A 72,089-nucleotide genomic window follows, 5' to 3' on the forward strand; every position below is an offset into this window, starting at 1 on the left:
GACCCTGAAGCCTTGGAATTAACTAGTTATGTAACTCAGCTCTCAGCTTTTCAACAGGCATTAATAGAACTCCTGGAGATGACTCTGAGTCAAGCAAGCCTCTATTTGAGCCAGGAACAGAGGTCCTCATAAAAACATTGGGATCTAGGGGCCCATCCCTTGAGCCCCTCTGGGAAGGCCCTTACCAGGTTATTCTTTCTTCTCCCACAGCTGTCAGAGTGCCAGGAATTGATTTGTGGGTACATCAAACTCGAGTTAAGAGATGGCACCCTGACCAAGACTAAGTGATGTCATTTTATGTCTTTACTTTCTATACTCTGTACTTTTCAAATGGGCCTGATAATCTAGGTGAGCCTACTTCTGCTGACTCCAAAAGTCCTGAGTTGTTGGGGTCCTTTAATGGACTGGAACCTGGTGGTCTGGAGTCAACCGATAAGAAAGTAAAGGAGAGAGAAAGAGGCTAATATTCCTTGGTTTACGCAGAAAGCCAATAAAGCCCCTGCACGAGGCTTGCTCTGTTTATGAAGGCCACAGGTGCCCTCTCAATGGGGTGAAGTCACAGAGCACCTTCTCGAGAGGGTCTTAGAAGCCCGGGCAGGAAAGTGAACCCAGAGGACCTCTGCACTCCAAAGAAATAGCCTGAGAGAGAGAGAAAGAAAGCAAGACACGGGGACTAAAGCTCTGATGGAGCAAAGGTGTTTTATTCAACATTGTGTAAATATTTATACTGTCTTACAAGATAGCTATTTTCAGCAGAGATAAAATCAAAACTTAAAGGTTATCAAGGAAACATGAGGTCATCCATATAAAAGAGAGAGGGTTGTAAATAATGACTTTTACCATATGGTTCATAAAAAGGAAGAGGGTACTTATCACCATATAGAAAAACTAACGAAGGAAATGCCTGGATTCCTCAGCCCCCAGGAGAGGCTTGCCTCTTCTCTTAATTCCTGAATATTCAGGAATTAAGGAACAGAATTCCTGACAGATCCAAAACAGCACACAGGAAGCCTCCTGTTAAATGCTTCCAGACACTGAGTCTCCCATTTGATCCTTAAGACAATGCCTTCCTGTCATGGGCTCACTCCTTCGCTGCATTCTACAATCAGTCTAACTGCTGGTCTGCAAAGCGCTCCCCTCTTCATCAGTGGAAGGCTTCCCGTGGTCGATATCTCCACTTCAAGGAAAAGACTTTCTCCAAGTCTGCAAATACTTTTGACAACAATGATATGTGGTGCCTCTTCTTCATCTGATGACATCTAACAAACCTAAAATAGACTGGTGCAACACTTTGTACTTTAACTACGGACATAACATGACTTTTAATTTTGATTATACTGAAAGGTTGTTGTTGAATCATGCAAAGACACCAGTATTCTTAGCCCCGGAGGAGAATTCAATCTGGGGCCAGAGACAAGGCTTGATCGCTCAGAGCTTTTGTGTAATAAAGTTATATTAAAGTATAAAGGAGATAGAGAAAGCTTCTGACATAGGCATCAGAAGGGGGCAGAAAGAGCACCCCCCTGCTAGTCTTCAGCTGGATGTTATATAGTCACTAGCAGTCTATTAATGAAAGAAAGGGATATCTTAAAATTCAGAATGGCACCAGGCCCCTCGCCCATAAGATGCATTTTGGGATAATCTTGGCACCAAATGGTTTATCCTGGGCCATAAAATGATTAACTTGAATCTTGAAGAAGGGCAGACCACCATACAAATAGTTTCATTTACATAGATTAGGGGAACAATATCTGAGTATAACATACTGGTTTGTCAAGTAGGTTCTGAGCCAAGAGCCAGAACCGACTTGAAGACAGAGTTTGGGGTAAACACATAGTACATTAGCATAGCTTAAGACAAACATTTCCATAAGAAAAAGGCATTGGTTATCTCTACCAGTAACGCTGAAGAAGCTGAAGTTGAATGGTTCTATGAAGACCTACAAGACCTTTTAGAACTAATACCCAAAAAAGATGTCCTTTTCATTATAGGGGACTGGAATGCAAAAGTAGGAAGTCAAGAAACACCTGGAGTAACAGGCAAATTTGGCCTTGGAATACAGAATGAAGCAGGGCAAAGACTAATAGAGTTTGGCCAAGAAAATGCACTGGTCATAACAAACACCCTCTTCCAACAACACAAGAGAAGACTGTATACATGCACATCACCAGATGGTCAACACCGAAATCAGATTTATTATATTCTTTGCAGCCAAAGATGGAGAAGCTCTATACAGTCAGCAAAAAAAAGACCAGGAGCTGACTGTGACTCAGACCATGAACTCCTTATGGCCAAATTCAGACTGAAATTGAAGAAAGTAGGGAAAACCACTAGACCATTCAGGTATGACCTAAATCAAATCCCTTATAATTATACAGTGGAAGTGAGAAATAGATTTAAGGGCCTAGATCTGATAGACAGAGTGCCTGATGAACTATGGAATGAGGTTCATGACATTGTACAGGAGACAGGGATCAAGACCATTCCCATAGAAAAGAAATGCAAAAAAGCAAAATGGCTGTCTGGGGAGGCCTTACAAATAGCTGTGAAAAAAAGAGAAGAGAAAACCAAAGGAGCAAAGGAAAGATATAAACATCTGAATGCAGAATTCCAAAGAATAGCAAGAAGAGATAAGAAAGCCTTCTTCAGCTATCAATGCAAAGAAATAGAGGAAAACAACAGAATGGGAAAGACTAGAGATCTCTTAAAGAAAATCAGAGATAGCAAGGGAACATTTCATGCAAAGATGAGCTCGATAACAGACAGAAATGGTATGGACCTAACTAACAGAAGCAGAAGATATTAAGAAGAGATGGCAAGAATACAGAGAAGAACTGTACAAAAAAGATCTTCACGACCCAGATCATCACGATGCTGTGATCACTGACGTAGAGCCAGACATCCTGGAATGTGAAGTCAAGTGGGCCTTAGAAAGCATCACTACGAACAAAGCTAGTGGAGGTGATGGAATTCCAGTTGAGCTATTCCAAATCCTGAAAGATGATGCTGTGAAAGTGCTACACTCAATATGCCAGCAAATTTGGAAAACTCAGCAGTGGCCATAGGACTGGAAAAGGTCAGTTTTCATTCCAATCCCAAAGAAAGGCAATGCCAAACAATGCTCAAACTACCACACAATTGCACTCATCTCACACGCAAGTAAAGTAATGCTCAAAATTCTCCAAGCCAGGCTTCAGCAATATATGAACCGTGAACTTCCTGATGTTCAAGCTGGTTTTAGAAAAGGCAGAGGAACCAGAGATCAAATTGCCAACATCCGCTGGATCATAGAAAAAGCAAGAGTTCCAGAAAAACATCTATTTCTGCTTTATTGACTATGCCAAAGCCTTTGACTGTGTGGATCACAATAAACAGTGGAAAATTCTGAAAGAGATGGGAATACCAGACCACCTGATTTGCCTCTTGAGAAATTTGTATGCAGGTGAGGAAGCAACAGTTAGAACTGGACATGGAACAACAGACTGGTTCCAAATAGGAAAAGGAGTTCGTCAAGGCTGTATATTGTCACCCTGTTTATTTAACTTCTATGCAGAGTACATCATGAGAAATGCTGGACTGGAAGAAACACAAGCTGGAATCAAGATTGCTGGGAGAAATATCAATAACCTCAGATATGCAGATGACACCACCCTTATGGCAGAAAGTGAAGAGGAACTCAAAAGTCTCTTGATGAAAGTGAAAGTATAGAGTGAAAAAGTTGGCTTAAAGCTCAACATTCAGAAAACGAAGATCATGGCATCTGGTCCCACCACTTCATGGGAAATAGATGGGGAAACAGGGGAAACAGTGTCAGACTTTATATTTCTGGGCTCCAAAATCACTGCAGCTGGTGACTGCAGCCATGAAATTAAAAGATGCTTACTCCTTGGAAGGAAAGTTATGACCAAGCTAGATAGCATATTCAAAAGCACAGACATTACTTTGCCAACAAAGATCCATCTAGTCAAGGCTATGGTTTTTCCTGTGGTCATGTATGGATGTGAGAATTGGACTGTGAAGAAGGCTGAGCGCCAAAGAATTGATGCTTTTGAACTGTGGTGTTGGAGAAGACTCTTGAGAGTCCCTTGGACTGCAAGGAGATCCAACCAGTCCATTCTGAAGGAGACCGGCCCTGGGATTTCTTTGGAAGGAATGATGCTAAAGCTGAAAATCCAGTACTTTGGCCACCTCATGAGAAGAGTTGACTCATTGGAAAAGACTCTGATGCTGGAAGGGATTGGCGGCAGGAGGAGAAGGGGACGACAGAGGATGAGAAGGGTGGATGGCATCACTGACTCAGTGGACGTGAGTCTGAGTGAACTCCAGGAGTTGGTGATGGACAGGGAGGCCTGGCGTGCTGCGATTCATGTGGTCGCAAAGAGTCGGACACGACTGAGCGACTGATCTGATCTGATCTGATCTGATCTCTAAGTTTGAGAAGTTAACTTCAGGCAAAACCAGGTGTCATTATGGCAACACAGTATTTTAAGAGAAACCTCCTTTTAAATTTGTATAGAGAAGGAAAAATTATCGCTAGTTTGTTTCCTCCTGCCGCTTAAGAGGGATAAAAATGTCTTGACACTTGCAGGCTATTTCCTCTGTTTGGAGACCCCTGGCCTTCCTGCTTGTTACCCTCTCAGTATATTGTCTCGGTTTAATGACTATTTCGCTCTACATAAGGCAAATAGGTCTAGATCTAATGGTTTTTTACCTGACGTTTATCAAATATGGGATGAGGTTATATGGCTAACTCCCGCAAAAGGACATCTAATATCTAGTGCCCCTATATGCTGGGGACATCCCCCAAAGTTAGCCAACAACTTAATTACCATGATTGAAAACAATTGGGATTTTTGCCTTAGGAAATATGCAACGTAATCATTCCTGTGTTTTCCAACCCCAGTTCAGGTCCTCCCTTTCTGGCCAGGAACTAATTGGGACTGGATATCTCAGTCACACTGGCTTGCTCCAAACAGTACTTATTAGATATGTAGCTCTTACCTATGGACATGGCTTCCCCCTGGTTGGATAGAGAGATGCACCCTGGGTCTAGCATTTACTCACAGCTTTATATTTTCAGAGCTTCCAGAAAAGCCTGCTAATTTACCACACCTTAAAACTTGGTGGGCAAGTTCTATATTTCACTGGTATGATTATTTGGCTGCAGTGTTTGTTCTGTCTTTGGGAAATACAGATATTATGCTACAAGTAGATGCTTTAACTAATTTTACTCAACAGGTATTACAAAGAGTCTCAAAAAGCTATTTCAGCTCTTAATGCTGAAAAAGCATAAATTAAAAAGGTGGTTTTACAAAACAGATTGGCTTTAGATATTCTGACAGCTGCGCAAGGAGGAACTTGTGCCATTATTCATACCTAATGCTGTACATATATATCTGATATGAGCACTAATGTTACTCATTTTACTAAACACATGAACAAAATGATTGGGGTCATGGATACTCCTGAAGCCTCAATTGCCTCACTTTGGGAGACGTTAAATAGTTCCCCATGGTGGAAAACTATCTTAATTACAATAATTCTGATTGTTTTGTTTTTGCTGTTTGCTCCCTGCATCTGTAACTGTGTAACTGGATTTGTTTCTAGTTGCATAAAAACTTTTAAGTTACAAATCGTTACTCAAACCCCTGCTACTGCTGCAGCTTCTTCCAACTACTATTTGGGGCCCCTGGATCAGAAATCCTCGTATAAGGGTTAGGAGAATATGTTGCCTCACCAATTTAGGGACAATGCCCCTTGTCAGCTCGGAAGCAGTTATGGAACGAGAACGATGCCCCTTTTCCCTAGGCAACATATTCTCTTAAAAGAAAAGGGGGTAATAAGAGGATAATAGGCAGGAAGGCCAGGGGTCTCCAAATGGAGGAAATAGGCTGCAAGTGTCAGACATTTTTAATCTCTCTTAAGCGGCAGGAAGAAACAAACTAGAGATATTTTTTCCTTCTCTTTACAAATTTAAAAGGAGGTTTCTCTTAAAATACTGTGTTGCCATAATGACACCTGGTTTCACCTGAAGTTAACTATTCTCAAACCTTGAGTTAACCTATGCATTTTTCTTATGGAAATGTTTGTCTTAAGCTGTGTTAATGTACTATGCATTTACCCCAAACTCTGTCTTCAAATCGGTTCCGCCTAATGGCTCAGAACCTACTTGACAAACCAGTATGTTATACTCAGATATTGTTTCCCTAATATATGTAAACGAAACTAATTGTATGATAATCTGCCCTTCTACAAGATTCAAGTCAATTGTTTTATGGCCCGGGATGAATCATCTGCTGCCAAGATTTTCCCAGAATGCATCTTATAGATGGTGCCATCCTGAGTTTTAAGACATTCCTTTCTTTCATTAACAGACTGCTAGTGACTATACAACATTCAGCTGAAGACTAGCAGAAGGGTACTCTTTCTCCCCCTTCTGATGCCTATGTCAGAAGCTTTCTCTATCTCCTTTATATTTTAATATAACTTTATTACACAAAAGTTCTGAGCGATCAAGCCTCGTCTCTGGCCCCGGATTGAATTCTTCTCCTCCAGAGGCCAAGAATTCTGGCGTCTTTTCATTCAGCAACAACCTTTCACCTTTCTGTGGCAGTCATTCTTTTTCTGTTAGAGAATTATGCTCTTAGTTTGTGTAAGGGAAATTATCCACCCCGCCCCAACCCCATATGTCTTCTCTCCTCTTACACATCAAACAATTCTGCGATGTCAGCTGGGAATCCCACAATTTGTGATTCTGAAACCACTTACCTGGAGATATAACATCAGCTCCCACAGGTTTAGGGTTTCAATCGCACAAAGCTGCTGCCCCCAATCCCATTCCGACACACTTGGGGAACCATCACAAGTCTAGGTTGACACTTGTGCTTCCCAAAACACACTCTTTAGTTTCCTTTAATTTCCTAGAGCAGTTCATAGAGCACAGGAAAACACTTTATTTACTATTAATACATTTCCAGTTTACTCTAATAGGAATAACTTGGGAACAGACAGATGGAAAGAATGCATAGGCATGATGCGTGGAAAGGGGCACAGAGCTCCCTTCTACCCATTTCTGGGCACAGCACCCCCTCCAACCTCCATGTGCTCCCCAGAAACACCTGGGCCCCATCTTTTGAGGTTTTATGGAGGCACAAATGAGTAAATCATTGGCCACTGGTGACTGCTGCTGCTACTGCTGCTAAGTCAATTCGGTCGTGTCCAACTCTATGCAGCCCATCAGGGTCCCCGTCCCTGGGATTCTCCAGGCAAGAACACTGGAATGGGTTGCCATTTCCTTCTCCAATGCATGAAAGTGAAAAGTGAAAGTGAAGTCGCTCAGTCATGTCCGACTCTTAGCAACCCCATGGACTGGAGCCTACTAGGCTCCTCTGTCCATGGGATTTTCCAGGCAAGAGTACTGGAGTGGGGTGCCATTGCCTTCTCCGACTGGTGACTGAGTCAACCACAATCCTCTCTGTCTCCCTGAAGGCTAGTAAAGAAGGGACTGTAAGTTCCAGTCCTCTGATCACTTGGTTGCTTTCTGAAGCATCAAAACCCAATCCTTAGGGTCTTTCCAAGAGTCACCTTTGGAACATCAGCTCAACTGCAGTTGAAAGGGGTTGTTATCCTTCCACTTCAGTACCTTTGGATCTATTCAAGAAATGATGACAACAGACCAAATATTATAACAAGATGTTCCCATTGGTCTTGTCACATAGGAAATTTCAAGGGTTTCAGACGTGAGAGGGTCAATTTCTAGGTAGGTTGATAAGAAGTCTGGGGTCCCCAAGGAGGAAAGAGGGGTCTGGGGCTCTCAAAGAGGAGAAAAGGACAAACTGTTTCTACATTCCTTAGTCTTAGTCACATAAAACATTTTTTTTTCTTTCTCTAAGCCCAGAGCTGATGATTACACAACAAAACAACTCAGCTTAAACTCTGCACTAAGGATTATATTATATTATATTATATTATATTATATTATATTATATTAACTTATATGCAGAGTACATCATGAGAAACTCTGGACTGGAAGAAGCACAAGCTGGAATTAAGATTGCCAGGAGAAATACCAATAACCTCAGATATGCAGATAACGTCACCCTTATGGCAGAAAGTGAAGAGGAACTAAAAAGCCTCTTGATGAACGTGAAAGAAGAGAGTGAAAATGTTGGCTTAAAGCTCAACATTCAGAAAACGAAGATCATGGCATCTGGGCCCATCACTTCATGGGAAATAGATGGAGAAACACTGGAAACAGTGTCAGACTATTTTTTGGGGCTCCAAAATCACTGCAGATGGTGACTGCAGCCATGAAATTAAAAGACGCTTACTCCTTGAAAGGAAGGTTATGACCAACTTGGATAGCATATTCAAAATCAGAGACATTACTTTGCCAACAAAGGTCCGTCTAGTCAAGGCTATGGTTTTTCCAGTGGTCATGTATGGATGTGAGAGTTGGACTGTGAAGATAGCTGAACGCCAAAGAATTAATGCTTTTGAACTGGGGTGTTGGAGAAGACTCTTGAGAGTCCCTTGGACTGCAAGGAGGTCCAACCAGTCTATTCTAAAGGAGATCAGTTCTGGGTGTTCATTGGAAGGACTGATACCAAAGCTGAAACTCCTATACTTTGGCCACATCATGCGAAGAGTTGACTCATTGGAAAAGACTCTGATGCTGGGAGGGATTGGGGGCAGGAGGAGAAGGGGACGACAGAGGATAAGACGGCTAGATGGCATCACCAGCTCGATGGACATGAGTTTGAGTCGACTCCGGGAGTTGGTGATAGACAGGGAGGCCTGGCGTGCTGCAATTCATGGGGTTGCAAAGCGTGGGACATGGACACAACTGAGCGACTGAACTGAACTGAAGGATTATATAACAACAATGTATCCTGCTTAATGATATGCTTTTCCTTCTTGAGAACCTTCTAACTAATCCTGTTATCTTAAAATGTATATTATGGGAGTGGGTCTGGTAAGATCTTTCTATTGCTAGTTCTAATCCTGTCATTCTAAAATGTAAATTGTGGGAGTGGGTCTAGTAAGACCTTTCAGACAGTTTTTTGATTTATTGTAATAACTAATTAAAATGCATATGAAAAGTATATAAAAGTATAAAAGCACCCTCTGTCCCCCTTCTGATGTCTGTGTCAGAAGCTTTCTCTGTCCCTTTTTATACTTTAATAAAACTCTGCTACACAAAAGCTCTTGAGTGATCAAGACTGGCTCCTGGTCCCAAGGCAAAGTCTTCAGAGGTCACAAATCCAGCTTCGTTCACAGTGAGCTGTCAGATGTTCTGTGCCAAATATATACTCCTTAATAACAACTCAAATTCTTAGCCTGTGACTTTAATTGTGATAATTTTTACCCAGTTTCTTATTTGTCCTAAATCTTTTGTCATGATTGCTTTACAACAGTTTTTTCCCAAGGGGAAATTTTAATTTCTATGCAGTTAAATATATCAGGCTTTTCACTTATGGCTTCTATGCCAATCCTAAAAGTCTTAGACTTCACCTCTCTGAAATGATTGTAAAAATACAACCATTGTTTATTTCTAATATTTTAATAGTTTCATTTTAAAACATTAATCTTTGAATTAGCTGGATTTAGAAGCTATGAATTTTAAGATAGAGATAATAACCTAAGCTTTTTCTTTGGTGCCTTACCCAGTGGTTTTAATATCATTTAGTGATTGAGCTAACTTTTCTGTGGTGATTTTAAGTGTCACTTTTATATACTAAAGGACTTCCCTGGTGGCTTAGACAGTAAAGTGTCTGTCTACAATTAGGGAGACCCGGGTTCGATCCCTGGGTTGGGAAGATCCCCTGGAGAAGGAAATGGCAATCCACTCCAGGACTATTGCCTGGAAAATCCCTTGGACAGAGGAGCCTAGTAGTCTACAGTCCATGGGGTCGCAAAGAGTCGGACACGACTGAGTGACTTCACTTTCACTTTTCTTTATATACTAAATTCCCATACACACTTTGGGCTATTTCTTTATTTCCTATTCCCTTTCTTTGATCTGATTGTTAACGGAAAATATTTAACTGTTGCTGTTATTATAATAATGAGTCCAGTTTTCTATAGCATTAGTCCTCTCATAGATTGCCTGGACAAAAGTAGACACGTTTATGGTGTCAAGACTCTGAGGATATGCCATGCCTTTTCAAGTCTTCTTTTGTAACTTTTAGTAATGTTCTTAAGTTTTCTTCAAAAGGATTTGGATTATTTAATCTTTTTTCATTGTTATTACAGATGAGGCCTGTTCTTGAATTATATGTTCTAACTGGTACTTATCTGTATAAAGCAATGAATTTTTATGTATTAAGTTTCCAGCCATCTTACTGCATGCTCCTATTTCTATTGTTTTCCAGGAATTCCAAAAGCATATTTATATACTCACAGGTGGCAAAAACATCATAAAATTATTTTTGTGGTTGTCCAGCCATGGTAATTCTTTTCTGTCTCATCAAAGTGAATATTGATTAGAAATTATTATGGGGGAAAAAAAGACAACCATTCAAAGAGAGGGTGTGAACTAGGCAAGATGCATGAACCAAGTACCTATTATGGTCCTGTGAAAATGTCCTTCCTTAATTTATTTTTATCTATATTTTTTAATAACAGTTTTTCTAGTAGGATTTTTGGAGTTTTCCTGGTATTCAATCCTATTATTCAATCCTAAAAGATGATGTTAAACTGCTGCACTAAGATCAGATCAGTCGCTCAGTCGTGTCCAACTCTTTGCGACCACATGAATCGCAGCACGCCAGGCCTCCCTGTCCATCACCAACTCCCAGAGTTCACTGAGACTCACATCCATCGAGTCAGTGATGCCATCCAGCCATCTCATCCTCTGTCGTCCCCTTCTCCTCCTGCCCCCAATCCCTCCCAGCATCAGAGTCTTTTCCAATGAGTCAACTCTTCACATGAGGTGGCCAAAGTACTGGAGTTTCAGCTTTAGCATCATTCCTTCCAAAGAAATCCCAGGGCTGATCTCCTTCAGAATGGACTGGTTGGATCTCCTTGCAGTCCAAGGGACTCTCAAGAGTCTTCTCCAACACCCCAGTTAAAAGCATCAATTCTTCGGCACTCAGCCTTCTTCACAGTCCAACTCTCACATCCATACATGACCACAGGAAAAACCATAGCCTTGATTAGATGAACCTTTGTTGGCAAAGTAATGTCTCTGCTTTTGAATATACTATCTAGGTTGGTCATAACTTCCTTCCAAGGAGTAAGCACTCAATATGCCAGCAAATTTGGAAAACTCAGCAGTGGCCACAGAACTAAAAAAGGTCAGTTTTCACTCCAAAACCAAAGAAAGGCAATGCCAAAGAATGTTCAAACTACTGCACAATTGCACGCATCTAAAACGCCAGCAAAGTAATGCTCAAAATTCTCCAAGTTAGGTTTCAACAGTGCGTGAACCAAGAACTTCCAGATGTTCAAGCTGGATTAAGAAAAGACAGTGGAACCAGAGATCAAATTGCCAACATCCACTGGATCATAGAAAAAGCAAGAGAGTTCCAGAAAACCATCTACTTCTGCTTCATTGACTAGGCCAAAGCCTTTGACTGTGTGGATCACAACAAACTGTGGAAAATTCGTAAAGAGATGGGAATACAAGACCACCTAACCTGCCTCCTGAGAAATCTATATGCTGGTCAAGAAGCAACAGTTAGAACTGGACATGGAACAATGGACTGGTTCCAATTTGGGAAAGGAGTACATCAGCACTGTATATTGTCATCTTGTGTTGGGGGCCAGAGTGAGGCACTCGGCCCGTGGCAAAGGTCATGAGGAAGGAGGCTCGACATACGCAAAGGCGGGATCAAGCCTCAGGGGTCCCCCTGGAAATCCTCGAGCATCTACCCCCATAACCAGAGCCTGCCTGCTTTACTACTTTGTGTTCCCACCTACACCTCTGACTTTACGGGGGGCTGTCCCCGACCACCTCTTTCGGAGAAGGAGTTAACCTAGAGCTCCAGTTAATAAAAACTCCTGGGCGTGACAACAGTGTTTTAACCTACAAATTCCTCTGAAGGTTCTCTAGCCTGCCTGACAGGCTTGTCCAGCCACATGTGATTGCTCACAGCCTCCCAACCATGAGAGGCACAAGATGCTTTAAACCTTCTAAAAACAGGTTCCTTAGAAAAGTTAGAAAACTATTAGTATAAGTATGATGGGCTGATTAGAAATTGTATTGGTGAAGGGTTTTTCATTTGTTGAGCCAATGTTTGTTGCTAAGTCTCCACATCCCCTGCCCTTACACACATTAATGAATATATAGAAGAAATAAGTATTAACCTTTGATATTAATCATGTTAGATCTTAGGCTAAGTAAATTCTTTCCTTAACTAAAACCCACTACACCCTCACCCTATAGGAATGTAACTTTATTTAGGTGGCATCTGTTTTAAGAATAATCACCCCTGGAGAAATAAGTGTCCTGGTTGACTGACTGCTGTCACAAGGAGAGGGTCATAAATTGTCAGCAGGCCCCCTGGCCAGAAGATGATGTAACACCCCTAAGACCTCTGTATACATTTGTATGAAGCACCTGACTTTGATAAAAGTCAGGACTGCTGACCCCACGTGACTTTTGTATAACATCTCAGCGTATAAAAGTAGATCATGGAAAATAAAGAATTGGGATCAGTTTCTCAAAAGACTGGTCTCCCCATGTTGCTCTCTCTCTGTCACTCTGGCTGAGTCTCCATCTGGAGCGTGGAACCCACCATGCTTACTACTTATGCCTGGGCTTCTAAGATCCGACCGGGGAGGCCTCAGTGTCTCCTCTCCTTTGGAAGACCGGAAGGACGCCTGCGGCCTACGTAAGTGGTGCAAGCTTCTTGTCTTGAAGTTTTATTGGTCTCCCGCATAAACCAAGCTACTCAGCCTCTTTTCTCCACTGAATTTTCCTACTGAGCTATCCTCATTCTATTACTTTTTACATCTCTAATTAATATCTAATTGAAGCTGTTGTATCCCGATCCTCACCAACGCCGTCCCTGCTTCAAATTCCCTGGATCAGCCAGGGCTGGACCCCGGCAATCTTGCTTATTTAACTTACATTCAGAGTACATCATGCAAAATGCCAGACTGGATGAAGTGCAAGCTAGATTCAAGACTGCAGGGAGAAATATCAACAACCTTAGATATGCAGATGACACCACCCTTATGGTAGAAAGTGAAGAGGAACTAAAGAGCCTCTTGATGAAGATGAAAGAGGAGAGTGAAAAAATTAAAACTCAACATTCAAAAAACTAAGATCATGGTGTCCAGTCCCATCATTTCATGGCAAATAGATGGGGAAACAGTGGAAACAGTGAGAGACTTTATTTGGGGGGGCTCCAAAATCACTGCAGATGGTGACTGCAGCCATACAATCAAAAGATGCTTGCTCCTTGGAAGAAAAGCTATGACCAACCTAGACAGCATATTAAGAAGCAGAGACATTACTTTGCTAATGAAGATCCATCTAGTCAAAGCTATGGTTTTTCCAGTAGTCATGCATGGATGTGAGAATTGAACCATAAATAAAACTGAGCACCAAAGAATTGATGCTTTTGAACTGTGGTGTTTGAGAAGGCTCTTGAGAGTCCCTTGGACTACAAGGAGATAAAACCAGTCCATCCTAAAGGAAATCAGTCCTGAATATTCATTGGAAGAACTGATGCTGAAGCTGAAACTCCAATACTTTGGCCATCTGATGTGAGGAACTGACTCATTGGAAAAGACTGTGACACTTCGAAAGATTGAAGGCAGAAGAAAAGGGGACAACGGAGGATGAGGTGGTTGGATGGCATCACCGACTCAATGGACATGAATTTGAGCAAGATCCAGGAGTTTGTGATGGACAGGAAAGACTGGCATGCTGCAGTTGATGCGGTCGCAAAGAGTCAGACACGACTGAGCAACTGAACTGAACTGAATCATATAATCTGGAAGTAATGGTAATTTTCATTATTTTTTCCATCTATAAAGACCCATATACTTTTTTTCATCTGAATATTTTGCTGGAACCTCCAGAATGATAATGTGTGGACATTTTTGTCTTAATTCTAATGTTAATGGGAACATCTGATGTTTTCTACTACCCTTGTCTGTTTTCTGTTGCATTCTTTCCAAAATGAAAATGTTAAATGAGCATATTTGACTCTTACATTGTAAATATTTTCCCCACATATTCTAAATTTTATATATGGCACCAGACATCTTCTATATCAGTGTATATGTGTACATATATATATGTATATGTGTGTATATATATATACATATATAACATTATGTGTATATATATACTTAATCTCCTGAAACTATTTCAGTGTATTGTGAAATTTTTAACTCTTATAACCATTACTGCCATGATTTTACATGTCTTTGTGCATTTGTGAATAATGTAGCAAAATGGTTGTTTTTTTTTTTTTTTACTTTTAAATCTTTGTTACATGTTAAATTAATATGTTACATTCCAGTCAGGGGAGAGAAAAATAAGCAAGTAAATTACATAATATGGAAGGTGGGAAGTGCAATGGGAGAAAAACAAACAAGATGTAGGGGAAGAAAAATCTTCTCTCCTTCCCTCTTTGTTTCTTTGACTGGTTTAATAATATAATGGCTATAAAGCCATTAGATGAACAGGAGAAAAAAATTTAATTTTGTACACATGGGAGCCCCATAAAAACATGACTTGTAAAGAAGTGACCAAGCAGTTAGCTACTCTTTTTAAAGAAACATTTACATTTATAAATAAAATCTCTATTTGTAAGGGTATCTCCGTCTCTGTGCCAGGATGAGGCACATAGTTCTACATCTTATAATCTGACCAATGGAGAACGCAAAGACCTAAATCTACATAACAATCATACTCTCATTAACTGTGCCTTTCCTGTAGCCTCCAATAACTGGCTTCCTCACCCTTCAACATGTTATTTGGTCCTTTGCTAGAGGTATTTAAGGTGGTGGCTTGGGGCTTCCCTTGTGGCTCAGCTGGTAAAGCATCTGTCTGCATGCGGAGACCTGGGTTCGATCTCTGGATTGGGAAGATCCCCTGGAGAAGGGAGAGGCTACCCACGCCAGTATTCTGGCCTGGAGAATTTCATGGAGTCCATGGGGTTGCAAAGAGTCGGACATGACTGAGTGACTTTCACTCTGTGTCACTCTTGGGCTGTTTTGGGATATTATTCAGTATTCCTGAGTATCTCCCATGTACACAGAAGGTATACATGCTGATAAAGTTTGGGTTATTCTGGTCTCCTGTTTACTATCTTTTATTACAGTGGGTTCCCAGGAAAGAACCTAATAGGGCAGAGGGAAAATTATTTTTTCTTCCCCTAAACAAGGTTTGTTTATTTAGAGCCTTCTTGGGTCTAAATTCCATCTGGTGATAAATATGACTTCTGCTCTCCTGGTGTTACCAGATCAATCCTGGGTTTGCTTGCCCACCATGCTGCAAAGCCAATCTAATGACACCAGGTTGTAGTAAAGAAAGTATAGCATTTATTTCAGGTCCAAGTAAGAAGAATGGGCAGCTCATGCTCAAAAGACCTCCAGATGGCTTTCAGGGAAGGGTGTTTAAAGGCAACAATTGGGATGAGGGTTGCAGGGTACATGGCTTTCTTCTGATTGTTTAGTAGTCAGGTAACCAGGTGGTTTCAAGACTCTTAATTATCAGCCTTCTGGTTCCAACCAGCCTTGGGCTACATACTCATCCTTAGCTTGTAGTTATCATTCTACATGTGGGTGCGGTCTTAGTTCCGAAACAAAAACTCGAAGATATGCATCAGATTGCTATGTATGTCACTTGGGGAGGAACCAGGACTCTTTTTATCTATGCACTATTATTTCTTGGGGCTTCCCTGGTGGCTCAAACAGCCAATAATCTGCCTGCAATGCAGGAGACCCTGGTTTGATCCCTGGGTCAGGAAGATCCTCTGGAGAAGGAAATGGCAACCCTCTCCAGTACTGCCTGGGAAATCCCATGGACAGAGGAAGCTGTTGGGCTACAATGCATGGGTCACAGAGTCGGACACGACTGAGTGACTAACACTGATGATGATGATTGTTTCTTGACTGCTTTTCGTGTCTGTATTCCCTCTCTCCACTAATAGTAACTTCTTGTGCCTGCTCTTTGGAACTCAGGGAACGCCTAGGAGACTAAAGCCTTTTTTTCTATACAAACAAGAAACAGGGGACACAGTGGGTCTTTTGAATCCAGGAGGGCCATACAGGATCCTACTGTTTCACTGCTGAGGGAATGGTACCTTTCACATGGCAGTTTTATCTCCTGCTTTCACAGGGACAAAGGAGAATAAGAGCTTATTTCTTTTTTTTTTTAAGTGACTCTTTTATGAGTGGTGGGTTCTCTTGTGAGTTCTTTTCTGCAGGGGTTCTTTTTTTGCTGGGCCATGTGGCATGTGGGATCTTAGTTCCCCAACCAGGGTTCAAACCCATGCCCCCTGTAGTGGAAGGCAGAGTATAAACTACTCAACTGACCACCTGGTCAGTCCCAAGAGTTTACTTTTTTGTAAGTGGTTGTTTCTCAATAACTTTAGTTTAAAATAACCAATATGCCAAACTGACAATTTCGAGGAGACATATATTCGGAACCCCTACAACATAAGGGAGATGGGCTGAGTGTGAGCGGGAGGCCTCAATAAACAAGAGACATGTGAACACAGACTTGAAGGAGGTAAAGTTCCATAGGAGTTGATCTTTCCAGACAGAGGGAACTGGGGTGCAAAGTCCTTAGTTGGGGATGTGTCTCACAGTCCAGAAACAACATGACCAGAGCAGAGAAAGTGAAGGAAAAGCTGAGGTGGGTGGGAGCTGATTTTCTAGAGCCCTGGATGTCACTGCCAGGGACTTGGATTTTTATTGAACATTTAGGACTCCCCTGGTGGTTCAGCAGTAAAGAATCGGCCTGCAATGCAGGATACCTGGGTTGGATCTGTGGGTCAGGAAGATCCCCTGGAGAAGGGCATGGCAACCCACTCTAGTATTCTTGCCTGGAGAATCCCCTGGACAGAGGAGCCTTGCAGGCTACAGTCAATAGGGTCACAAAAAGTCAGACAGGAATGAAGCAACTAAGCAGCAGGGAAACATCAGAGTTGCATGGTATATGTGTACTTTAGCATGACCTCTTTGGCTCTTACACTAAACGTTGATGTTTGGGGTGGGGGAACAGCATTGGTTAGAAGCTGAAACACTATGTAAAGAGACTATTTCAACAATCCATGTGAAGGTGATGGATTCTGGCTCTATTTTAAAGGAAAAGCCAGCAAGGTTTGCTGATAGATTCTGTGTGCATGTGAGAGGAAGAGGAGCTACCCTGGTGGAGATAAAGAAGGCTGTGTTGGAAGGCTTAGTTTTGCAAAATGCCTTTCAGGCATTGCAGTCAGGATCTAGAGGAACAGCTGGGTATATGCATCTGGAGGTCAGGGAGGACACATCTGGAAGTGGCCAGCTTGTACACTTTGCTATAGCCATGAAGTCAGCAAGAACAAGAACTGATGGAGACGAAAGAGGACCAGGAGACACTAACATCAAGAAAAGTAGCCTGCAAAGGAGATAGGACAGGAGACCAGTGAAAAGGAAAATTAGGAGGTTGCAGTGTCCTGGAAGCCAGAGTAAAGAAAATCAAGTGAGGAGAGAGTGGGGAACTGAGAGGACCACAGCAGGCAGGCCGAGGAGGTATACTCAGTCCCAGGTAAGAGATATCCTACCTTTTGTCTTGATAAGAAGTTCCAGTAGAGTAGCTGGGTAAAAAAGCTGGGTCAGAACAGAAAGAATGGGAGGGGACAATTTAGAGACATGTTTACTATAGTCTTCTTTAGGAAACCTAGGAAATGTCTTGAGATTTTTGTGATTTGTGGTTGTCGTATATTTGAGGTTTGTTTCCTCAAGAATTCAAGAGGCTGCCAGATGGGAGTTTTGTATTCAAGGCTCACAAGAGCATTTCAGATCAGGCTGTAAGACCACTAAATACTGGTGTCTTCTGTAAAAAGTATGAAGCAGACATAAAGTTCATTTTCTCTGCCATTCAGTTTTCTGAATGATTATAGGATACTGAAGCTAAATTCTTTCCATAAGTCATACTAACATTAAAATCTCCATGAGGCCTGATTTACAGAAAAAGAATTGTATTCCTCAAACCAGATACTGGCTTGTTTGTCTATGCATTCACTTTTACCCTCCCTCTATCTTACTCCTCCCAACCCCACCCCAGAATGTAGGTTCCATGACAACAGAAACCATCTCTGTCTGACTGACCCCTGTTGCGAACACCTACAACACATCCTGGTGCGCATTAGCTCCCACAGAATGTAAGTATGAAATGAAATGAAATGCCTGTGTACAGACATTACAGAATCACAAGTCCGTGTGCCCAATACACAGTAAGACCCATCAATACTAAAACATTAGAGTTTGGAACACAGAAAGGTTTATCACACATTCATACAGGGAAATTGGTGGCTCATGTCCTAAGAATCCCAAAATTACTGAAAGCTTTTAGAAAGCCCCTTTAAAAACAAAAGGTGAGGGAATGTTGTGGTGAGTTGTTGCAAACTTCTTGGTGTCAGAATCTTTGTGGTCAGGTCATGGTTCGGTAACGATTTTCCTGTTTATCTCTACCAAATGAATGTTATTCGTTTATTATTAACAGAACAATGTTACTCTGTCCTGACAAGAAAGGGCAAAGTCCCAAGGTACAACTTTCACCCTCCAGGTCCCAGTCCTGGCTAAGAGGAGGCAAAGCTCAGCTACAGCTCCTCAGGGCCAGGTTCCCCACACTCTGCCCACCTGTCACCCCTGAGGGAGCCGGGCATCCAACCCAACTGGCCCTCAGTCTCCTCAGGCTGCCCAAGTAGGTGAGACCAGGTCTCACAGACTGTGACCCAGACAAACAGACACTGCTATTAGGTCACAGACGGGTTCACTGCTGCCTCAAGGCCTGGGCCTCGGCGTGGAGGGGCTGAGTGAGGGCTCTGGAGCCCTGCAGGACAGAGTGTCCAGCCTGGTCCCTGGGCCTGCCAGCTCACCCGTTGGCCCAAGGCTGAGTAAGCTGGAGGGCCTCCAGGAAAAGGCCTGAATCTGCCTCTTACCTCACTCTCCACCTTATGACCACCACACCACTGACCCTGGCTGAATCACTTCCCTAAGGTCCCTTATTGACAGTTCCTTGTGGACAGGGCCCACTGTGGTGCTGACCAGTAGCTGGGCAGGGCAACTAACAGCCCCTCATTGATGCTTGCTTGTGGGCAGGGCCTACTGAGGTAGCAACCAACAGCTGAGCGAGATCTGTTGCCTTGTAACAGGGTATGGAATAATAAGGCACAGCAATGGCTGCCTGCTAAGGGCTGTGCTCATCCTGCTGTTACATGGAGACATTTTTGGTTGTCACAACTAGAGGTTGCTACAGGCATCCCAGTAGTCATACTGCTAAACATCCTATGTGCACAAAACAGTCCCTGAAACAAAGATTATACAACTTAAAATGTCCATAGCACCAAGGATGGAGAACCCTGTCTTAGAGAATAAAGGAAAAAGAATTAACTCAATTCATATAAGATCTCTGTTTGAATCTCCGGATGAAGACAAAGGCCTCCAGCAGAAGCCTCTGTGTGTGTGTATACATATATATTTGGCCTTGCTGTGCAGCTTGTGGGATCTTCATTCCCTGATCAGGGATTAAACCTGGGCCCTCAGTAGTGAAAGCACAGAGCCCTAATCATTGGACCTCCAGGGAATTCCCAAGTCTGAGTATATTAAAATTCCCTCAAGATACTCCTAGCTTTCACCCAATATACTTTAGGGGTCTATTTGTGTCAGTCCCACCAAGGCTGCAGGGACAGAATCCAGCCTGTAGTTGAAGAGTACATGGCAAAAGTACCCCAAACAAAGTAGAAAATATTCCCAACAAATATAAACTGAAGACTATCCTGATATAGAAAGGAAGATCGTATTTGTTATGAAAAAGAATATCCTAGGAGAATAATAAGCAAAAGACTTATACATGTACATCACAAAAGATTTGTAAAAGGACAAAGAATGAAAAAAAAAGTCAGCCTCATTAATATTCAAAGAAATGCAGTAAGTCATGATGCTACTGTCATCTGAAATACAATTTTCAAATTAACAATATAGAAATACATCACAGATATAAACATACACACGCATGATAAAATGTTACTCCACCTGCCTTTGTTCATTCAGCACCATGCACTCTGCCACCCATTTTCCCATTCCACCCTGACAGTCTGATCCTCCTGAAACTAAAACCAAGTGCCACTTCCTTGCTTAGAACTCTTCAGTGGGACCCATTCCAGTGCAGGCCCCTTGGCCTACAGGGTCAGGATTGCCAGAATCTCGGTTATTCCTCCTCCCAGTCCTGCCTCACACTTTGGGCTCAAGTTATACACAGCACGTATGGTCATCAGTAGCTGTCGTACTTCTTGTTTGCTCATGAATTTCCCTGGAATTCCTAAAGCTTTGTCCTCCCCACTCCCTGCCAGAGAACCCTCTGACTTGGAGCCCCTATGGTATCTTGGGGTTTCTGCCATCATCTCACATAGCACAGAACCTGGAAATCCTAGTCCTCTTCTTAGAGTGTAAGTTTTAAACTAGGACTGTCTCACTAATTTTTGTATCCGTGGTGCTAGCACAGTGTCCCTGGTGCATAGAATGATTAATATTTAAACTGTTTTGTTCATTCTTTTTAAAATTTCTTTTATTGTTTGAAATGTTCGGCATTCTGTTTAGAAAAGCATGTTGGTGATTATACAGATATCCCATCAGAACTTGAGTTCTAACTTTTAAACTATACTTTTCTCTGTAAACCAAAGTTCATCTCATAACCTTAGAAACTGATGACAGATACAAATTGAATTTTAAAAATAAATGAGCATTAATCACCTACCACCAGTGCTTTCCTTAAGGAAAACAGCTAAAGGCAAAAGCTCTCCAGGGCACAGAGACAAATTTCCACAGAACGCAATGGCTTTGAGACATACTAAAAGGAAGGGAAAAAGAGAAAAAGGGAAGAAGAGAAAACCAGGAAACCTGGATACAATTTTAACTTTAAAAATACAATTTTGGCTTTAGTTTGTGAATGCTGTCATTTTGGGGGACTCAATGGGGTTGACTGCAGGTGACAAGCAATCAATCACCTGTCCTCAGCAGAAAATCCTGAGAGTGCTCTGAAAGCGCTGTATCTGAAGGAAACAGACATTTGCCGTTTCATAAGTATGGTATGATCCACCGAAGACATTCCTTGTCAAACAGTTATGTATTAGCTCAAAGATTTTTAAATCAAATATTCATTATTCAGCTAAATACAAAAAAGATTTTTAGCAGCATACTAATGACAAATATCTCCTCTCTCATGTTAACCATTCAACCAAGAGGTTTGCTGAGGCAGCATGGAAAGGTGCCAAAAGCAAACTGACAAATGAAAAAGGCAAAGTAGGAAAAATGGAGCAAAAAAAATGCCATTTACACATAAAAATGCTTCATTTTATCTGAAGAATTAGATATGTTTAATATCTGTATATAAACAGTTGATACATTTTTTCCCATCATAATTTTTAAGTATAATCCAAGACTAAAAAAAAGTTCTTTTTTTCTTTCAGACAAACTTAAAGCCACAGAAGACTCCTTTTAAATCAGTGAACTTATTGATTCAATGACAATTGGTCAATATTGAAACAGCAATCTCTCGAAGAAGGGTCAAAGTAAAGAAAGAGAAAGCCTAAAGTCTTCTCCATTTCAGCTGCTGCCAATCGCAGGCCCTGCTGCTGCCACACGCAGCAGTGCTTGGCCTAACACCAGTCCAAGTAAACTTCAAATCTTACTTCTGGAGGAAGGAAAACTGTAAGGTTTGGAAGGTAAATAACCTAGTGGAAAATTCTTTATAAAAACTATAAGGGCCAAGGATATCCAATACCACAGAAGCATATAAAATACATAGGCTCCATGGAAAAAACCAGTAACCATAAGAAATGATGACTTCTCTCACCTGTATAAAAGTGGGAAAAACTCATTCGATCAAAACCCCATTTTAAGTAGGTTGTCATGTCAGACTTTCTTTACAAAAAGACAAATTATCACCAGGTTTCAAAGAGTATGGAAGAAGTGTTGGCCAAAGAGATGTTTAAACTACACTTTGACCTAGGATAAACCAAGTGGTTAAATAATTTCAAAATGTGCAAAAGATATATTTTCCATGAGTTATCAAGGCTCTTCAAAGTGCCTTTCAAATGATCCATGAGTCCTACTTATTAAACAGTCACACAGGTGAGAATCAGATTCAGGTTTCCAACAGAAACTGTAGAATGTTACTTGGCAAAGCTGCAATCTCCTGTGACACCTTGTCAGGGAGTTGATCAGTCTTAAGTGACTCTGGTTCCTCTGGAATTGCTGTCAAATCCCACTTGGCTGTGAGCCGAGGTCAGAGGACGAGAAGGCCAGCAGCCGCTGACTGAGGAGTGCGTTGTGCCGCTTCAAGTACACTATGATGTCTCCCTGCTTCTCCACAAGTTCCTCCAGGCTCGAGAGAGGCCTGCATAGAACCAAGGTGGCCATGGTTACACATGTTCACCAACAGTCTCTTTGCTAATGGAGCCCTACTACTTTTCAGTAAAACATATTACATTTGTTATTTTTCTTAGACATCATAAGCCAAAGCAATATCCTCAAATGAGATTCTTTCTTTAGATGTAGTTTCACCACAGCTGAGAGGAAAGAAACAAATCAAACACAGTTGTAAACATATTCTAACACATGCAGAGTCCTAAACTCCAAGCATCAGAATGGTCTCTAGATTTTTAGATGAAAAAACTTAATTCTCTTTCTCTACTCCTTCACTCTGCACATACCTGAATCCAGTCTCCGAGGTAATATTGTTGGAGTAAGCATAGATTTTTTCTTCCTCAAGTACATCAGGCTGTGGCTTGGCTTTATTAAATTTTTGAATTTTCACTAAAATAAGAAAGTCATTGTCAGGTTATCCAATCACAAAAAATTTTCTAATTCCATTTATTCAAATTACATTAGGAATTGCCTATTCTTTTCAAATAAAATGTAAAAAAAAAAAGTACTTCATAAAGTGAATAAACAAAAATAGGAAAAATTGACTAAAAGGGAATGGAAATGCTGATGCAGACAGGCAGGAGTAGAATCAGGAAACAGCCATCAGTGGTCACTGCCAGGAAGTGCAGACACCTATATAGAGGAGCCAAAGTTTGATGACTTGGAGGCCACTGATGAACTTGAAGTCCTAATCCCAACATGACTGTCCTTGGAGACAGTACCTTTGGTGAAGTAATCAAGGTAAAAACAAATGGCATTGTTGATCTGATACATGAAGAGACACCAGGGATGCACTTACACAGAGCCAAGGCCACATGAGAACACAGTGGGAGGGCAGCCACCTACATCCCAAGGGAGAGGCCTCAGGAAAGTCATCCTTGCCCCCACTAATCTCAGATGTCCAGTCTCCAGAACTGAATAACTAAGTTTGTGTGTCTTAGTCATCCAGTTCTGGAAGCCCCAGAAGACTAATGCCACTGGCAGAGGTCAGGTGCAAAGACAAGGCTGCTGCTCCAACCTCAGATCTGCCTACACACCTGCATGTCTGGATAACAGCCACTGTCCAGGCACCTACTCCAACTGTGTAACAACCCTGGGACATGGCTGGAATGAGTACTCCCACCAGAGATGGTACAAGGAGACAGAGGCTGAGGCAGGTCTCTGTGATAGGCAGTGACTGCCCTTGAGAATTATTTCTGCAGCTCAAAATGGGTGGAGTATTCAGCATGTGGGAGAGGAAGTGAGTTAGGCCCTGGCACAATTTTTATTTATTTATTTTTTAATTTCATTTTATTTTTAAACTTTACATAATTGTATTAGTTTTGCCAAATATCAAAATGAATCCGCCACAGGTATACATGTGTTCCCCATCCTGAACCCTCCTCCCTCCTCCCTCCCCATACCATCCCTCTGGGTCGTCCCAGTGCACTAGGCCCAAGCATCCAGTATCGTGCATCGAACCAGGACTGGCAACTCGTTTCTTACATGATATTTTACATGTTTCAATGTCATTCTCCCAAATCTCCCCACCCTCTCCCTCTCCCACAGAGTCCATAAGACTGTTCTATACATCAGTGTCTCTTTTGCTGTCTCGTACACCGGGTTATTGTTACCATCTTTCTAAATTCCATATATATGCATTAGTATACTGTATTTATGTTTTCCCTTCTGGCTTACTTCACTCTGTATAATAGGCTCCAGTTTCATCCACCTCATTAGAACTGATTCAAATGTATTCTTTTTAATGGCTGAGTAATACTCCATTGTGTATATGTACCACAGCTTTCTTATCCGTTCATCTGCTGATGGACATCTAGGTTGCTTCCATGTCCTGGCTATTATAAACAGTGCTGCGATGAACATTGGGGTATACGTGTCTCTTTCCCTTCTGGTTTCCTCAGTGTGTATGCCCAGCAGTAGGATTGCTGGATCATAAGGCAGTTCTATTTCCAGTTTTTTAAGGAATCTCCACACTGTTCTCCATAGTGGCTGTACTAGTTTGCATTCCCACCAACAGTGTGAGAGGGTTCCCTTATCTCCACACCCTCTCCAGCGTTTATTATTTGTAGACTTTTGGATCACAGCCATTCTGACTGGTGTGAAATGGTACCTCATAGTGGTTTTGATTTGCATTTCTCTGATAATGAGTGATGTTGAGCATCTTTTCATGTGTTTGTTAGCCATCTGTATGTCTTCTTTGGAGAAATGTCTATTTAGTTCTTTGGCCCATTTTTTGATTGGGTCGTTTATTTTTCTGGAGTTGAGCTGTAGGAGTTGCTTGTATATTTTTGAGATTAGTTGTTTGTCAGTTGCTTCATTTGCTATTATTTTCTCCCATTCTGAAGGCTGTCTTTTCACCTTGCTAATAGTTTCCTTTGATGTGCAGAAGCTTTTAAGGTTAATTAGGTCCCATTTGTTTATTTTTGCTTTTATTTCCAATATTCTGGGAGGTGGGTCATACAGGATCCTGTTGTGATGTATGTCAGAGAGTGTTTTGCCTACGTTCTCCTCTAGGAGTTTTATAGTTTCTAGTCTTATGTTTAGATCTTTAATCCATTTTGAGTTTATTTTTGTGTATGGTGTTAGAAAGTGGTCTAGTTTCATTCTTTTACAAGTGGTTGACCAGATTTCCCAGCACCACTTGTTAAAGAGATTGTCTTTAATCCATTGTATATTCTTGCCTCCTTTGTCAAAGATAAGGTGTCCATATGTGTGTGGATTTATCTCTGGGCTTTCTATTTTATTCCATTGATCTATATTTCTGTCTTTGCTGGCACAATTTTTAAAAACTCCACAGGATTCTTTCCTTTCCTGTAATAACCCTTGAGATATAATTTACATATGATGCAGTTCACATGTAATTCCTTTAATGTGTACAATTCAATGGTTCAATACATTCAAAGAGTTGTGCAACTATCTCCACAATCAATTTTAGAACATCTTACCACCCCAAAAAGAAGCTTGGGTTCCTTGAGCAGTCATTCTTCATGTAGCCCAGCCTCTAGGACTAGACAACACTTACACATTCTCTTTCTCTATAGATGTGCCTGTTCTGGTCATTTCAAGTATTATAGAATCATATAACATTTATGGCTGTTTTTTCCTGTGGGCATAATGCTTTCAAGGTTCATTCACACTGTACATGTCAGTCCTTCATTCCATGTACTCCTTTTTTTTTGAGCCTGAACACTATCCTCTGTATAGACAGACTATCTTTTGTTGGTCTAGTCATCACTTTATGCTTTTGGGTTGTTTCTATTCTGTGTGTGTGTGTGTGTGTGTGTGTGTGTGTTAGTTGCTCAGTGGTATCTGACTCTTTGCGACCCCAGGGTCTGTAGCCTGCCAGGTTCTTCTGTCCATCAGATACTCCAGGCAAGAATACTGGAGTAGGTTGTCATTCCCTTCTCCAAAGGATCTTCCCAATCCATACTATAAATAATGCCACTTGGAAACCAAAGTGTAGAAGTAGGCAGATACCCAGAAGTGCATGTACTGAGTCATATGTTCAATCTGTCATGGAACCACCAGGACCCACAGATGATTTTCATGTGACTCTCAGCTGAGAACAAGGCAAAAGAAGTTTAAGCAATGAAGTTAAAGAGAAATGTGGGAAGGTTAGGAGATATGCAGAGGGTTCACCAGAAAGGACCAGAAGGAAGTGAGATGCCAAAAGAATGAAGTGAGGGAATGTAACAAGAAGCCCTTGACTTTCAGGAGACGGTCAAGAGAATTAAGAAATGAGAAGCCTCTCACACAAAAACAGACACATAGATCAATGCAGCAGGATAGAGAGCCCAGAAATAAACCTACACACTTATGGTCAATTAATCTATGACAAAGGAGGCAAGCGAATACAATGGAGAAAAGAAAGTTTGAACTTCAATAAGAGGGGCTGGGAAAACTGGACAGCTACATGTAAAAAATAAAATTAGAACACTCTCTAACACCATATGCAAAAATAAACTTAAATGGATTAAAGATCTAAATGTAAGGCTGGAGACTATAAAACTCCTAGAGGAAAACATAGGTAATATACCCTGACATAAATCGCAGAGATTTTTTTTGGATCTATCTCTTACAGTAAAGCAAAAATAAACAAATGGAACATAATTAAACTTAAAAGCTTTTGCACAGCAAAGGAAATGATAAATAAAACAAAAAGAAAACCTAAAGAATGGGAGAAAATATTTCCAAACCAAACCATGACACCAACAGGGATTAATTTCCAAAATATAAAAATAGTTCATACAGTTCAATATATATATATATGTATGTATATATATATACATACAGTTCAATATATATATATATATATATATAAAACCCCAAACAAAAATGGGCAAAACTCCTAGATAGACATGTCTCCAAGAAGACATCAAAATGATCAAGACATGAAAAGATACTTAGCATCACTAATTAGAGAAATGAAAATCAAAACTATAATGAAGTATTGCCTCACACCAGTCAGAACAGCCATCATCAAAAAGTCTACAAATAATAAATGCTGGAGAGGGTGTGGAGAAAAGGGAACCCTCCCACACTGTTGGTGGGAATGTAAATTGGTGCAGCCACTATGGGAAACAGTATGCTGCTGCTGCTGCTGCTAAATCGCTTCAGTCTTGTCTGACCCTGTGCGACCCCAGAGACAGCAGCCCACCTGGCTCCCCCGTCCCTGGGATTCTCCAGGCACAAACACCGTAGTGGGTTGCCATTTCCTTCTCCAACGCATGAAAGTGAAAAGTGAAAGTGAAGTCGCTCAGTCGTGTCTGACTTCTAGCGACCCCATGAACTGCAGCCCACCAGGCTCCTCCGTCCATGGGATTTTCCAGACAAGAGTACTGGAGTGGGGTGCCATTGCCTTCTCCAATGGGAAACAGTATGGAAGTTTATTAAAAAACTAAAAACAGTTACCATATGATCCAACAATCCCATTCCTGAGCATATATCTGGAAGAAAAACATGGTTTGAAAGGGTACATCCACCTCAATGTTCATTGCAGCACTGTTTACAATAGACAAGATATGGAAGCAACCTACATGTTCACTGATGGAGGAATGGAGAAAGATGTGATACATATATACAATGGAATACTGCTGCTGCTGCTGCTGCTAAGTCGCATCAGTCGTGTCCAACTCTGTGCGACCCCATAGACGGCAGCCCACCAGGCTCCTCCATCCCTGGGATTCTCCAGGCAAGAATACTGGAGTGGGTTGCCATTTCCTTCTCCAGTGGAATACTAGTCAGTCATTAAACAGAATGAAATAATGCCATTTGCGGCAACATGGATGGATCTACTGATTATCATACTGAGTGAAATAAGTCAGAGAAAGACAAATATATGATATCACTTATATATGGAAACTAAAATATGATGCAAATGAACTTATTTACAAAACAGAAATAGACTCACAGACACAGAAAACAAACTAGGATTTCCGAAGGGGAAATGAGGTGCAGAGGGAGGGATAAATTAGGAGTTTGGAATTAACAGATATACACTACATACATAAAATAGATAAACAATGAAGACTTACTATATGGCATAAGGAACTATATGCAATATCTTATAATAACTTATAATGGAAGAGAATCTTAAAAAGAATATATGTATCTGAATCACTTTGCTGTACACCTGAAACTAACACCACATTGTGAATTACCTACACCTCAATGAAAAAAAAAGATATGAATAGCCCCTTGGCTTCCAATGCCACAAGCACAGCACCCTCATCCAAGAGCAGATAGGGACTGAGCATTGGGCTCCACCATGAAGGCTGGGAGTGTTCAGCAATAAAGATGAGGCCACCAAGGGGGCAGGCAGGATCCCAGGAAGCCAGGGTCCCAGGGGAAGTAAAGAATACATCTCGAGGAGGGAGCAAACCACCATGTCCAGTGCCACTCTGGAGATGAAGGATGAGACCTGACTGTCCCAGGAGGTTTGCTTCTGAATCGGAGTTATGTTCATATGGCATTTCCTTATAATGTTGTCTTCCACATAATAACTCCTAGATAAATGAAGAAACTTGGAACAAGTTTAAGTTTCTTGAATTTGGGAACAGAAATAACACTTAACAGGGTATTAAAATAAAAGTTAAGAGGCAGAAATAAAACACTTAGCTCGACAATATAAAAATGTCCAACAATCAGACTCATCTTTGCAGGGTTTTTTTTTTCTGAAGATGTTCCACTTTTTAAATTGAAGTACAGTTGATTTACAATGTTGTGATAGTTTCTGCTGTTTGTGGTTTTTAAAATAAGCTGCATGCAGTCAGCATTTTACAGATCGCAGGCCAGGCGACACCATGAGTGCAATCTACATAGAACAAGAAATCTTCCACTCTTTCTTTCTGCTACAATAAGCCCAGGAGAGCTCTCACTAAACTGCAGGACATGGGACATGGGCCTGCTGCCCTTACACTCCTTTCCTCCTGAGCTGAAGCCAGAACATCAGGGCTGCTAGAAGACTGGTAACGGAGTAGCATTTTTTGAAGCTTGGATTGTTTTTAAACAAATGGTGAGCTAATCAAATCACAAAGCTTGTAAGTTTCACGTTCCTAATTTTTTTCTACAGAGGCAGTCCAGTGCTCAATGAAAAAGTCCATCTGTATTTCCAGAGATTAACTACTTTACTACAGACAAGTCAGTCCAGTTTAGGTTAGAATTAGTGTATCAAAGAATCACGTCATTAAGAGTTACTACCCACATTACCAAAACTAGGTATCTTTTAAATCTTTTTAATATAGGGAGGAAAAATGCATGTATCAGGAGATTAACCTTAAATATTTTGTGATACACTTCAATGTATCATAACAAAAGCAATATTTGCCCTAGAAGTCTCAATCAGAGGCACAAAATAGTAAAATGGAACACAAGTTTTGGTCGATGTGACTTTTCCTTCATAACTGAAGAAATTATCTCTTTCAAATGGGACAGATAGGGTATTTTATTGTCACAAAACAACTGTTGATCAACACTACCAAATTAGCTGTATTACAGATTTTGGTGCATGTCAATATTGCAACAGGCATGAAATCTTGATTTCTTCCAGCTTTGGATTTTTTTTTCTCTTCAAGAATCCTTCCACCTATTTTCCATGTTAACATACTTGAAGCTTATTTAATTTTACCACTCAGACTTTTGAGAGACAGCTATACAGAGCAATCCTCAGACAATTCTAAATTTAGAAAGAAGTAGGTTTTTAAATGGTTTATCAAAAACAAGTTTGGTTTAAATGCAGTTTTCATGTACTAACTTATTTACTTTCATTTTTTATTACGATTTTGACCCCACCAGCACGTGGGATCTTAATTTCTGGATGAGGGATAGAACCCATGCCTCTGCAGTGGGAGTTACAGAGTCTTAACCAACATGACCACCAGACAAGTCCTACATTTTGTTATTTTCTAATTTAAAGCCAGACTTACACCTCAGTTGCCTTTGAGGACGCAGAATTTATGGGGTTTTTTTTATCATTTTTTTTTAATGAAAAGCCTTCATTCTATTTAATAAGAATTTGTTGATGACACAAATTTAGAAATATGACTCACTGGTATGTACCTAGTGGTTTGAAATCAGAGGAGTTTGGATGTGGTCAGCAATGAGAGACATGGGTACTCAATAGGGTCTCAGCCACGTAGAAAAGCTTTCCTGCCAGAAAGGTAAACGGGCTGAGCTTCAGGTGGGGATGCGACCTGCAGTTAAAGACCTTTCTCAGTATTAACAGGCTCCTTGTCATGCTCACCTGTGTACACAAGCAGGCATGTCAGGGAACAGATCAGCTCCAGGGCCAGGGTGGCCAAAATGAGGTCCAGGTACCAGGTGCTGGGCTCAGGGAAGGAGTGCTGCAGGCAGAGCAGGAGGAGGAGTGCCGTGCTGCCTGTGGGGAGATGTGCACAGGTCGGGGCACAGCCGGGGTCCAAGCACCCCGGCCACCACCACAGCAGGGGCACCACAAGGGCATGCAACCCCAGTTATTCAGCAAGAAGGAAGTTAGAGGATGGAAATCAAACACAATAACAACACTGCTAAAAGTAAATGATGCCCATAACACAAATAGAGAAGAATCTGGACTTTCTTAAAACTCAAGGAGTAAGTTTCTACAAAGACCCAGTGGCCTGTTCTGGTCATGCACCACAGTCAAGGGCAGGGCGAGGGTCCAGAAAAACCCAGGACACGCTGCTGACCTTGGACAGATGATCCACCACCTCTACTTACTGTGACATATGGGATGACGGTACCTTCCTCACAGAGCTGCTGTGAGGAGTAAATGAGTTTGTGTGTGAAAAACACTTAGAATGATGCCTAGCCTGTAAGTATTCAATAAATATGAGCTGTTTCCCCCTGCTCAGATATCCATTAATTATTTTTGAAGATCATTTTAACTTCATCCTATACTTTTATTTTGAAGACTGTCAAAGAAAAGTTTGGGCTTCCCAGGTGGCTCAGTGGTAAAGAATCTGCCTGCCAATTCAGGAGCTGGAGGAGTTGTAGGTTTGATCTTCAAGTTGGGAAGATCCCCTGGTAAAGGAACTGGCAACCCACTTCAGTATTCTTGTCTGGAGGATTCTGTGGACAGAGGAGCCTGGAAGGCTTCAGTCCATGGGGTCACAAAGAGTTGGATGTGACTGAGCATGCACATGCATCAAATAAAAGTTTAGGGGCAGAAATCATTCCTAGTGTTTTATTTTAGAATTTCCTAAAACTAACACACTTATCTAAATCTGATCATGGCTGGGGAGATGCTTATTTGACTTACCTTCTATTTCTTGGTACAATGGGATGATTTTGAGCCATGATTTTAAATAACCTATCAGAAGTCCCTCTACACAAAGCAATAGTCTAGCACAAATCCCTAAGGTCTTTCCTTACACTCACAAATGTCAGTGTCCTAGCGTGTTGACCAAGAGCTCAATTTATAAATTAGCTTTATATACAAGGAAAATTTAACTTTACAGCTTTAGGAAGAGGAAAAAACTAGGGGAAAACCTTTGCAGGGAAAGTGAACACAGTTTCCAAAGGATTTTTGATATCCTGAGAAGGCCTGTGTCAGCAAGGTGGCAGGACATGGGGTGAACTTGCAGGCAGCAGCAGAGACTGCTGAAGTAAGACATTCTCCTGATAACAAACACTGTAGACACAAGAGCACCAAACCCATGTTTCAGTGAAGGGTTAAGTTTTCAAATCAATGAAAAAAACAACTAAATGTGCAACTTGCTATGTAGCTAGTAATATTTGAAAGAGTTCAAGATTAAGGAAGGAGAAGAGATAAATCAGATAAATACTTTCAGCTTACTGGAAGGAAACCAAAGCCCTTTCTCCCATCTCCACAAAATAAAGTAAAATCAATTTATTTTTCTCTCTGCAGAGAAAAACAAGTGTCAAGATGAAGCTAAACAATACCCAGAAATACTATCATAGGCAAAAAAAAAGAATGGTTACACCCTTCATATTAACTGGAAGTTCTATATCCTCATAGATTTATGTTCTTTTTATTCAAATTAGAAAAATATATATATTTAAAGAAAATAGAAACAAAGTAAACATCTACCCCAATCTCTCAGATTTTCTGGGTCCTTATATAAGCAACTTAAAAGTGAAGCCTTCTGTGATTGTTTAGAAATAGGTTGTGATTAAGGGTCACACATGTAGCAATAATTTCAAAGTCAGAAGAAAGGCAAAAGATAACTAGAACATGGAAGCAACCTAGATGTCCATCGGCAGATGAATGGATAAGAAAGTTGTGGTACATATACACAATGGAATATTACTCAGCTTTTAAAAAGAAGGCATTTCAATCAGTTCTAATGAGGTGGATGAAACTGGAGCCTATTATACAGAGTGAAGTAAGTCAGAAAGAAAAATGCCAATACAGTATATTAATGCATATATATTGAATTTAGAAAGATGGTAACGATGACCCAATATGTGAGACAGCAAAAGAGACACAGATGTAAAGAACAGACTTTTGGACTCTGTGGGAGAAGGCGAGGGTGAGATGATTTGAGAAAATAGTATCGAAACATGAATATTATCATATATGAAATAAATCACCAGTCCAAGTTTAATGCATGAGACAGCTGCTCAGGGCTGATGCACTGGGATGACCAAGAGAGATGGGATGGGGAGGGAGGAGGCAGGGGGGTTCACGATGGGGGACATATGTGCACCCATGGCTGATTCATGTCAATGTATGGCCAAAACCACCACAATATTATAAAGTAATTAGCCTCCAATTAAAATAAATAAATAAATTAAAAAAAAAAAAAAAAAGATTAGACAATCTCTTGGTGATTTCAATACTATTTCCAGACCAGCACTTGGAGAAACTGAACATACAGTCAGTATACAGGTCAGTATACAGACAGGATTCCACTTTTGCTTTGTCAGAGATGCAGAGTATAAGTGACATCTTCTAGCCAAAAACAAGCACTGCACATTAGCCATGAAGTGAAAATGAAGGTCACTCAGCCCTGTCCCTGTCCAATTATTTGCGACCCCAGAGACTATACAGTCCATGGAATTTCCAGGGCAGAATACTGGAGTGGGTAGCCTTTCCCTTCTCAAGGGGACCTTCTCCCCCAGGGATCGAACCCAGGTCTCCTGCATTGCAGGCAGAATCTTTACCAGCTGAGCCACAAGGGAAGCCAAAGAATACTAGAATGGGTAGGCTATCTCTTCTCCAGGGGATCTTCCCAACCCAGGAATTGAACCAGGGTATCCTGCATTGCAGGTGGATTCTCTACCAACTGAGCTATCAGGGAAGCCCACACATTAGCAGTAGAAGGCAGAAACAGCTCTTCCTCTGGGGGCAGTAAAGGCCACCCCCTTGGAGATGTGTCAGAACTAGTTATCCCACTACAATGTTTCTTTCTCTGCAATCCCTGGACCCTCCACCCCTACTGAGACCCTTACTGAGCAGATGAACTCGCAGTCTGACTTTCAAGAAAAGGCACTACAGAATAAGAAAAAAAAAAACAAAAACATTAAATTCTATAGAGCTGTTTTTCTGTGAAAAGATTAATTTCTAATTTGGCTTCAAAATGTTTAAACATTTATTCTGGACTCAAACTGAAACAGAGGGCTTTTTTTAAAAAAAGGTAGAAACCTTGACAATTAGGCAAAAATACATGAGAGTTCAAATTAATTCCATTAAGCTTTTAAAATGTCTGCAGCAATAAAGAAAAGCAGGTAGGCATATGTTCAAAGTCCTCGATGGACTTTCTGATCTTGCATTCATAAACTGTTTCCCACATTTCTGTTTTAAATAATACATCTTATTATAAAACAGTCTCTCTCTTACTGCAAGAAAAGCACTATGCTGTTGTTTAGTCATGAAGTCGTGTCTGACTCTTTGTGATGCTATGGAGCCTCTGTCCATGGGCTTTCCCAGGAAAGGATACTGCAGTGGGTAAGAAAAGCACGAAGAAGCTTCATGTAAAATAAAACAACTCTCTCTTATCCTACAAGTATAAACTAGCATCAGCTTTATATCTCCTTGAGATAAATAAGCCTGCTAGTAGCAAGAGGAATGAGGGGAGTCACATTTCACCCAGGCATACCTTGCTCACAATGAAGTGGACAGACAGTGCCACAGTAAAATATGCCTTTTTGTCATAAAGGTTGTTTTAAGCTGATTAGTTTTAAGAAATGGTAGACAAAGATGAAGTTCTGAAAACCAACTAGGAGTTACCTTTTACGAGAGATATTTACATTTATAAGGGAAATCTCCATTTATAAGGTTATATCCCTCTCTATACCAGGATGAGATTCGAGAGCCTTCCTAAGTGAACAAAGGAAAGAAATAGAGGAAAATAATAGAATGGGAAAGACTAGAGATCTCTTAAAGAAAATTAGAAATATCAAGGGAACATTTCATGCAAAGATGGGTACAATAAAGGACAGAAACAGTATGGACCTAAAGGAAGCAGAAGATATTAAGAAGAGGTGGGAAGAATACACAAAAGAACTAAACAAAAAAGATCTTAATAACCCAGACAACCATGCTGGTGTGATCACTCATCAGGAAACAAACATCCTGGAGTGTGAAGTAAAGTGGGGCTTAGAAAACATCACTACAAACAAAGCTACTGAAGGTGATGGAATTCCAGCTGAGCTATTTCAAATCCTAAAAGATGATGCTGTTAAAGTGCTGCACTCAATATGCCAGCAAATTTTGGAAAACTCAGCGGTGGCCACAGGACTGAAAAAGTCAGTTTTCATTCTAATCCCGAAGAAGGGCAATGCCAAAGAATGCTCAAACTACTGCATAATTGCATTCATTTCACATGCTAGCAAGGTCATGTTCAAAATTCTCCAAGCTAGGCTTCAACAGTATGTGAACCAAAACTTCCAGATGTACAAGCTGGATTTAGAAAAGGCGGTGGAACCAGAGATCAAATTGACAACATCTGCTGGATCATAGGAAAAGCAAGAGAATTCCAGAAAAACATCTACTTCTGCTTCATTTTGTACTCTAAAGCCTTTGACTGTGTGGATCACAACAAACTGAGGAAAATTCTGAAAGAGATGAGGATACCAGACCACATTACCTGCCTCCTGAGGAACCTGTATGCAGGTCAAGAAGCAACAGTTGAACCGCACATGGAACAACAGATCGGTTCCAAATTGGGAAAGGAGTATACAAGGCTGTATATTGTCACCCTGCTTATTTAACTTTTATGCAGAGTACATCATATGAAATGCCTGGCTGGATGAAGCACAAGCTGGAATCAAGATTGCAGGGAGAAATATCAGTAACCTCAGATATGCAGATGATACCACTCTTATGGCAGAAAGTAAAGAAGAACTAAAGAGCCTCTCAATGAGAGTGAAAGAGGAGAGTAAAAAAGCTGGCTCAAAACTCAACATTTAAAAAACTAAGATCATGGTGTCTGGTCCCATCACTTCATGGCAAATAGATGGGGAAAAAAATGGAAACAGTGAGAGACTTTATTTTCTTGGGCTCCAAAATCACCACAGACGGTGACTGCAGCCATAAAATTAAAAGATGCTTGGTCCTTGGAAGTAAAGCTATGACAAACCTAGATAGTATATTAAAAAGCAGAGACATCACTTTGCCAACAAATGTCTGTATAGTCAAAGCTATGGTTCTTCCGGTAGTGACATATGGATGTGGGAGTTGGAACATAAAGAATGCTGAGCACTAAAGAATTGATGCTTATGAACTGTGGTGTTTGAGAAGACTCTTGAGAGTCCTTTGGACAGCAAGGCGATCCAACCAGTAAATCCTAAAGTAAATCAACCTTGAATATTCATTGGAAGGACTGATGCTCAAACTGAAGCTCCAATACTTTGGACACCTGATATGAAGAGCTGACTCATCAGAAAAGACCTTGATGCTAGAAAAGATAGTAAGTAGGCAGAGAAGGGGAGGACAGAGGACGAGATGGTTGGATGGCATCACTGACTCATTGGACATGAGTTGGAGCAAGCTCTGGGAGACAGTGAAGTACAGGGAAGCCTAGTGTGCTGCAGTCCATGGGGTTGCAAAGAGTTGGACACGACTGAGGGACTGAACAATAACAAATACCACAATGACTCGAACTCTCTAGAAACTCTAATCATGGGGAAGGCAAGAAATCAGTGGAAATCTGCCTAACAACCTTACCATTGCTTATTGCGCTTTTCCTGGTCACCTCTCAGAATACTGCCCCCTGCAATCTTTCCCATCTTCTTTGGTCTTTAGCTGTAGATGTTATTAAAGTGGGTGGCTTAGGCCATTTTTGAGTCACTCAGTTCTCTTGGGTCTCTCTCTTGTATATTGTTGTTTAGTTGCTAACTGTGTCTGACTCTTTTGTGATCCCATGGACTATAGCCCACCAGACCCTTCTATAAATGGGATTACCCAGGCAATCATACTGGAATGGGTTGCCGTTTCCTTCTCCAGGGGATCTTCCCAACCCAAAGATTGATTGCATCTCCTGCATTGGTAAACAAGTTGTTTACCACTGAGACACCAGGGAAGCATCTCCCTTGTATACAGGAGGTATAATGTTATTAAACTTCTGTTTGTTTGGTTTTTTTTGTCTCCTGTTAACCTGTCTTTTTTTGGTGGAATCTCAGCTAAAAACCTATAAGGGAAGAGGAAATATTTTTCCTCCTCTATATAACAAATACAGATTTCAAAGGGAAATACAAGAAAAATTTCAAGACATTAAGGTGATATGAATTTTAGTGGCCACATCACTCTCACAGAAATAACAGCATATATTTGATTATAAAATCAAATTTAACACTTTATTCTGCTGTCATTTATGCCACTCAAGCAAGCTGCCAAAGAGCTGAATGAGACAACTGAACTTACCAGTGGAGTGTATCATCAGTGGAAGTCTTTTCAGATGTCTTGTTGACCGGTAGATCTTGTTATAGCCTCGGTTTCTTACTTTGCAATGGTGATACTGAATATATCGTTCAAGAAGGAAATACAGAATCCACAAAATAACTTTTCCAAGGATTATGACTGTCTGAACTTTCAATGGGTTGGTATAGTTTCCTGGGCACTTGTCCTCCATTGGATTGGGGTAAGAACAAAGCACACCTGTTAAAAATGCTAAAATAACAAACACAAGCTGGTCGAAAAGAAAACAGTAGGATTAACATTCAATATTTGGATTTAAGAAACAATAATGTCCATGCCCAGCACATACTCTTATACCTATGACTTTCACTGTCCTATATTTTATGAATTTAAAAATGCATTTTTGCTATTTTTATAAACTTTTTAAACAGATAACCTGGAGAAATTTTTGCAGAAAATTTGGGGAACAGACAAAATCGCAAATAAGAAAATAAAAACCACCCTAAATCCCATCTGCTAGAGATGAGCACTTCAATGTTAAATGCAGTTTCCTGTCCACTTCTTTTATTAAAAAGAGTAAAAACAATTAATTCAGCACCTCAAAAGTAACTAATAAACATCATGCATTAAAGTTTATTTCTAATTTCAGTTTTAAGAGAACTAAAATAATTGTCCAATTAGATTGACAAAATTTTAAAGACTGGTATCAAAATATGGGCAAACAGACAGTCTTACAAAATGCTGACTGGTCTGGGAAGTGTTGTTGAAAATAATTTGGAAATATCTTGACTGAGAAATCCTATCTTAAGGACCCGGTAGTCACTCAGAAGTAAAAGCAGAAGTAAAAGATATTTTACTGCAGTTTTCTCTGTATTTGAAAAGAAAAAAATGTAAACTGTCCAAGTATATGTGTGTATCCATAGCAGAATATTTGAATAAATTAAGGTATACCCACTCACATAATAGAATGTTATTCAGCTATAAAAGAATTAATTGAAGTTCTATCTATTAGTTTGGGTGGATATCTATGACATGTTAAGATTTGAAAACACTAAGGTATAAAGTAGTAGTTGAAAGTGTGGTCTCCAGACCAGTTAGAAATGCAAATTCTCAAGCCCCAAATCAACACCTCTTGGGGAGCAGCCAGCAGCCTGTGGTGTAATAAGCCTGTCAGGGGGTCTGATGTATGTTCAAGTTTGAGAAATGTTGTTTAGAAATAAATACTGTAGTACCCTTTTTTTTTTTCTTGGAAATGGGAGACCTTTTACAATGTGGTAATCTTTTTGTATTTATTTGTAGGAACTTAACAAAAGATACCGTAAGAAATACAACAAACTCTGAGATACATTTACTAACTCAGGGAGATAGGGTGAAGCAGAGAAATAGGAAGATTATATCTTTGTATACTGTGTTTTACTTGTTACAATAAGGAAGTATTATTCTGTAATATTTTAAAAAATCAAATTAAAGAAAATGTTAAATGCTGTCATTAGCATCCATCACCAAGCAGGCACCTATCACCAAGCAGGAAATCTTATCATGTAATAAATCTATTTAAAATATATGTGATTTGTCAAGAGCAGTAATATTTGCTATATTATACACATCCTCATAAAGCAAAAGTGGAAAAGTCAACATACTCCCTCTACTGTAATGTACTGTACATTGAACCTAACTGAACCATTTTATACACAGTAGCATATAAAGGCATTAATTTTTCTTGTTCTTTAACACAAGATTATCTTAGTCCTAAAATTAGAGCAATCAGTGCCATAATAGCAAGGCAGGCAATTTTTTTTAAGTGTTGTGTGATGTGTGTGTATGTATGTATCACATACATAAAAAGTATGTAATACAAATTACACAAAAAGGCACCAGGAAAGAAGTGCTTCAGTTGCTGTCTGGAAATTAGGAAGCCATGGCAGAACCAGGCCACTTACTAGATGTATAGAGGAGCACAGGGTACCTCTGTCCTCAGTGCAGTCAGTTCTCCCGAAACGCACCTCACTGGAGTAGCAGCTGGGCCAGTCCTCAACCACATCCACTCTCCTCACGAACTCCCAAGAAGTGGCAAGATTTTGCCCTCTTTTGGTTTTTCACATTTCAGCAAAGAGCAACTGCAGCCCCTAGTGCTTGAGACTGCAGTCATCAAAATGAGGAAGAGACTTAGAACAGAGCCCCCAGTGAGCCTCCAAGACCATTCATACATGTGTCTTGTTTTTATGATGTTGAACTTTACTTATTTCTTTTTATTGAGGAATATAACTGACATAACATTGTGTAAGTTTAAGGTGTGCAATGTGTTGATTTGAAACACTCATATGTTGCAAAATGATGGCCACCATAGCTTTAGCCAATACCTCTGCTGCTGCTGCTGCTGCTGCTAAGTCGCTTCAGTCATGTCCGCCTCTGTGCGACGCCATAGACGGCAGCCCACCAGGCTCCCCCGGCCCTGGGATTCTCCAGGCAAGAACACTGGAGTGGGTTGCCATTTCCTTCTCCAATGCAAGAAAGTGAAGAGTGAAAGTGAAGTCACTCAGTCGTGTCCGACTCTTAATGACCCCGTGGACTGCAGCCCACCAGGCTCCTCCGCCCATGGGATTTTCTAGGCAAGAGTACTGGAGTGGGGTGCCATTGCCTTCTCCGAGCCAATACCTCTATCATATCATATATAATTACCATCTCTTTTTTGTGGTAAGAACAATTATTTAGTCTCCAAGCAACTTTGAAATTTATAATATTATAGTGTTGACTGTAATCTCTATGCTATGCATTAGATCTCCAGGATTTATTTATCTCGTAGTTGACATGTTTAAAAAATCCCCAGACATTTGTAATTTTATCATATAAAACATGGGAAAACATTATACTGATTTCTCTGTTTAACATTATTTCCTAGGTGTAAATAAATTGGTAAATGTCTGTCAACATATAGATTTATCTATATCTTTTTTTGTTGTTTTTATAACTGAAAAAGTAATACATGATATGGTAAAAAAAAATTTTCAAATAGTACAAAAGGTAAACATTAAAACATATTAGGTGTCCCTTCCATTCAGGTGCTCAGTTCAACTAGTATTAAAAGGGTCATGTCTGCTTCTGGAAATACTCTATTACAGAATACAGAATAAATGTTAAATGTTTCCAGTACTAATTCCAAGGGGGTGGGTGAGCAGGAGGCGAGCAAGCCTTTAACACCAGCTTTAACACCAGCTGCATGTACTGCTGCTGCTGCTGCTAAGTTGCTTCAGTCGTGTCCGACTCTGTGCGACCCCAAAGACGGCAGCCCACCAGGCTTCCCCTCCCTGGGATTCTCCAGGCAAGAACACTGGAGTGGGTTGCCATTTCCTTCTCCAATGCATGAAAGTGAAAAGTGAAAGTGAAGTCGCTCAGTCATGTCCGACTCTTAGCGACACCATGGACTGCAGCCTACCAGGCTCCTCCGTCCATGAGATTCTCTAGGCAAAAGTACTGGAGTGCGGTGCCATTACAGTTCAGCTCAATTCTGATACTATCCACCTGTATATCCACTATCCACCTAAAATCACTTCCACTATCCACCAAGGTATCAGATTCCCTCGGATTATAGGCTCAGTCCCACAAGACTACCCCCACTTCAGATGCTAATTGCAAGTCTAGCTTGTAACCAGTGTTTCTTACCTACTGGCTACAAATCAAAGATTCCCAACTCCCTCATGGGCTCAATTAGTTTGCTAAAGGGGTTCACAGAACACAAGAAACCTATTTACTCTCCAGATTACCAATTTATTACAAAGGATATTAAAGGATGCACATCAACAGCCCATTGAAGAGACACACTGGGTGAGGTCCCAAAGGAGCTCCTGTCCTGGTGGAGTTTGGGGCCTGGCAGTATGGCACATCACAAGCGTTCTGGCTCACTAACCTAGAAGCTGTCTGAACCCCTTCCTTTTGAGCTTTTACAGAGGCTTCACTACATAGGCCTGGTTGATTAAATCACTGGCCGTCAGTGACTGATTCAACCTCCAGCCCCTCTCCCATCCCCAGAAGTCAGAGGGTGGGACTGTATGTTCCAGCCCTCTGTCCCTGCTTAGTTTCCCTGGCTGTTGCCCCCATCCTTTAGGTGCTTTTCAAAGTCAACTCATCAACATAAACAGAAATGGTGGAATGATGCTTGCTATGAATATCAAGACACCCAGTTCACCTTTATGACACTGAAGTGATCTTAGGAACTGAAGACAAAAAGACCAAAAACTGTAACAAAAGATACTCCCATTGCTCTTATTGCTCAGGAAATTCCCAGGGTTTTGGGGAGCTGAGAGCCAGAAACCATGGATGATGACCCAGTGCACCTGAGAACTCTACTCTGATCACCTGAATGACCAAATATGTTTCTTGTAAGTCACAATATCACCTACATGCCCAAAAGCTCTCTCAACTCCCTTGCAAACATGCAAAAGGAACATTCTGTTCACACCATTGTAAACCTCATTTTTTTCCATTCAACAATGAATCATGAAGAGTAGTTTAAATACACACGCATCTACCCCAGATTTCTAAGTTTCTCTTTTAATATTACATAAGCATTCCTTCATATGGAAAGGACATACAAAACATCTTCTGGGCAGTGGTAGTTTGCAGTTCCTTCATATTGCAGACAACATTGCTATCATAAACAATACCCTTGCATGTGTGCAAATATGTCTACAATAAATACTTTGAAGTAGAAGTATTAGTAAAAAAGTATGCATACTTTAAATGCGGATAGATACAGCCAAACTGCCCTCTGCCCTCTGAAGAGGTTATAAATTTTTTTTAGAAACATCACCACTAGCAAAACATCACCTCCAAATGGATCACTTTCCCCCAGCCAACTTACATGTATCAGCAAGAGAAGATTTGCTATGATGACTGTAGGAAGAGGGTGGAATCTGGGCCTAAAATGAGCATGTAAAGAGTGATGTGGAAGATGCTGGGTGTCCAGAAGAGGGTCATCTTCAATACTCTGGATAAGATCCAAGGAACCCTGGGGTACAGAAAATGGAAGCAAGCAATAAACACCACTTTCTGGATTATGTTTTCAAGAAAAACTACTAACTATAAAGCTTTAAAATTCATTACAAAAATTACAGACAAGACACCATACTCCCTACCTAAAGCCAAATTTGAAAAAATACCATAAACCTCTTAATAACTACTGTAAATAAATTGGTAAAAATAACAACTATTAAAACAAGTAAAGGAAATATTGATTCTTTATCTCCAAATAAGGTAATACATAATGGGATTAAAGCAAATAATTTTCTTCAAGCCCTGAAAACTTACTTATTTTTAAAATACTTTATTCAACAGCTTTATTGACATATAATATATATAATGTAAAATATACTAGCTTAAGTATACAATTCAATAAATGTCTGTATATTTATAGTTAGGCAACTATTACAACAATTTTAGAACACTTGCAACATGCTAATCATGACCATTTATAATCACTCCCCATTTCTGTCCCTAGACCTAAGTAACCGCTAATCTGTCTTTATAGATTGTTTTTTTTTTTTTTTGACATTTCATGTAAATGAAATCATAAAAAATGTGTTGAGTCCTGCTTCTTAGTACTGAATATGTTTTTGAGTTCATCTGTGTTGTGGCATGTATCAGTAATTAGTTCATTTTTATTGATGAATATGGTATTTCATATATGGATATACCACATTTTGTTTGACCATTATAAATTGATGTCTATTAATAACAATGCTGCCTCATACAACTCAATAGCAAAAAAGCAAAACCAAAAACAATTCAATTAAAACATGGGCAAAGGAACCAAATAGACATTTTTTCAAAGAGGAAATACAGATGGCCAACAGATGCATAAAAAGATGCTTAAGATCCCTGATCACCAGGGAGATGCAAATCAAAACAGCGATAAGCTATTAACTCACACTTGTCAGTATGGCTTTTATCAAAAAGATGAGATAATATGTGCTAGAGAATATATGGAGAAAAGGAAACCCTTGAGCATTGATGGTGGGAATGTAAATTGGTATAGCCACTGTGGAAAACAGTATGGAGGGGCCTCAAAAAATCAAAAATAGAACTATTACATGGCCCAGCAAATCTACTTCTGGGTATATATCCAAAGGATACAAAGTCTTATCTTAAAGAAATATCTGTACTCCCATGTTCATCACAGCATTATTCATAACAGCCAAGACATGGAAACAATCTATTTTTATACAACAAATTATTATTTAGTCATAAAAAAGAATGAAGTCCTGTCATTTGCAACAACATGGATGGATCTTGTAGGAATTATATCAAGTAATATAAATCAAATAGAGAAAGACAATTACTGTATGATCTCACTTTTACGTGGAATCTATAAAAACTTAAGATAGATACAAAAAATAGATTGGTGGTAGCCACAGGAAGGAGATGGGAGAGTAGGAGAAATGAGTGAAGGTGGTCAAAATGTAAAAATCTGACAGCAAATAAGTCCTGGGGAAATATAATTTTTGGCCCAGTGACTACAGTTATCTGTAATGTATATATATTTGAGTGTTGCAAAGAGAGTAGATAATTTTTTTCACAATAGTAAAAGATTCTTATCAGTTTCCACATTTAATAGTCATACACAAAAAAAGATATTTACAATTGTAAGTAATAATGGAAACATGATTAACCTAACAGTATAAAATAACTGCATACAATTTGAGGAGTTAACTAGAGTGACGTGGTAACTGCACGTGCATACATGCATATATTTTCATCTACTCAGCCAGTTAATGTCTTCTGGTGTGCATTTAATCCATTTATATTTAAGGTAATTATCAATATGTGTGATCCTATTACCATTTTCTTCATTGTTTTGGGTTAATTCTTTGTAGGTCTTTTCCTTCTCTTGTGTTTCCTGCCAAGAGAAGTTCCTTTAAAATGTGTTGTAAAGTTGGTTTGATGATGCTGAATTCTCTTAACTTTTACTTGTCTGGAAAGCTTTTGATTTCTCCATCAAATCTGAACAAGAGTCTTGCTGGGTAGAGTTTTCTTGGTTGTAGATTCTTCCCTTTCATCATTTTAAATATATCACGCTATTCTCTTCTGTTGAAGGGAATTTCTGTTGAGTTTCTGTTGAGAAATCAGCTAATAATCTTATGGGAATTCCCTTGTATGTTGTCATTTTCCCCATTGCTTTTTAATATTTTATCTTTGTTTTTAATTTCTCTCAGTTTGATTACATTGCGTCTTGGTGTATTCCTCCTCAGGTTTATCCTGCCTGGGACTCTCTGCACTTCCTGGATTGGTTGACTATTTCTTTTCCCATATATAGGTAAGTTTTTAACAAAAACCATCTCTTCAAATATTTTCTTGGATCCTTTCTCTCTCTCTTCTCCTTCTGAGACCCCTGTAATGTGAATGTTGGTGCACTTAATGTTGTCCCAGAGGACTCTTAGGCTGACTTCAGTTTTTTCTTTTTTTTTTTTTTTCTATATTCTGTTTTATAGCAGCGATCTCCACATTCTGTCTTCCAGGTCACTTATCTGTTCCTCTGCCTCAGTTATTCTTCTACTGATTCCTTCTAGTGTATTGTTCATCTCTGTTTTGTTTGTTTAGTTCAACTAGGTCTTTCATGAACTTTCTTACATCTGCTTCATTTTTTTCCCAAGATTCTGAATCATCTACACTATCATTATTTTGAATTGTTTTCCTGGACCTAGCTCCACTTTATTTAGTTATTTTTCTGGGGCTTTATCTTGTTCTTTCATCTGGGAGATAATTCTCTGCCTTTTCATTTCAGTTAACTTTTGTGGTTATGGTTTTCATTCAGGAGGCTTCGGGATTGTAGTTCTTCCTGCTTCTTCCTTCTGCCCTCAGGTGAATGAGGCTGATGCCAGGGACTGGTGGTGGGGAAAACTGGGTCTTATTCTTGTGGGCTGGGTAAAACTTTAATCTAATTATCAGCTGATGGGGCAGGTGGGGCTAGTATTTTGGCCTGAGGCAACCCAGCCTTGGAGTCTACAGGCTCTATGGTAGGTCTAATGCCTCTTCCAAGAGGGCTCACTTGCCAAGGAGCACCTCCCAGGACTGCTGCTGCCAGTGACCCTGTCCCCACAGTGAGCCACTGACAACCCACACTTCCACAGGAGACCCTCCAACACTAGCAGGTAGGTCTGGTTCTGTCTTCTATAGGGTCACTGCTCTATTCCCCTGAGTCCTGGTGCATGCAAGAGTTTGCTTGTGCCCTCCAAGAGTGGAGTATCTATTTCTTCCAGTCCTGTGGAAATCCTGTAATCAAATCCTGCTGGCCTGCAAAGTCAGATTCCCTGTGGATTCCTAGTCCCTTTCCCAGATTCCCATATTGGGAAGACTGACATAGAGCTCAGAACCCTCACAACAGAGGGAGAACTCCTTAGGTTTTATTCTTCTCCAATTTGTGGGTCACCCATCCAGAAGGTATGGGATTTGATTTTATCATGATTGTATCCCTTCTATTGTCTCACTGCAGCCTCTCCTTTGTCTTTGAACATGGGGTATCTTTTTTGGTGGGTTCTAGCATTCTCCTGTTAATGGCTGTACAACAGCTAGTTGTGATCTTGGTGTTCTTACAGGAGGAGATGAGCACATGTCCTTCTACTCCACCACCTTGATTTGATCTCCTTATTTAACATTATACATATATACACACACACACACACACACACACTGTTGTTGTTGTTCAGTCACCGAGTCGTGTCCAACTCTTGGCGACCCTGTGGATCGCAATGCGCCAGGCCTCTCTGTCCCTCACTATCTCCCAAAGTTTGCCCAAGTTCATATCCATTAAATCAGTGATGCCTTCCAGCCATCTTATCCTCTGACATCCTCTTCTTCTTCTCCTCTCAATCTTTCCCAGCATCAGGAACTTTTCCAATGAATCGGCTGTTAGCATCAGCTGTTCACATATATACGTATGTACATATATATATATATATATATATATATATATATATATATAGGGCTTCCCATGTGGTTCTAGTGGTAAAGAAACTACCTACCATGCAGGACACAGAAGAGACATGGGTTGGATCCCTGGGTCTGGAAGACCCCCTGCAGGAGGGCACGGCAATCCACTTGCCTGGAGAATCCTATGCACCAGGAGCCTGGTGGTCTGCAGTCCATAGGGTCTCCAAGAGTCCAATACAACTGAAGTGACTTAGCACCAGCACCACACACACACACACACACGTGTGCATATATACATATATACATGTGTGTGTGTGTGTGTGAGGCTTCCCAGGTGGCTCAGTGGTAAAGAATTCACCTGCCAAGCAGGAGATGCAGGTTCAATCCCTGGGTCAGGAAGATCCCCTGGTAAAGGAAACGGCAACCTATTCCAGTATTCTTGCCTGGGAAATTCCAAGGACAGAGGAGCCTGGCAGGCTACAGTCCATGGGTTGTGAAGAGCTAGACATGGCTTAGTGACTTAACTTATATATTTACTTCCAAAGTAAATATATATATAATATATAAATACATATATTATACATTTAATATAATTTAATTGTAGTTATTATTAATAATTGACTGTTGTTAGTTAATATTAATATTTAGTATATATATTAAATATATATAACACTTTATATATTATATAATATATATACATATATTTACTTTGGAAGGGGTAGAGAGGGGGACAAATGGTGTAAGGGTGAGCTCTGGGCACCGAGATTATAAAGATAACACAGAAGTCTGGGACATAACCAGATCTGGGATGGGCTTCTCAATTTCCACTAGCAGGCATTCAACACTGCTACAATTTTTTTTTTTTTAATTCAATGCTTAGACAGCTTCCTAATTAGTTTGCCATAACTCAAGGAGCAATTCTGATGATATCTGTTTTCTTCATGACTTCTATTCTTCTAGCTTTCTCAGCAGCTGTCTCACCTCCCTGGGTATTCCCTTAGCTAATGTCCACGCACATCTCCAGGAGCCATTTTTCGAATCTCTGTGCCCCTTCATCCCTCCCCACCTGTCAAACGGCTGTCTTGCAAACATGCTGCTTTCCCTGATGCCTCAATGCTGTTCGCTCTGCCCTTTTCATTTTGACACGGTAGTTTTTATTTCTACAAGTTTGAGTGGGTCTATTTTATATCTCTCATGTGTTTTTAACCTTTGGAACATATAGAAAAGTTATAGTAGTTTTTTTAAATGTCCTTGTTTGCTATTTCATGTCATTTTTTAATCAGTTTTAATTGATTTATTATGTTATATTTCCCTGCCTCTTTGCATGCTTGGTCATTTTTTCCACTTTATTAAGATATAATTAACATGTCACATTGTGTAAATTTGTGTATCATGAGTTGATTTGATACACTTATATACTGCAAAATGATTACCATGATAGCATTACTTAACATCTCCATTATATCACATAATTAGCAATGCCTGGTAATTTTGGATTGGATGCCAGACACTGCAAAAAAATTTAACTCTTTGGATGCTGGATACTTTTGTATTCCTGTAAATATTCTTGAGCTTTTTTCTGGATTCAGTTAAGTCACTGGAAACAATTTGATCTCTTTACTCTTTTAAGGTGCTTCTTAGGTGGGACCATACCATGTTTGGTCTAGTGCTAAATATTCCCTACAAGTGAAGTAAGACCTTTCTGAATGCTCAATACCCTGTGATTATGAGGTTTCCAGTCTAGCTGGAAGAACAAGCACTAATCCTGGCCCTGTGTGAGAGTACTGCTCCTTCTAGTCCTTCTGGGTCATTGTTTTTTTTTTTTTTTTTTTTCCCCTCGGTCATCAGGGCATTACCTCAGAGGCATAGAGAACAGGACTTAGCTGAATAGGGACTCTGCACTCTTTGGAGCTCTCCCTCTGTACAGCACTCTGCTCTCTGGATTCTCTGTCTGGTGAACCCAAGCTGCTTCAGTATCCCCAGATTCAGCTCCACCTACTCAACTCAGGGTCTACTGAAGCCCACCTGGTGCCCCAACCTCTGCCATAGCCCACAAACTCTCTTAAAGCAGTGAGCTGGCAATCACACAGCTCGTTTTCCTATCTCTCAGAGATCACTCTACTTCATTGCTTGATGTCTATTATCTCAAAACAATGTCCTTTCATGTATTATATACAGATATTTTGTTCTTCCAGGCAGAAAGAAGCACAAGGTATGAAAGTGGTTGGAATAAGGTATGCTTCACAGGGCAGGACTCTACATTATACTTTGTTCTTTGCACCTTTAGTACCTGATACACAGCAGGTGCTCAGTATGTGCGTAGAGTGAATGAAAGACGGCCCAACTTCTTGAACAGTTGGGATCTAGGAATTTTTTAAAAGATAGCACTGAAACCCTGACTGTAAGACAACAGTCTGCTTTATCTCTCTCTTGGTCCCTTTCATGCACTTTCTCCTCTGGTCTGCATGAGCTTTTTGGAGTGCCCACAAATACCCTCTCTTATCTTTTTCAGCATGCAATTCATTTTTCAAGGTCCAACAAAATTTGCATTCTCTATATATAAACTTGTCTTGCCAAGTGTTTTCTACTTTAAAACCAAAAAAGGTATTACATTTCGTGCGCTGCCTTGTATTGTTTCATTTACATGTATGCCTTTTGTTCTCCCTCACTACACTGAAGGGGTCGGGGATAATATGGTTTCTGTCACTTATTCAATGTTCATGAAATACAATGTGTTTGGTGACTATATCAAATACACTGTCCTTTGGATCCTATAAGAAATGTATGAAAACTATACAAACAGCATCCTGTCTCTCTCTGTAACTTGTCATCTGCAAGAGAAAGGTGAAGGGAATAAGACTCTTGATCCAAATAATCTCCATGATTAATAATCACACTGCTACCTGGAAAAGATACCTGTTGTTTGTCGACATCATCTCCTCCCTCTTTTGTCACAATTACTACTTCCCCTTTGGGGACCCAAAGTCTACCTCTGCAATCTCAAGGGGAACATCCTTCAGTGCTCTTCACCTTCCTCTGGTCTAAGGATGGTCATGAAACCAAAGAGGGTTAGGCCAATCTAACTCTCAGAGTAACAAAGCAAACAAAAGGCCATGGTTGAGGTAGATCCATTCCAGAACAGATTCTGAAAGGACATCTGTCACTGGATCCCTTAAGCAGCCCTTGTTTGAATCCTTTCAGAGGATTAGGTGTTCATCTACCCTGTAGCAGTGTTAGTCTCTCAGTCGTGTCCAACTCTTTGTGACCTCGTGAACTATAGCCCACCTCTGTCCATAGGATTTTCCAGGCAAAAATACTGGATTGAATTGCCATTCCCTTCTCCAGAGGATCTTCCTGACCCAGGGATCGAACCGAGGTGTCCTGCTTTGTAGGCAGATTCTTTACCACCCGAGCTACAGGGAAGATCTTTTATCTTTTTATCATCTACCCTATATCCTTTCAAATAAATCCCTTTCTTCCTTAAAGTAGCCAAAATTGGTTTGCCCTTGCAAACAAAGAACCCAAATTAAAAAGTTTTTGCCTCTTAATTCATTTAGGTGTCTGGGCCTAGGACATGGCACATAGTTTTTAGCTTTCTCTTGGGTGGGAGAAATCATATCCACAAATACCAAAGGTAGGCAACTGTTCATACCTAAAGTGACCTAGCTACGTAGCTATTGGTGAAACATTACTCTCCAATTGTTTGGTGAAACAAATTTCTAGGATTGTACTAATCCTAAAGCTAAAAGTTACAGACCCAAGAACCCGGAGGCAGCTTAGCACCAAGTAAGAAGCATTTACTGCACACATTTTTATGTCTCATTTTCCATTTAGATACTCATTTTCTCCACATATTTTCAGTTCATGAATCTCACCCTTTAAAAATTCAAAAACAATCCATTTTCTTTAAATATATGAATCTCAAATCTACTTTCAGGTGTTACAGTTTGCTTTCCACTTTTTCATAGTGGAAAAAACATGGTTTTTAGTCCTATCATTAGAAACTGTTTGGTCTTTATTTAGTCAAGATAATTGAACTATGGTCACTATTTGAACAAAAATCTAAGGTATTGTAGGGCTCGAATTGTATTTCAAGTGTCTTGCGTGATGCATCTCATTCAGTGGCAGGATCACAGTAATATTCCTATTAATTTATTAACTTAAATCAGTGCTTTAATATAACCATCAACTTTGCTTTTTCTCAAGAGCAAGAATTTTGTGTCAATGGGTAATCTAGTTAATTCTGGCCACAAATACATGATTTTCCTAAAAATGTTTTAATACACTCAAGCAAAGACTTTTACAGTTAGGCTGCACTCTGTACACTGAAACTAGTGCAGTGGCTTAATAATCTGGTTTGGATCCATTTGAGTAAGATTTAAAAATCCCTTCACTCCTACCAGGCCTCCATTCAAAACATCACATTGTTTGTCTCCAATGTGGGTTTCCGGGTGATGACAGCGACAGATCTGCCCTCAGAGCCAAGGCCGGAGGCCAAGAGGAGGTGGACTCGCTCCTGCTCCCGAGGCCATGCGCGCATCGCTGGCCTCCCCAGTGCCGGGACCCGACACGCGAACGCAAGGGCCGGGTGCCCCTCCTGCCTCCTGTGCCGAGAAAATAAGCCCACGGCCAGCAAGGCGCGGACCCCGCCAGCGCCCCTGTGCCTCCTCCCACACACCGCAGCCCGGTGGCCGCGCGCAGAAGGATCCCCTCCGCCAAGGCTGCTCCCAACCCCATCTCTGCCCAGGGCGCCCAGCATCAGAGGAGGGGGATGCGGGCCGGTCGCTCGCCACCTGCCACTGAGCACTCACGTCCTCCATGATGCCGGCCGCCGGAGGCCGCAGCCGGGCCGCCCAGCCTCCGCACCTGCGCCCGCTCCTCCTTCCGGGACACGCCCTGGGACCCACCCTTTGCTTTCAATTGGCCGAAGCGTAGAGGCGGGCCCCTCCTCCTCGCTCCAGGGCCCTGCTTCCGGCGGCCGTCCCAGACCCGCCCCTCGCCCTCGATTGGCAGAGGGGCAGGAGTGATTGGTCCCGCCTCTCTCGTACTATTGGTAGACTCTGAGGGGGCTGACCCGATACCTCGATCCTGAATGGCCGAGGAGAAAGGGGGAGTGATCCTTCCTGCAGTCCATCCCTGGGGGAGGTGCTGCCTCTGGGAACGCTGCGGTGCCTACTGACTGCTAAACCTGTGCTGGTGTCCTAGGTTGGCCAGAGATTTGGGTGCTAATGGATGCGTTCTAAGCCCAAGAATTGAATTATTTTGGGCCGTCAGCTGCTTCTTTGTAAAGCATTATTTTTTCTCAGCTTTTCTTAGTTATTGTTTGCAGCCTAGGTCTGTGCATAGAACCAGCGGTAGAATCCCAGGTTTTCATTGATAGCACAGAACTCCGCCAGCAGAGGAACACAAACAGAATAAAAACTGGTTTCGAGGACACAGTTAATGATTTCACCAGTAGGAAAGGAGGCAATAAGGGGTTTTCTTGGACTTTTTATTCCAAGTGAAATTGAACAAGAATTTTATGGCATTTTTCTGAGAATACACTATCATTTGTTAAAATGTGAAAGTGAAAGTGAAGTCGCTCAGTCGTATCCGACTCTTTGCGACCCCATGGACGGTAGCCTACCAGGCTCGTGGGATTCTCCAGGCAAGAATACTGGAGTGGATTGCCATTTCCTTCTCCAGGGGAAATTCCCAACCCAGGGATCAACCCCGGGTCTCCCGCATTGGAGGCAGACGCTTTAACCTCTGAGCCACCAGGGAAGCCTGGTTAAAGTGTAAAGAAAGTTAAAATTTTTGTCAGTATCAGCCCCCATTCTATTGTGATATTGTAGTAATACACTTTCATACTTTTTAATGCTTATTTGTACATTGTGTATGGTGTAATCTTGTTTATACCATTGTTGAAATAAAATTATTTAAATATCAGCCAAGAAAAAGGTGGAAGAGCAAGCAGATCAAGCTAGTCAATCCTAAAGGAAATCAACCTGAATATTCATTGGAAAGACTGATGCTGAAGCTAAAGCTCCAACAGATTGGTCACCTGCTGTGAAGAGCTGACTCATTAGAAAAGATTCTGATGCTGGAAAAGATTGAGAGCAGGAGGAGAAGGGGACAACAGAAGGTGAGATGGTTGGATGGCATCACTGACTTGATAGCTATGAGTTTAAACAAATTCAGGAATGTAGTGAAGGACAGAGTAGCCTGGATTTCTGCTGTCCGTGAGGTCACAGACAGTTGAACTTAGCAACTGAGCAACAACAAAATAAAAGATGAACTTTTGATCTTTAAAATCTCAAGGCAACTTTAAATCTTTAAAATTTTCTGAGACTCTATAAATTATATCTCAAGAGCTTTGTCTAGATGTGCACTTCCCCTAAACATTTTATTTTAAAAGTTTTCAAACCTGGGAAACTTTGAAAAACTAGTACAGAGAACATCTGTGCACCTCTCATATTGATTCAACAGTGGTTAACATTATCTCAACAGTTAGTTGCTCTGTGTGAGGACTCATGCTTATGTGTGTGTCACATATTTTTAAATTGAACCATTTGAAAGTAGATTGAGTCCAAAATGAAGATGTTTCTAGATTGTTCATTGCCTAAAAGGAAGGTATTTTCATGTTAACTGCAGGTTTCCCTGGTGGCTCAGATGGTAAAGAATCCAGCTGCAAGAGACCTGGGTTCCATCCCTGGTTGGGAAGATCTCCAGGAGAAGGGAATGGCAACCCACTCCACTATTCTTGCCTGGAGAATTCCATGGACACAGGAGCCTGGCAGGCTCCAGACCAGGGTGTCACAAAGAGTTGATCACAACTGAGCGACTTTCACTTTCCTTCTTAACTACAATAATATGATTATACTTAAGGAAACCCATAGTAATTCCATATTTGCAAATCCATGGCAAAAATTTCCAAATTGTCCTGCAAATGTATGTTTTGCTGCTTCCCTTCACCCAACCATATAGGATCCAATTGTCGGGAAACTGTGTAATTTCCTCGGTTCTGTCTCACCACAGCAAAGGTTTGAACAGTGGACCAGTGTTACAGCTCCATTAGAGCTCAGAGTTTTATTCCACAAACAAAGGATAGTACACCCTCGAGGCGTGAGGGCAGGCCAAAAAGAGAAGCCCCAGCCCATCTTAGCTCCCTCTTTTTAAATGTTTTGTCTCCTCACCCTCTGAGCCTGTGCTATGCAAATTAGGGCTAGCCAGGAAGGGGGTGTGTTTGTTTCGCCTGAGGTTCTCATTTCTGTCTGCGTATTTTTCCTTTGTTCCCTTTGCGTGGGCTTTCCCCTTTCTTTGTCTTTTTGCCACCACCACTTTAGACTCCTTTTTCCTATTCTAACTACCTAAAATTCCCCCCTCAAGAGATGGGAGGCCCAATTCTTTGGGAATAGGGGCACCGAGGTCTCTCTGGCTACTTCCTGCTAAGTTGGGTCGGCAAGGGGGATTGGCCTCCCCTCTTGCTAGTCTCAAACCTCAGAGTCCTTGTAGTGGTATCCGTCTAAGGGTGAGTGATAGATGTTTTCTGCAGTTGGTGTAGATTTATATATCCTTGTTGAACTAGCACTGCATTTTGTAGCTTGTTGACCTGGGCAGAGACAAAATGAGTTAAATAATTTATACTACATGGAACAATTATAAGCAGTATCAATATGGTGCTAACGGGGGTTAGCAGGGACATTAGTCAACTCCAAATCCCCCCTTACCAGAAGAAAGATCCCCAAGGAGAGATTGTAGACACCCTGAGGACTCTCCAGCTCATTCTTTGAGATCCTGTAGGATCTGAATACTTTTCTTGAGGATTGTGAGACTTTCTTCAACTTGGCTGGAGGGGTTTAGCCAGAAAAAACACATCTCATTCAAGATGGCCCAAGTATCTCCTTTTGGAACCACCCCATATTATCTTCTTGAAAGCCCTTACTCTTAGCTTTAAGAGTTTCACCTTCAGTATAAGGAATTTCTGGTAAATTAATCTGTGGAACTAGGGTGGCAACCCCTATTAAGTCATTGTTCTGTAATGCTGCTCTTTCAGCTGCCTGATCGGCTGTTTGGTTCCCTTGTGCCACTTCCGTGCTCCCATTTTGGTGTCCTTTATAGTGGGAGACTGAAACCTCAGCGGGCAGATGGACTGCCTCCAAGAGCATAAGGATTTGATCACCATACTTGATTGAGGACACTCTGGTGGTCAAGTGGCCTCTTCCTTTCCAAATAGCAGCATGTGCATGTAGCACCAGAAAGGCATACTTGGAGTCAGTGTAAATGGCTACTCTTTTTCCTTTTCCCAGCTTTAAAGCTCTAGTCAGAGCTATGAGCTCAGCCAATTGGGCTGAAGTACCTTGTGGCAACAGTTAGCCTCTATGGTCTTGAAATTGGAGACTATTGCATATCCGGCTCTTCTTTTTCCATCTAAAGCAAAGCTGCTTCTATCAATGTATCAGACTTCCTCAGGATTAGTCAGAGGATCTTCAGTCAATCCCTTTCAGGGTTTTGTCCAATGGTCCAAAGTTTCTAGGCAACAGTGAAAGGTGAGAGAGCCTTCAGGGGTAGGCAGGAGGGTAGCTGGGTTAAGAGCCTCACAAGGGGATATAGTCAGGCCTGGATTTTCATCAGCACTACTTGATATCTGAGGATCCTTTGATCAAACATCCATAAATGGCCTTTCCCATTCAGGAGTTGTTTCACTTGGTGGCTGGTAAAAATAGTTAGTTTTCCCCCAGGAGAGAGTTTTAAAGCATCTTCTATCAGGACTGCAGTAGCTGCAAGATTTCAAAGGCAGGGAGGCCAGCCTCATTGGTTGGGTCCAGCCTCTTGGATAAGTAAGCTACTGGCTGGGGCTCAGGTCCCAACCTTTGACTTAACACTCCCAAGCCTATTCCATCATTTTTGTGGACATATAGTTGGAATGCTTTCTCTGGGTATGGCAACCTCAAGGTGGGTGCTTGAGTTAAGGCTTGTACACTAAAGTAGCCTCTACCTCCTTTTGAGGAGTTCCCCTCATCAATGGGATTGAATTATCCAGTTCCTTTAAGCTGTCCTATAAGGGCTGGGCAATAGACCATAGTTGGGTATCCAGATTCTACAATATCCGGTTAGCTCACAATTGTTTTAGAGTTGTGAGGGAAGGCAACTGCAGGATTCTTTGTTCTCCGTGGGTGGACAGCCTCCTGGACCCATGCATAATCTGAACTCCCAGGTAAGTAACCCTTGTCTGGACCATCTATGCCTTAGCACAAGAGACTTTATATCCCCTCTTTGCCAAAAAGTTTAGAATTTGAATCACATTTTATTGAGCATTTCCCTCATCTACAGATTAGCAGGTCATCTACATATTGTAATATCTTCCCCTTTGGTCCCAGATCCAGATCTAGGAAATCACAGCTAAGAGCCTGTGCAAACAGGTGGGGACTATCTCTGAACTGCTGATGTAATAATGTTCAGGTTATTTGTTGTTTTTCTCCTGGAGCCTCCCATTGTTTTTGTTCCCTCCTTATTGGAGAGGGAGTAATGGGTTCCTCAGTAATAACCAGAAGCTGTAGAGCTCTAAGGGCTGAAAATCTTTCCATCCCAAGGGTGGTTCCCAGCTTAGTGAGTATATCTCTTCCCAATAAGGGAGTAGGACACCCAGGGACCACCAGAAACTGGTGGGAAAATATTTGTCCATCCCAATAACAAAGAAGTGCTCAGGTGAATCTTTTTGTAATTGTTTTTCCTGTAGCACCCAAAATGGTATAGGTTTGGGGGGAGAAGGCTCTGGAGTAGAAGGTCAGGATAGAGTGGGTAGCCCCTGTGTCAACCAGAAGAATTTTGGGGTCTACCTGCCACATCCAGTTGTACCCTTGGCTCCAGCCCTATGATGATTATCTGTGACACGCAGGCTGACTTGAGGGGGCCACTTCAGTCCTGTTGAACCATCGTGAGGGAAGGCTTAGCACTTGACCTTGAGACTGTACTGCCCAGTGTCCCAATTGACAGCATTTGTAGCAAATTGTTTTAGGAAGCTTACCATGATTTGGACAATCTTTGGCCCAATGTCCCACCTGTCTACCGATTAGGCATTCATATAGTGCTTTGTCCTTCAAGGACTCGGGGTTTGCCATAGCTCTTCCCTGGAGGGCAGCCAACATCTGGGCATGCCTAGTCTCTCTTTCTCTCCCTTTCCTGGGCCTTGGCCTCCCTCTTATGTTCTGTTATAAAAGGTATTGGTGGCCATCTGGACCATCTTGTCTAAAGTGGCAGCAGGGTTCTCCTACTGTAGCTGTTGAAACTTTATCCGTATATCTGATGCATATTAGGACAGGAATTTGTCCTTTAAAATCACTGTCTCTTGTAAGAGTATCAGTCCAGATTGGTAAACTTTTGGAGGGCCTCCTTTAGCCTTTCCAGAAAGGCAATCTGGTTCTTGTTGGGCTCCTGAGTTGTTGTTGAGACTGGGCACAGCACCACAACTAATATGCTTCCTACTATTTCCATGGGTGGACTTCCTTAGGGGTGAGTCTTTCTGAAGCTTATCCTACCCAGTACTGTTGCAACCTGGGAGCCAGGCATTCCTGGGTCAGGGTGCAGATCGCCAGACAGGTTGAGGCACATCAACCTCTTGGAGATCAAATCCCCGGGCAGGTTAAGGCATGTTGGCCTCTGAGGGTCAACCTCTTGGGACCCCTGGACGAGCAGATCCCCAATGACGACCTCCTGGGGACCAGATCTCTAGGCAGGTCGAGACAGGTCGACCTCTTGGGCCCCCTGGGCTGGAGTTGGGTGTCTCCAACGTCTCCAGCATAACTAGTGCTGGGTAGGATTAAGGGGTTGTAATCTTAACTCATTGTCAGTTTGTCCACCATGATGTAAAGCAATTTAAGCCCATGCCCTGAGACTGGGAACCTGGCAAAACAGCCACAAGGCTAATTCTCTTAACCCTTGTGTGGGAATGTAAGTCCCTGGTTCCCTCCCCTAGTCCTCCATAAGAAAAACATTTCATTGTCATAGATCCACTCTAGGTAATAACAGAAGTAATGATAAACGAGTGGGTTATTGGCTGGGTGGAGTGATGCTGCCTACAGAAGGGGAAGGGTTGTGGTTGTAGGAGTTGAGGCAAAGTGGCCTAAGGACAAAATGACAAGAGGCAACTGACTGATTTTCAATAAAGTGGAGTGGAGATTTGATCCAGGGAGTACATTCACAGCTTTAAGAGAAGGGTGGTAAGGGTTTGGACCCAAATGGCCTGCATGGCTAACTCCCAAAGTGGCAAACATTGTCCCTGGTAGCCCAATTGCCCTTGAAGGGATGCCACCAAAAGATGGACTTCTAGCAGGCATGGCGTGCCTGTCACACACCACCCCCCCCCCCCAAGTGCATCCACTGAAAGGTGCTGTTGTCGTCGCACATGTTGTAGTAAACATGGAAAATGAAGGCCTGAATCTCTATAGGGATTGCCTATTATACCATCTTTCCCACATAAATGCCAGCTATTTTCTTTTATTTATTTATTTATTTTATTGAAGGATAATTGCTTTACAGAATTTTGCTGTTTTCTGTCAAACCTCAACATGAATCAGCCATAGGTATACATATAACTAACCCCCCCCCCCCACCCCCGCCACCTTTTGGAACTCCGTATTTTCTGATTGTCCTGCCAGAAGATTGTAGAGGCAACATTGTGGTCCCAGACAGGGCTCACAAAAAAAGCATGAGATAGGAGGGAAGGGGGCAAGGCACAACTTTTGAGAAAATGACATAACCCGAGAACATAACATAAACCAATTACATCAAATGTGTCCAAGATGGCAGACAAGTTGACTTCAACTAAGCCTTGATCCTCAATCTGCCAGTTAAAATGACACACCCAGAGGTGCCAGGACAGTTCCAAGGCATTTATCAAGAGACAAAGAGTGGGCAGTTCCCCAATAGTTGGAATGATCCTCCCACTTATTAGCATATGAAATTACCCAGCCCTTAAAAACTAACCACACCACATTTCACAGCCACCACACTAGCCCTCTAGGATGGCTCACACTCTGTGGAGTGTGTTTCTCTCTGAATCTGAACAAATCTACCTCTTACCTATCCCTGTGTCTCTCATTGAATTCTTTCTGCAATGAGACATCAATAACCTGAGTTTCATTAGGCCTTGAAACCAGGCACCATAGGTTTTGGCCAGGCTGGAATCCTGGTCAGACATGACTGAGCAACTAAGCACAACACAGCACAGAGTCCCGGTCACATGGATTCGAGTTCCAGTCTTAGGTAAGTGGTTTCAAGCACAACTTTTGGAAATGGAAAGATGATGACCTGCCCAATACTTTGTAAACAGTGCTATAGATGGAGAGAGGAGCTGAAGGATGGGAGGAAAAGCAGTGGGAAGAACTTGCCAAGGAATCCCCTTCATAACCTGCTGGAAAAACTGCTAGATGCCTGACCTGTGCCCACAGTTTTCATTGGCCTGATCCTTGGGACAAAGGAGATTAAGGAGAGAAGAACTCTCACTTGCTTGGGCAACAGTTACTAGGACACAGCAGATAGTGGAGCCTTCAGGACACACTGGGCAGTAGCCCCTACCAGAGTCCCTCATTTGTGCCCACGATTTGCAGAAGGTTCGAGGAAACAAGAAATGAGAGATTGTAAAAGAATTGATTTTTTTTAGCCATATGTCCTTCCAGCCATAGGGATGAGGACTTCTTACCTTAACTGGAGGTCTTCTGGAATCTGAGACTGAGCCGTGTGAGCTTTCTGTTGAGTTTGTGTTTGCTGTACTGGTTTCCAGCACGCTGGGCTTCTTGTCACTTCCCCTGCACTGGGTTTCTTTTTCTGCAGTTTCCACAGCATGAACTTTTGCCAAGTTGGGCTTCTGCCGTGCTTGGTCTCTGCCTCACTGGAGCCGAGCCAAGGTTACTTCAGCTAGGTTACATCCAGGTCATAGCACCAGATATGTAGGGAGAGTGTGTAATTTCCTCAGTTCTGTCTCATTGCAGCAAAGATTTGAAACAGTGGACCAGTGGCACAGCTTGGTTACAGCTCAGAGTTTTATTCCACAAGCAAAATACACCCTCAAGGTGTGAGTGCAGTTCAGTTCATTTCAGTTCAGCTGCTCAGTCGTGTCCGACTCTTTGCAACCCCATGAATCCCAGCAGGCCAGGCCTCCCTGTCCATCACCAACTACCAGAGTTCACTCAGACTCACGTCCATCGAGTCAGTGATGCCATCCAGCCATCTCATCCTCTGTCGTCCCCTTCTCCTCCTGCCCCCAATCCCTCCCAGCATCAGAGTCTTTTCCAATGAGTCAACTCTTCGCATGAGGTGGACAAAGTACTGGAGTTTCAGCTTTAGCATCATTCCTTCCAAAGAAACCCCAGGGATGATCTGCTTCAGAATGGGCTGGTTGGATCTCCTTGCAGTCCAAGGGACTCTCAAGAGTCTTCTCCAACACCACAGTTCAAAAGCATCCATTCTTTGGTGCTCAGCTTTCTTCACATTCCAACTCTCACATCCATACATGACTACTGGAAAACCATAGCCTTGACTAGACAGACCTTTGTTGGCAAAGTAATGTCTCTGCTTTTGAATATGCTATCTAGGTTGGTCAAAACTTTCCTTCCAAGGAGTAAGCGTCTTTTAATTTCATGGCTGCAGTCACCATCTGGGGTGATTTTGGAGCCCCAAAAAATAAAGTTTGACACTGTTTCCACTGTTTCCCCATCTATTTCCCATGAAGTGATGGGACCAGATGCCATGATCTTCAGGGTGACCACAAAAGAGAGCCAAGACCCCAACCCAGCTTGACTTCCCCATTTTATACATTTGTCTCCTCCCCCCTGAGCCTTCCCTATGCAAATCAAGGCTAGCCAGGAAGGGGGAGTGTTTGTTTCACCTAAGGTTCTCACTCCGGTCTGTGGATTTTTTCTTTGTTCCTTTTGCGTGGGCTTTTCCCCTTTGTTTTTTAGCCACAACCATTTTGGACTCTTTTTTCCTATTCTAACTACTTAACACAATCAAGGTTTACATACAACATTTAGTTATTATGTCAACGTGTACAGTATATTGCTTTCAAGATGGTAGAGTAGAAGGACATGTGCTCATCTTCTCCCAAGAGAACTCCAAAAAGGCAGTTAGCTGCTGAACAACCATCAGCAGGAAAATATTGGATCCCACCAAAAAAAGATACCCCATGCCCAAGGGCAAAGGAGAAGCCCCAACAAGATGGTAGAAGGGGTGAAATCATATTTAGATTCAAACCTCATGCTTGCCAGAGACACTCAGAGGGCACAGCCAAAACCTTGTGCACCAAGACCCAGGGACCCCACAAGAGATTGAACCAGACCTTCCTTTAAGTGTCTGAGTGTCTCCTGCAGAGGCGTGGGTCAGCAGCAGCCTGCCAAGGGGACAGGGGCTCTGGCTGCAGTAGACCTGGGAGGCATAGCATGTGGCATACGTCCTCTTGGAGGAGGTGATCATTAGCCCCACCATACAGCCTCTGAGCAGAATGCCCACAAACTGGAGAACAATTATACAAAGAAGTTCTTGGGATGTAGAAAAAGTTCTAGGGCCCACAATAGATTTCCCAGCCCAGAAATCTGGCAAAAAGACTTAGAACCCCAGGGAATTTGACCTTGAAGGCCAGTGGGATTTGATTACAGAACTTCCACAGGACTGTGGAAACAGACTTTTGAAGGGCACAAACAAAATCTTGTGAGCACCAGGACCCAGGAAAAAGAAGCAGTGACCTTACAAAAGACTGAGCCAGACTTTCCTGAGAGTGTCCAGGAGTCTCCGGCAGAGGCGTGGGTGACAGTGGCCTGCCACAGGGTCGGGACACTGAATACAACAGTCCTGGGAGCTGCACATGTTGGTATAAGTCCTTTTGAAAGAGGTCACCATTACCACAATTACCCCTATCATAATTTTGCCTCATGATAAACTACAGAGAAGGAACACAACACCTCCCCTTCAGCAGAAAACTTGGGTTAAAGATTTACTGAGCATGGCCCCACCCATCAGAGTGAGACCCAGTTTGCCCCACAGCCAGTCTCTCCCATCAGGAAGCTTTCTCAAGCCTCCTATCCTTATCCATCAGAAGGCAGACAGAGCGAAAACCACAATCACAGAAAGCTAACCAAACTGAGCCTGAGCAAGCTTCAGGAGATGGTTAAGGACAGGGAAGCCTGGCGTGCTGCAGTCCATGGGATCACAAAGAGTCAGACCTGATTGAGCAACTGAACAACAACAACCAAACTGAACACATGGATCACAACCTTGTGTAACTCAATGAAACTATGAGCCATGCCACGCAGGGCCACCCAAGATGGATGGGTCATGGTGGAAAATTCTGATGAAACTTGGCCCACTGGAGAAGAGAATGGCAAACCCCTTCAGTATTGTTGACTTGAGAACCCCATGAACAGTATGAAAAGGCAAAAAGGTATGAAACTGGGTAATGAGACTGCCAGGTTGTTAGGTGTTCATTATGTAACTGGGGAAGAGCAGAGAATTAGCTCCAGAAAGAATGAAGAGGCTGAGCCAAAGTGGAAATGATGGCCAGTTGTGGATGTGTCTGGTGGTGACAGTAAATGGGGAAACAGTGGAAACAGTACAGACTTTTATTTTCTTGGGCTCCAAAATCACTGTGGATGGTGACTGCAGCCATGAAACTAAAAGACGCTTACTCCTTGGAAGAAAAGAAATTACAAACCTAGACAGGATATTATAAAACAGAGACATTACTTTGCCGACAAAAGTCCATATAGTCAAAGCTATGGTTCTTCCAGTAGTCACGTATGGATGTGAGAGTTGGATCATAAAGAAAGCTGAGTGCCAAAGAACTGACGCTTTTCAAATCAACCCTCTAGGGTTCAATCAACGAATATTCATTGGAAGGACCTGAGATGATGATAGTGTACCTGGTAGGCTAAAGGACTTTCTTACACTTTAAGGTAGAAATCATCTGTGATTACACAGAGATTACATGGAAAAGAGGTCTTCCCAGGTGGCACTAAAGGTAAAGAACCTGCCTGCTAATGCAGGAGACAAATCCCAGGTTGGGAAGATTTCCTGGAGACAGGCACGGCAATGCACTACAGTATTCTTTCCTGGAGAATCCCATGGACAGAAGGGCCTGATGGGCTACCATCCATAGGGTTGCAGAGTGGGACACAACTGAAGCAACTTACCACACATGCAATAGGAACCTTTGTATTCGACAGAAGTCAAACTTTAATGACAAGTTAGTCATTAAAATGATTTGCCTGTAAGCTCAATTATACATAATGGTCCATCCATGGGAATCCTACCTCCCAGATAATGAGCATTTAGCTTTGTTTTACTCATAGGAAACATCCAGACCAGACCCACCTGTGAAAACTGCAGGAAAGAAGAAATTAACATGTTCCCTTTGAAGGCTGATTGCAACCAGGAAATGTTTGACTTTACTCCCTCTCATTTTGGTATCAAAGAAGCCTGAATTCTAACTCAGAGAAAATGGTTCCTTGGGACATTAGTCCACCATCTTCTTGGTCTGCTGGCTTTCTGAATAAAGTTGGTATTCCTTGCCCCAACAACTTTTCTCTCAATTTATTGTCCTGTTGTGCAGTGAGCAGTACACACTTGAATTTGGTAATACCATCAACTTTTTATTTGAAAAAAAAAGAGGTTCAGCTCCAATGGTAGAGCTAATGGTGACCTCCTCCAAGAGGACTTAGGCCAACAAGCCATGTCTCCCCAAACTGCTGTTGCCAGTAACCCTGTTCCTGCAGCCAGCCACTGCTGACCCACGCCTCTGCAGGAGACCTTCAAACACTCATAGGCAGGTCTGGCTCAGTCTCCTGGGGGGAGGTCACTTTTCCTTTGTCCTGGTCCTGCTTTTATTTGTGCCCTCCAGGAGACTCTGGCGAGTATGAGGTTTGATTTTAACATGATTGTGTGCCCCTCCTACTGCCTTGTTGAGGTCTTTCCTTTGTCCTTGGATGTGGGGTATCTTTTTTCTTGGTGGATTTCAATATTCTCCTATTGATGGTTGTTCAGTAGCTAGTTGCGATTTTGGTGTTCTTGCAGGAGAAGATCAGCACATGTCCTTCTACTCTTCCATCTTAACTCCCTACAGGTGCAAACAATAGGTGCCTAATTAATATTTATTATTGATTTTAAAGTGAGATCTCTTTATTCACTCTCATTCTCTTTAGCTATTGATACTGGAGATTGTTTTGGGCTTCCCTGGTAGCTCAGACAATAAAGAATTTGCCTGCAATGCAGAAGACCCCAGTTTGATCCCTGGGTCCAGAAGACTCCCTGAGAAGGGAATGGCTACCCGCTTTAGTATTCTTGCATGGAAAATTCCATGGGAAGAGGAGCCTGGCAGGTGAGCTACAGTCCATGGGGTCGCAAAGTGTTAGACACGACTAAGCAGCTAACACCTTCATTGATAGTTTTTTAAAATGTATTTATTTTTGTCTGCATTTGGTTTTTATTGCTGTGTATGGGCTTTGTTTAGTTGTGGATAGAAAGGGCTACTCTCTAGTTACTGTGTTCTGGCTTCTCATTGTGGTGGCTTATTTTGTTGTGGAGCATAGGTTCTAGGGCTCACAGGCTTCAGTGGTTGTGGCACATGGGCTCAGTACTTGTGGCTCCTGGGCTTAAGAGCACAGGCTCAATACTTGTGGTGCATGGGCTTAGTTGCTCCACAGCAGGTGGACTCATTCCCAATCAGAGAATGATCTGCGTTAGCAGGTGGATTCTTTAACACTGAGGCACCAGGAAAGCCAATACTGATTTCTAACTTGGCTTTAAATCAAATTTCAAATTTGACCTTTTTACAAATCTCTTGTTTCCCTGTACCTTTATCAGGAATCCATATATTCCAAATTCAAGCTTTGAAATAAAGCTTTGTAGCTAAATCTCTCTTAGATCCCCAGAGATGTGTCACTGAATTTTTTCTTTCAATCAACAATCAGAAAAAGTAAGTTAATAGTTATTTTAGTGTGTCAGATTATTTTTGGCTTATAAACTTTTCTAGAAAGAAATTTAAGGATATTGTAAGCAAATGGAAATATTCTGCAGTTTCTATTTATTTGTTCCATAAATGTCTTTCAGAGCACTGTGTACCACAAATAGAATCCAACTGTAACAAAACTTTGCAAATTTGTGTGAAAGTGTTCTATTCGAGGTCCTCAGGACCTGTGAAATTTCAGACTTTATCCAGCACTTTCTCCCAAGTTATTGGTTTGTGTTATCCAGGAGTTCTTGTGTCTGACATTTTAAAACACACTTGTTTTTGAAGACAGAAAAATTTTATATTGGTTTCGCTGACTAATTCAGAGTGGGAGAACAAATTTGCTAAAACTTCCAAAAATAATTTGTCCTTGGATAGACACCAAAATGTGAAGATTTAAACCAAAAGCAAAATTTCTCTGAAAGTTTAGAAAAACCATTTACAGAAATTCAGGATGAAATGAATTTTGTACACTTCATGGAAATCATGGCTGCTGCTGCTGCTAAGTCGCTTCAGTCGTGTCCGACTCTGCGTGACCCCATAGATGGCAGCCCACCAGGCTCCCCTGTCCCTGGGATTCTCCAGGCAAGAACACTGGAGTGGGTTGCCATTTCCTTCTCCAAATCATGGCTTTTAGGCTTAGGAATTTAGAGCTGGTCTCATCTGATCTCTGCTCCTGCCTGATTCAACTCTAAAGCTAAATCCCAGGCCCTGAAATCCAGCCAGGTTAGTTCTTAGTATTTCCATGGAGGATTTCCTTATTTCAGAAATAACCAGAAGATGGGGCTTTCAGCTTTCAGCAGTGATATCTCATTTAATTACATTCTAGGCTTTAAGAAGGAAAATTTTTCTTTTAAAATACAATTCACAATTTTGTGTGCTAAGGTTTAAAAGACATTTGAAAGTATCTTCCAACAACTTATAAAATAATTATTTTGATTTTCCAATATTTAGAAAAGTTTGTAGTTTCAGTCTCTGAAGTTGTTTGTACAAAGATGACATAAAACAGGACATGTGATGATTTGCTGTTAACAGCATTCTTGTTAATATAAGCTAGAGATGAATTTATTCTTTAAAATAAATGAAAATTAAGTTACTTAGAGTGTAATAAAGGAGAAAGAAGACACAAAGGAATAAAATGTACATTTATACATGGACATGTGCATATCCTGCCTCTCTCTAAGAAGGATCCTATGTACAGCATTTATGTGGGCGTGACAATTTAAAAAACCTTTACACATTTTTAACCAACATTTCTATTTTGGTCTTGACAACAATCCTCAGAGATGGGCTTGTAAAATACTATTGCTTGCATTTTACAGTTCAGAAAACTGGTAAGAGTGTTCAAATGACTTTCCCAAGATCACAGGGAAACTAGAGTTTGAGTGTATATTCAGCACTCCCTCACTCATTCATTTATTCATTCATCAATAAATATTTGCTAAAGTCCATCAGTGTGGGACACTGATAGGCAATATGGGAAACTAAAATAAAATCAGCTATGTTACCTTGTTTCTATTCTTTGTTGTTGTTGTTTAGCCACTCAGCCATATCTGACTCTTTGCAACCCCATGAACTGCAGCACTCCAGGATTCACTGTCTAACCATCTCCCAGAGCTTGCTTAAACTCATGTCTATTGAGTCAGTGATCCCATCCAACCATCTCATTCTATGTTTTCCCCTTCTCTTCCTGCCTTCAATCTTTCCCAGCATCAGGGTCTTTTCCAAGGAGTCAGTTCTTCACATCAGTTGGCCAAATATTGGAGCTTCAGCTTCAGTATCAATCCTTCCAATGAATATTCTTTGCAATCCAAGGGACTCACAGGAGTCTTCACAGTTCAAATGCATCAATTTTTTGGCACTCAGCCTTTCTTATGGTCCAACTCTCACATTCATACATGACTACTGGAAAAACCACAGCTTTGACTATACTGACCATTGTTGTTAGCAAAGTAATGTCTTTGCTTTTTAGTGTGCTGTCTAGGTTTGTCATGGCTCTTCTTCCAAGGAGGAAGCATCTTTTAATTTCATGGCTGCAGTCACCATCCACGATGATTTTGGAGCCCAAGAAAATAAAGTCTCTCACTGTTGTAATTTTTTCCTCATCTATTTGCCATGAAGTGATGGGACTGGATGCCATGATCTTAGACTTTTGAATGTTGAGTTTTAATCCAGCTGTTTCACTCTCCTCTTTCACCCTCACCAAGAGGCTCTTTAGTTTCTCTTTGATTTCTGCCATAAGGGTAATGTCATCGGCATATCTGAGGTTACTGATATTTCTCCTGGCAATCTGATTCCAGCTTGTGCTTCTTCCAGCCTGATATTTTGCATGATATACTCTGTATATAAGTTAAATAAGCAGGGTGACAAAATACAGCCTTGATGTTCTATTCCTTGTCTGCTGGCTAATCATTATAAAGTCTGCTCTAAGATTTATCCTTAGACTCCTGTTTTAGGCTTAATCTCTACGTGCACTGAGTACACTATACTCACAAATGTCCATAACTCTTCCAATTATTTTCTCACATGATGTTCTAGTTTCCAGCATAAGCCCAATTCTCTGGTCTCCTTTCAACCCTTTCCCATTTTCAGCTTTCTATTCTCAGCTGACAGTTGAAAATGATTCCTGGATGTTCTGATACGTGTGTTTGAAATGGAGCAGGAGAAAATACAGAAACTTTGGGGGAACTTATAAATATTTCATAATGGTTGAGGTAGCAACTGAGTTGGATTTCACAGAGAAAAGTAGAAAGAGAGGGATATTTGAATTAAAGGGAAAGAGCAAAGAACCCAAATTAGAAACCATAGTATCACACACTGGGCTAGCAGTAGTTCCCTAATCTGGCTCCAATTCTGTTCTGAAGGATAGGTAGTTTTCTGTCATGAGACTCATGCTATAGAATAAACCTTTTAAACCTTCTGGGAGTAAAAATGCCCTAGTCATTTTTTAACTTGAACTTTATATTTCTTTTATAAGTACCTCCCAGTTGATGGATTATTTAATGAATGATGTTGGGAAAACCAGATAGTCATTTAGAAGAAAATGAAACTGTTCACTCCCACATTCCTTAAGACAGAATAAGTTCCTAAACTTCTAAAGATTTAAACATATAAGATAAATCGACAAGTGCTCTAGAACAAAGAATGATTTTTAACATATATTTATATTAGTTTTATTTTATGCTAAGTTGTGTAAAGAAAGACTTTCCCCAAACCCAGAAGCATAACCCCAAATCCAGAAGCACCAAAGGAAAAAAATGTAATGAATTTGAATACATAAGAGGTTTGAGATTACTGCATAAGAAAAAAAAAGACAACATAAAGTTAAAATATAAATGCCACATAATTGGAAATAACCTAAATACCCATTATTTGTGAAATGGTTAAATAAACTATGGTATCTATAATTAAAATGCTATCCAACCATTTTTAAAATGAGTTAGATCTATACAAACTGGACTGAAAAAAGAAGCAGCTCTATAACATGTTGCTATTGTTGTTGTTCAGTTGCCCAGTCATGTCCAACTCTTTGCAATCCCATGGACTACAGCATATCAGGCCTCCCTGTCCCACATCATCTGAAGTTTGCCCAAGTTCATGAATATTGTATCAGTGATACCAGTCATCTCATCCAGTCATCTCATGCTCTGATACCCTCTTTTCCTTCTTCCCTCAATCTTTCTCAGAATCACAGACTTTTCCAATGAGTTGGCTCTTCATATAACATGACCAAAATACTGGAACTTCAGCTTTAGCATCAGCCTTTCCAACAAGTATTCAGGGTTGATTTCCCTTAAGATTGACTGTTTGATCTCCTTACTATTCCAAGGGATTTTCAGGAGTCTTCTCCAGCACCACAGTTTGAAGGCATCAATTCTTTGGTGTTCTGCCTTCTTTATGGTCCAACTCTCCCAACCATATGTGGCCACTGGGAAGATCATAGATTGGGGTATATGGACCTTTTTTGGCAGAGTAGTGTCTCTGCTTTTCAACACACTATCTAAGTTTGTTATAGCCTTCCTCCCAAGAAGCAATCATATTCTGATTTCATGGCTGCAGGCACGTGATCCACTGGAGGAGGGAATGGCAAACCACCCCAGTATACTTGCCATGAGAACCTCATGAACTGTATGAAAGGACAAAAATATATGACACTGAAAGATAAGTCCTCCAGGTCAGAAATTGTCCAATATGTTACTGGAGAAGAGCAGAAGACAACTACTAATAGCCCCAGGAAGAATTAAGTGACCAGACCAAAGCAGAATGATGCTCAGTTATGGATGTCTCTGATGATGAAAGTAAAATCTGATGCAGCAAAAAACAGTATTGCATAGGAACCTGGAATGTTAGGTCCATGAATGAAGGTAAATTGGACATAGTCAAGCAGGAGATGGTAAGAATAAACATCGACATCTTAGCAGTCAGTGAACTAAAATGGACAGGATGGGAGAATTTAATTCAGATGACCATTATATCTATTACTGTGGGCAAGAATCCCATAGAAGAAATGGAGTAGCCCTCATAATCAACAAAAGAGTCAGAAATGCAGTACTTGGGTGTAACCTCAAGGATAACAGAATGGTTTTGGTTCGTTTCCAAAGTAAGACATTCAACATCACGGTAATTCAAGCATATGCCCCTACCACTGAAGCCAAAGAAACTGAAGTTTCTTTGAATTTTCTTCACAGTTCTGTGAAGACTTGGAAGACCTCACCTAGAAAAACTAACACCAAAAAAAGATGTTCTATTCATCATTGAGAATTGGAACGCAAAAGTAAGAAGTCAAGAGATACCTAGAATAACAGGCAAGTTTGGCCTTGGAGAACAAAATGAAGCAAAGGCTGACTGAATTCTGCCCACAGAATGCACTGATCATAACTAATACCCTTTTTCAACAACAAAAGAGATGACTTTATATGTGGACATCACCAAATGGTCAACATCAAAATCAAATTGACTACATTCCTTGTAGCTGAAGATGGAGGATTTGTATACAGGCAGCAAAAAAAGACCTGGAGCTGACTGTGGTTCAGATCATCAGCTCCTCATTGCAAAATCCAGGCTTAAACTAAAGAAAATGGGGGGAACTACTAGGCCAGCCAGGCACCACTTATATCAAATCCCCAGTAAATATGCAGTGGAGGTAATGAATAGATTCAAGGGATTAGATCTAGTTAACAGTGTGCTTGAAGAACTATGGACCGAGGTCAGTAATATTGTACAGGAGGCAGTGAACAAAACCACCCCAAAGAAAAAGAAAAGCGAGAAGGCAAAGTAGTTGCCTGAGGAGGCATTACAAGTAGCTGAAGAAAGAAGAGAAGCAAAAAGCAAGGGATAAAGGGAAAGGTATATCCAACTAAATGCAGAGTTCCAAAGAATAGCATGGAGAGACAAGAAGGTCTTCTTCAATGAGCAGTTCATAAAGCTAGAAGAAAATAACAGAAGGGAAAATACTAGAGATCTCTTCAGGAAAATCGGAAATATCAAGGGAATATTTCACCCAAAGATGGGCACATTAAAGGACAGAAACAGTAGGAAACTAGTACACACTGAAGAGATCAAGAAGAGATGGAAAGAATATGTGGAAGAACTGTATAAAAAATATCTTAATGAACGGAGTTACTACAGTGTGGTCAGCCACCCAGAACCAGACATTTTGGAGTGTGAAGTCAAGTGGGCCTTAGGAAGCCCTGTTGCTAATAGAGCTAGTGGATGCAATGGAATTTCAGTAGAGCTATTCAAAACCCTAAAGGATGATGCTATCAAGGTGTTACATTTAATATGTCAGCAAAGCTGGGAGACCCAGCAGTGGCCACAGGACTGAAAAAGGTCAATCCTCATCCCAATTCCCAAGAAGGATATTAATAAAGAATGTGCTAGCCATCAGACAATTGCACTCATCTCCCATGCTAGTAAAGTCATGCTTAAAATCTTGCATCCAAACTTCAGCATTATGCGAACCAAGAACTTCCAGGTGTCCAAGCTAGGTTTAGAAAATGAAGAGAAACCAGAGATCAAATTGACAACATTGGCAGGATCATATGAAAAGCAAGAGAATTCCAGAAAAATATCCACCTCTGTTTATCAACTATGCTAAAGCCTTTGACTGTGTGTCATGAAAGCAGATAGCAAAATAATAGTCTGTTATAAATTTTTTCATTAAAAAAAGAGTACATATGTAGTGCAAAAAACAAATATTTTGATGTGTAAATATATGTTATGAACAGATGCAGAACAGGAGAAATTAGGCAAGAAAAAGAAATAAAAGACATTAAAATAAAAGCAAAAAGAAGTAAAACTATCTCTATTCATAGAAGTCATGATATTACATCTAGAAAACCTTAGGGAATGCATAAATACACCACTTGAGCTAATAAACAGATTTAGCTAAGTCTCAGGATTCACAACTACTCACAAAATGATTTGCAGTTCTAAACATTAGCAACAAACGAGTGTTTGTTCTGGAGTCAGAATAAAAGAAATTCCAAAAATAATTACACTTACAATAGCATCAAAAGAATAAAATACCTAGGAATAAATTTAACCAATAAAGTGCAAGACTTGTGCACTGAAAACTGAAGAACATTGCTGAAAAAAATTAAAGAAGACCTAAATAAGTGGGAAGACATCTTATGTTCATTGACTGCAAGACAATATTGCTAAGATGACAATACTATCCAAAGTGATGAACAGTTTCAATGCAATCACTATGAAAATCCTAACAGTATTTTTTCAGAAATGGAAACCCTCATCCTAAAAATTGTATGGAAATTTAGGTGACCCAGAATAGCCAAAATAATCTTGAAAGAGAAGACTCATCTTTTTCCTGATTTCAAAACTTGCTACAAAGCTATAGTAAGCAAAATAGTATGATACCAGAGAGTTGGTGTAGGAGACAGAGAAGAAGTGCAGAGATCATGGGGTGGGCAGTATCATGCAGACAAGAGATGATGACAGAGGTGTACCGGGGTAACGTTCAGGAAGGGGATGGAGTCAGGAATGATGTAGGGTATATAAGCCAGGCTTTAGACCAGTAAAATAGAACTGAAATCCAAGCAATAACTCACACATTAATAATCAATTGATTTTCAACAAAGATTCCAAGATCGTTCAATGAAAGAAAGAAAAAACTAAATAAAACGGATTAAAATCTAAATTTAAGAACTAAAACTGTAAAACTATTAGAAGAAATGTAGAGTATGGGGAAGGAAAAGGGAGGAGGGTTCAGGATGGGGAACACATGTATACCTGTGGCAGATTCATTTTGATATATGGCAAAACCAATACAATATTGTAAAGTTAAATAAAATAAAATATTTTAAAAAAGGGAAAAAAAAGAAGAAATGTAGAGTCAAACCTACATGACCTTGAATCTGGCAGTTTTTAAAAATATGATATCAAAAACACAGAGAACAAAAGAATGAAAAGATAAACTGGATTTGATTAAAACGAAAACCTTTGTTCATCAAAAGATGCTATCAAGAAAGTGAAAAGAGAATGAAAAATATTTGATGCTCACATATGTAATAAGGGTTTAATATTCAGAATATATAAAGAACTCCTACAACTCAACAGATCCTTGGGTTGGGAAGATCCCTTAGAGAAGGAAATGGCAACCCACTCCAGTATTCTTGCCTGGAAAATTCCATGGATAGAGGAACCTGGGGGACTACAGTCCATGGAGTCACAAAGAGTCAGACATGACTGAGTGACTTCACTTTCACTTTCACAGCTCAAAAACATTAAAAAAAATGTATAAAGAATTTCAAAAGACATTTCTCCACAGAAAACATACAAATAGACAACAGGCACATGAAAAAGTGCTCAGCATCATTAGTCATCAGAGAAATGCAAATCAAAAAACCCCAATGAAATGCCACATCATATCTGTTATAGTCAGAAAAAGAAAACAGCAAATAACAATGTGGGAAAATTGGAATCCTAAACATTGCTTGTGGAAATATAAAATAATGTAGCTGAAATCAGTTTGGCAGTTCCTCAAAAAGTTAAACAAAATTACTATAAGACACACCAATTCCTCTTGTAGGTACACAACCAAGAGGATTGAAAGCAGGCACTAGGTGAAGGCAGACAATGTCCACTGCAGAATTGTTCACAACAGTCAAAACGTGGAACACTCCTTTTTCTTTTTGTTTTTGTTTTTTTGCTGTTGTTGTTTTGCACGTCTCCATGTTTATTGTGGAATTACAGATAGGAAATATAAACATTATTAAATAGGATGAGTAGCATTCTGGTTAAAGGCAAAAATGGTTATGTGTGTGT

The 72,089-nt window shown here is 41.0% G+C and overlaps 1 protein-coding gene and 1 long non-coding RNA gene across 3 annotated transcripts in view; both read right to left on the bottom strand.

Annotated features, from left to right (window-relative positions):
* Positions 1-616, bottom strand: part of LOC139176672 (uncharacterized) — a 19,102-nt gene extending 18,486 nt beyond the window's left edge. The window contains exon 1 of the long non-coding RNA XR_011561065.1: positions 1-616. This exon is cut by the window's left edge and continues 619 nt beyond it. This is a non-coding gene — a long non-coding RNA (uncharacterized lncRNA).
* Positions 617-20,707: 20,091 nt separating this feature from the next.
* Positions 20,708-50,789, bottom strand: TMEM192 (transmembrane protein 192). 2 transcript variants are annotated; one of them, XM_019977900.2, is made up of 6 exons: positions 50,644-50,788; positions 41,769-41,915; positions 36,917-37,181; positions 30,335-30,469; positions 22,881-22,983; positions 20,708-22,564 (listed from the first exon to the last, which is right to left on the bottom strand). In XM_019977900.2, the coding sequence occupies exons 1-6, from the start codon at positions 50,650-50,652 to the stop codon at positions 22,426-22,428; spliced, it is 798 nt and encodes a 265-aa protein (XP_019833459.1). In that variant the 5' UTR covers positions 50,653-50,788; the 3' UTR covers positions 20,708-22,425. The 2 variants fall into 2 exon arrangements, with proteins under 2 accessions (XP_019833459.1, XP_019833460.1); XM_019977901.2 differs by lacking the exon at positions 30,335-30,469 and having other exon boundaries at positions 50,644-50,789.
* Positions 50,790-72,089: the final 21,300 nt, after the last annotated feature.

Source organism: Bos indicus, chromosome 17 (assembly GCF_029378745.1).
Source record: "Bos indicus isolate NIAB-ARS_2022 breed Sahiwal x Tharparkar chromosome 17, NIAB-ARS_B.indTharparkar_mat_pri_1.0, whole genome shotgun sequence".
NCBI classification, from domain to species: domain Eukaryota; kingdom Metazoa; phylum Chordata; class Mammalia; order Artiodactyla; family Bovidae; genus Bos; species Bos indicus.

What these genes read in the sequence shown, in the direction of transcription:
- TMEM192 (XM_019977900.2), bottom strand. An exon ending in ACTGATGATACACTCCACTG is followed by an intron (nt 30,470 to 36,916) that starts GTAAGTTCAGTT and finishes ATCTCCCCACAG; the next exon opens with GCAGCACGGCACTCCTCCTC. An exon ending in ATGCCTGCTTGTGTACACAG is followed by an intron (nt 22,984 to 30,334) that starts GTGAGCATGACA and finishes TTCTTATTTTAG; the next exon opens with TGAAAATTCAAAAATTTAAT.